We start from the raw sequence: 71,522 nt of genomic DNA on the forward strand, positions 1-71,522 counted from the left end.
ACTTCATCTTCTCCTGCCAGCTCTGGGGCTCTGGTGCCACACCCCACTCAACTCCAGAGACTGGTCTGACAGGGTCAGCACCCAGGAAAACTCTCCTCAAGGAGGAAGAATTCTGGGAGTGGGTCTTGGCATCCTGAGCAGATCTAAACTGGAAACTCTGATGATTGTTTTCATTACGTACATGGTAATGATGCCGTGTAATCGGGACGAACAGCCCCTGTTCCCAGATTAGATACAGATGAACAGGAAATGAGGTGGACGAAGTTATGGGTCATCAAATACATAAGGTTTTAGGAAAAATTCTTAATAATACTTACTCACCTCCTCTTATGAAATATGTTAAAACTCAACGTAAAATACTATCTGCTAAGCCTATTACTCAGAAATGCATCACCCCATGAAGTACGACATTTCTGTGTAAAACCACAAGGCCGTCTAATCAAGAAATGAGCTTTACTTTCTGTTTCAGATATTGTTTATGGAAGGCTGAAAGATATATAAGTTCTCACTGGCTGAATAAAAATGGAGCTCAGATTCACCCTCCAACAGTGTGTTCTGTTCTCCCCTGCGCCCACCTGGTGGTCGCCTTTGGAGTCCCCTGATCCTTCCTGCTGCTCTTCCGCTGGAGCGGTCCGTCGCACTCTGGGGTGATCTATCTATCATCCTGCCTGAAAATTCTCCAGGGCCAGGTGTCCCTGGAAAGTCTTTTCTCCTCTCCTCTCACCTTTGCTCCCTGTTGCTCCCTTCACTCCCGGAATAAGGAGCCCAGGAGTGAGGGTGCTTCACACATGCAGACCTGTCCCTTTGCCATGTGACCGGCAGATGTTACTGCCTCCCTGGCCTCAGTCTCTCCACCAGTGAGCGGACACCGGGAGTGGCAGCAGCTACATTTTTCCCTCCCCGATCAACTAGGAAAAGCGCAACGAAATACGACCAGGGTCTCTTCAAAAACCCACGTAGCCGCAGGTGAGTACGACACACGTGTGGCTGGTGGACAGGAAGGGCCTGTGGGAAGATCCTCTGGGCCTAAAAGACCAGCAACTCTGGATGGCCGGCACCAGTCTGGGAGCGTGGCAGCCGGACGCTCCATTTCCGGGTCTGAGTCTTAGCAACAGAAATAGTTTAAAAAAAAAAAAAAAAGGAAAAAATCACCTAAAACTCACCAATTTACAGCTGTGGGCTCTCGAGTCTGCACTGCTGTTGCCTCTCAGAGGCTGGGACAGCAACAGGAAGACCCGGTGATTGACATCAAGGGCCCAGAACCTGGCCGGTGACTCGGCATAGAATCTCCCCTGCCCTTGGTTTGGAAGTGTGGATTTGGAGTGGGAGCCTTTTCACATCGTTCTCCTGATAGACTTGGAAAAACAGGAAGAATCAGGGAGCCAACACGGACTTCCCTTGGAATTGCACCAGCAGATACATTTTTCAGTTGAATGCTCAGTCAGAGGCCTTGTCTGGGGACTCCCCACAACACTAGACACGGATTAGCCCTGTGATCCAGCACTCTCCTTGGGATCAATCCAAATCAAACAATAACAAATAATAATAATGCCTATCCAAAGAGATCTATGTGAAGCTGTGTTCATAGTGTCACTGTCTATAGATGCCCAAACATTGGTCCGAATGTCCAAGGACAGATGAGTGGCTAAAAAACACGTGGTGTACATCCACAGTCCACAGTGAAATACTACTCAGCAGTAAGAAATGTGTTTTTTTTTGCCTCCAGGGTTATCACTGGGGCTTGGTGCCTGCACTACGAATCCACTGCTCCTGGTGGCATTTTTTTTTTTCCATTTTATTGGACAGGACAGAGAGCAATTGAGAGAGGAGGGGAAAACAGAGAAGGAGAGAAGAGGACAGACACCTGCAGCCCTGCTTCCCACTCATGAAGCCTTCCCCCTGCAGGTGAGGATCAGGGACTCGAACCCAGATCCTTGAGTGGGTCCTTGTACTTGATACCATGTGTGTGTAACCGGGTGCACCACCACCATTTAAAAATTTGAATAGGTAGTTTTACTTTTTTTTTTCTGTTGTATTTACTATTGGATAGAGACAGAAGGAAACTGAGAAGGGAGGGGGAAAGAGATGAAGAGAAATAGAGGCAGAGAGACACCTGCAGCCCTGCTTCATCACTCATGAAGCTTCCCCCTTGCAGGTGGGGAACAGGGGCTTTGAACCTGGGTCCTTGTGCCCTGTCATGTGAGTGTTTAACTAGGTGCACCACCGCCTGGTCCCAATAAGAAATCTTTTCCTTTTCTGTATCTTGGATGGAACTTGAAGGAATCATGTTAAGTGAAATAAGCTAGAAAGAGAAGACCACAGGATGATCTCTCTGTCTTATGGGTGGTACTTAAGAAACAAAGTGTGAAACTTGGACTGAGTGAGGTGAACTGCATTAAAGCAAAAGACTGGGCTCCAGGGAAGAAGGAGGAAGGGTGTCAGGTTCCCAGGACTTGATCCTAGGAGAGATTCCACTGGTAGTGGGAGTGGTATGCAGACACCTATCACAGGGAGAAAGGAAACTTTACTAAAGCATCAACAACTGTTTGTAAACCATCATTTTCTCAATAAACTTATTTGGTAGGTTTACCCCTATGTATTTGATTGTTTTTGCTGCTGTGCTGAATGGGGCTGATTTCTGGATTTCAACTTCTGAGTGTTTGCATAGAGGAATGCCACTGACTTTTGAATATTAATTTTGTAGCCTGGCACCTAACTGTATGGCCTGATGATTTCCAAAAGCTTCTTGCTGGATTCCTTAGGTTTTTCTGTGTATACTATCATGTCATCTGCAAATAGGGGGAAGTTGACTTCTTCTTTTCCAATCTGTATGCCTTTAATTCCTTGCTCCTGCCTGATTGCTATGACAAGAACTTCCAACACTATGTTGAATAGTAATGGTGATAGTGGGCAGCCCTGTCTAGTTTCTGATCTGAGAGGAAATGCTTCCAGTTTTTCCCACTGAGTATGATGTTGGCTGTAGGTCTGCTAAATATGGACTCCACTATCTTGAGGAATTTTCCATCTATTCCCATTTTTTGTAGTATTTTTACCATAAAGGGATGTTGGATTTTGTCAAAGGCTTTCTCTGCATCTACAGAGGTAAGCATGTTGTTGTTATTATTATTATTATTGATGTGGTGGATCAAATTGATTGATTTATGTATATTAAACCAGCCTTGCATCCCTGGGATAAACACCACTTGGTCATGATGAACAAGCTTTTAAATATATGCTGTATCCAGTTAGCTCGAATTTTGTTCAATATTTGAGCATCTATGATCTCAAATTGCCATTGCCCTGTGAAGCTAGGGCTTAGACTCCATGTCCTAACAGAGAAAAGTCACACTGGGTAACATCAAGAGCTGCGTGGAAATTCATAGACATCTCTGCCATCAAGGTCTAAAGTCACAGTTATGGGATGTCGTTGATGCTTCATATTTAAAATAAAACATACACTGCACTGTATCTGCTGTCTCCCCACCCCCTGTAATTTTGTGTAAAACATTTCATGGTCTCTGTTTCATCAAACACAGTCTAAATTCACAGGGACTTAATGAACTGGGAATATCAATTTATAAATAAAAATGGCAGGAATTTATTGCTATGACTTCTATGTGTGTTCATAACGATGAAGATTGGATTATAGAATCTTGCTAAGCCTCCCCTGTTTCATTCATATATATATATATTATTGTGAAATTGGAAGAAATTCCAATTACAAAGCAAATCCCAGAGCACAACCTATAGCTTATTCTCAATTTTAATGGACCACTCTATATATGGGCCTATCCTAGCAGTCGAAAATTGGCCTGGGTCCCTGATGGCTGTCTTTTCTCATGATAAACATTCCAACTTAATAAAAAAATAATAATACTTCATTTCAAGTTTGGCTATGCTGATGAACAAGTCAGGTCATAGCACAGGCCTCCCAGAAAGGTAATTAGTTGTCAGTCACATTTACAACTTGAAAGGACTTTGCAACCCCTAATTAACCCACCTACTAACCCTTTGAAATGGAGTCCACTGGGATTAGCATTTGTTTTATGAATGGAAACCCTGAACTGACTGGCAAGAGAGCTGTGGCTGGGTCTGGTCTAGAAGGATCGCCCACCAGTCCTGTTTCCCATTACATCTTGGAAGATTCCAGAAGGAGTGTTCTCATTGTCGGGACAGCTGACATTTGGGTCTGGATAAGCCGTCCTGCGTCCTGGGAACTGTGTGTCCATTGCAGGCATGTCGCCACCAGCCTTCGGCTGAACCTTTCCGCCAGATACCTCTTAAACTACCCTAAATAATAATCAAAAAGACTGCGGATGTCAGCAGTTCCCCCTCCCCCGTTGTGAATCACTGTCTAAAAGAAAGGCCAAAGAAATAAAGGACAGATGGACAAGTTGGTCTCCAGGTCTGCCCTTACAAACACGGTGCTTTTCTCCATTCTGTTATCCCTGTGGACTACGGAACCTGTCTGTGAATTGTTTTTGCTTTCCAAGTTCCATGCAAAGATAATGACGTGACAATGTGTGAAGAGCACTGCTCTCATGAGCACATGCCCACATCTTGTCCTCGAAAGCACTTATAATCACCTGCCAGTTGGTTTAGCGGTTAAGGCATTAAACCCTCAAGCATGAGGTCCCAAGTTGGATCCCTGGCAATTCATGTACTAGAACGACGTTCAGCTTCTTTTTTTCTGTCCTTCTATGTCCATCACTTGTAAATAAATAAAACCTTTTTTAAAAAGAAACTACCTATAAAATATTCATAGATACAGGGCCAGGCTGTGATGCAGCGGGATAAGCGCACGTGGCCCAAAGCGCAAGGACCAGCACAAGGATCCCAGTCGGAGCCCCTGGCTCCCCACCTGCAGGGGAGTCACTTGACAACAACAGTGACATCAATAACAACATCAACAATGACATTAATAACAACAACAATAACTACAACAGTAAAAAACAAGGGCAACAAAAAGGAAAATAAATAAATCTTTTTTAAAAATTAAAGAAAAAGAGTTATGCAAATAGCTTTTCATACCTCAGGGTCTAAGATCGCAGAGTCAATCTCTGGCACCACTATAAGCCAGTGCTAAGTAGTAGTGGTATAGTTAAAAAAAAATAAAATAAATCAATATACTGACATAATATGAAATAAAATGCACCCATTGCCAAAAATCTCTCTACTGAGAGAGAGAAAAAATCATCCCTACATACGTACACAAAAAACTTAGTCATGGGGGGTCGGCCGTGGCGCAGTGGGCTAAGCGTATGTGGCGCAAAGCGCAGGGACCGGCGAAAGGATCCCCGTTCGAGCCCCCGGCTCCCCACCTGCAGGGGAGTCGCTTCACAGGCGGTGAAGCAGGTCTGCAGGTGTCTGTCTTTCTCTCCTCCTCACTATCTCCCCTTCTCTCTGCATTTCTCTTTGTCCTATCCAAAAATAATAAATAAAAGAAAAATGGCCACAGAAGCAGTGGATTCATAGTGCATGCACTGAGCCTCAGCAATAACCGTGGAGGCAAAAAAGAAAAAAAAAAGGTGTACTGCACCAAAATAAAAGACTCTGGGGAGGGAAGGAGAGTTCAAGTCCTGGAAAAGGATGACAGAGGACCTAGTGGGGGTTGTATTGCTACGTGGAAAACTGAGTAATGTTATGCATGTATTTACTGGTGACTGTAAAGCATTAATCCCCCAATTCTTCTTCTAGCGTTTGCCCTTCTTCCGTAGCCAGTCAACAGCGTCAGGTTGAGCCTGATGTAAAGTTTCGAGACCTCCTTTGAATCTGGAGAGGTGGCAGTCGTTGACTATGTGGGTCATAGTCTGTCTGGAGCCGCCATGGCCTGTTCGATAGCGATTGAGGAGGGCCCAATAAAGGAAAAAAAAACATCGTTGTCCTATATGATGCAAGAGAAACTTAAGGCACAGCAGAGTTGTGGTCCTTGTCCAGCTAAAAAGTTCTGGGTACAAACCCAGGCCCTTCGCTTATAAGATCTACACTCTGCAGGACTAAGTTTTTTTTTTCTTTTTCCTCCTCCAGGGTTATTGCTGGGCTCGGTGCCTGCACCATGAATCCACCGCTCCTGGAGGCCATTTTTTCCCCCTTTTGTTGCCCTTGTTGTTGTAGCCTCGTTGTGGTTATTATTATTGCCATTGTTGATGTTGTTCATTGTTGGATAGGCAGAGAGAAATGGAGAGAGGAGGGGAAGACAGAGAGGGGGAGAGAAAGACAGACACCTGCAGACCTGCTTCACCGCTTGTGAAGCGACTCCCCTGCAGGTGGGGAGCCGGGGGCTCGAACCGGGATCCTTACACCGGTCCCTGCGCTTTGCGCCACGTGCGCTTAACCCGCTGCGCCACCGCCCAACCCCCCATGACTAAGTTTTTTGTGTACGTATGTAGGGATGATTTTTTCTCTCTCTCAGTAGAGAGATTTTTGGCAATGGGTGCATTTTATTTCATATTATGTCAGTATATTGATTTATTTTATTTTTTTTTAACTATACCACTACTACTTAGCACTGGCTTATAGTGGTGCCAGAGACTGACTCTGCGATCTTAGACCCTGAGGTATGAAAAGCTATTTGCATAACTCTTTTTCTTTAATTTTTAAAAAAGATTTATTTATTTTCCTTTTTGTTGCCCTTGTTTTTTACTTGTTGTAGTTATTGTTGTTGTTATTGATGTCATTGTTGTTGGATAGGACAGAGAGAAAGGGAGAGAGGAGGGGAACACAGAGAGGGGCAGAGAAAGACAGACACCTGCAGACCTGCTTCAACGCCTGTGAAGCGACTCCCCTGCAGGTGGGGGGCTGGGGGCTCGAACCAGGATCCTTATGCCAGTCCTTGCACTTGGCACCACCTGCGCTTAACCCGCTGCACTCTGCCCAACTCCCTAAAATTACCTTTTTTAAATTTTTTACCAGAGCACTAATCAGCTCTGGTTTAAGGTGGTGCAGGGGATTGAACCTGAGACTTAGGAGCCTCAGGCTTGACAGTCTATTTGCATAACCATTATGCTATCTGTCCCTCATTTGCATAACTCTTGTGTTGTCACCCCAGGCCTGAAGTGTCTGTATAAATCTGTAAAAACATTGATGCTATGGATAAGGAAATAAAGGTTTCCAAAAAGGAAAAAGAAAGGCAAAAATACGTAGCTGAACTCCACATACACTTAGGAGACCTTGTGCAAGGCGTTTGTGAGGAAAGAAGGACTACACAGCACCCAAAAGATAGGAGGGGAAAAAAAAAAAAAAGACAGTATCAGTAGGAAGGAGAATGAAAACTAGGATGGGAGAGATAGCATTCCGGTCATGCAGACTCTCACGCCTGAGTCTCCAAAATTCAACCCCCCACTATAAGCCAGGGCAGAGCATTGGTCTGGGAACAATTAATAAGCAAGAAACAAAGTAAAATCTGTAAGTAACTCAAGCAATTCCGAAGTCCTAGAGTGGCCAGGGAAAGGAAAAACATCCTGAGGAGGGTAGGTCTTGTGATAAAAACAGCCCAGGGCTCCATCAAGCTCAGGTAGAAATTCCTAGTCACAAGCCCCTTGGAACATACCTGAAATAGACTTCCCAGCTTCTTCCCACATAAAGACCCCTAGCTTCACCTGCTCTTTTTTTTATTTATTTATTTATTATTTTTTTTTATTAATTAACAAAACCATAGGGTAGGAGGGGTACAACTCCACACAATTCCCACCGCCCAATCTCCATATCCCACCCCCTCCCCCGATAGCTTTCCCATTCTCTAGCCCTCTGGGAGCATGGACCCAGGGTCATTGAGGGTTGCAGAAGGTAGAAGGTCTGGCTTCTGTAATTGCTTCCCCGCTGAACATGGACGTTGACTGGTCGGTCCACACTGCTCTTTTCCTACCTTTGGGTTCCTGTTTGTTAAGCAGTTTGTCCTGCTTTATATCTTACTGTCTTTCAGCCACCAAGTTGCAGATGCCACCCTGACCTCCCTGGGCAGACGCCCTCACCCATGTGTCCTGGAGCCCCCCCTCCCCAGAGCCCTGCCCCACTAGGGACAGACAGACAGACACAGGCTGGGGGTGTGGGTCCACCTGCCAACACCCATGTCCAGTGGAGAAGCAATGACAGAAGCCAGAACTCCCACCTTCTGCTCCCCATAAAGAATTTGGGTCCAGGCTCCCAGAGGGATAAAGAACAGGGAAGCTTCCAATGGAGGAGGGGATGGGACAGGGAACTCTGGGGGTGGGAACTGTATGGAATTGTACCCCTGTTATCTTACAATCTTGTTAATAATTATTAAATCACTAATAAAGGAAAAAAAATATTCCAGAGCTGAGGGACAGAGGGAAAAACACGACAGCACTGAAGTGAAGTGAGGGTTCAGTTTAAACCTGGGTTCTGAGCAGGGGCTCCCTCCAGCTCAGCCACCTTGATGGCCTCTCCGGTTGTTGTCCTTTAATAAGTAAAGTCATTCCAGCTGTGACCATGCACTGAGAGCTCAGACTGACAGGGACTCAGGTCACACAGGCTCCTGTGCTGAATACAGATTTATATGGACCCTGGGCCAGTCAGTGGAGGAAAAGAGTTAATTTGATGTATATACTGTCTTCAAGTTATGAGTTACTCTCTGCCCTAAGCCAGCTTTCTAGTCCTATTCTCAACTCTGACACCGTCTTCCCAGACAATATTTTTAGTCCACCTGCATGTTAGCTGTCAGGCTCAGGCAAAAATCAGTCAAGTCATAGGCGCCTAGGAACATACCTAAAATAGACTTCCATTCACCCTAAGATCCTTAATTTTATCTGCTCTATTCCTAACGTTCGGTTCCTGTTTCTTATTCATTTTGTCTTGATTTATATCTTTATATAATACTGCCTTTCAGACACCAAGTTGCAGATGCTAGGAGGATTCCATCCTGACCTTCCTAGGCAGACACCCTCACCCATGTGTCCTGGAGCCTCATGTCCAGTGGAGAAGTAATGACAGAAGCCAATAAAAATCCAAACCACATTTTTATAGGAGAATAGAAAATATGCTACAAATGTTTATCAGGAACCAGAAAAGACCTAGAGTTGCCAAAACCATCTTGAGAAGAACAGAACCGCATCACACTCCCAGATCTCAAATTGTATTACAGGGCCATTGTCATCAAAACTGCTTGGTACTGGAGCATGAACAGACACACTGACCAGTGGAATAGAATTGAGAGCCCAGAAGTGAGCCCCCACACCTATGGACACCTAATCTTTGACAAAGGGGCCCAGACTATTACATGGGGAAAGCAGAGTCTCTTCAACAAATGGTGTTGGAAACAATGGGTTGAAACATGCAGAAGAATAAAACTGAATCACCGTATTTCACCAAATACAAAAGTAAACTCCAAGTGGATCAAGGACTTGGATGTTAGACCAGAAATGATCAGATACTTAGAGGAAAATATTGGCAGAACTCTTTTCTGCATAAATTTTAAAGGCATCTTCAGTGAAATGAATCCAATTACAAAGAAGACTAAGGCAAGCATAAAACTATGGGACTACATCAAATTAAAAAGCTTCTGCACAGCAAAAGAAGCCACTACCCAAACCAAGACACCCCTCACAGAATGGGAGAAGATCTTTACATGCCATACATCAGACAAGAGTTTAATAATCAAAACATAGAAAGGGCTTGCCAAACTCAACCACAAAAATACAAATAACCCCATCCAAAAATGAGGAGAGGACATAGACAGAACATTCACCACAGAAGAGATTCAAAAGGCTGAACACATGAAAAAATGCTCCAGTCTGATTGTCAGAGAAATGCAAATAAAGACAACAGTGAGATACCAACCACTTCACTCCTGTGAGAATGTCATACATCAGAAAAGGTAACAGCAGCAAATGTTGGAGAGGTTGTGGGGTCAATGAAACCCTCCTGCACTGCTGGTGAGAAAGTAAATGTGGAGAACCTCTGTGGAGAACAGTCTGGAGAACTCTCAGAAGGCTAGAAATGGACCTACCCTATGATCCTGCAATTCCTCTCCTGGGGATATATCCTAAGGAACCCAACACACCCACCCAAAAAGATCTGTGTACACATATGTTCTTAGAAGCACAATTTGTAATAGCCAAAACCTGGAAGCAACCCAGGTGTCCAACAACAGATGAGTGGCTGAGCAAGTTGTGGTCTAGATACACAATGGAATACTACTCAGCTATAAAAAATGGTGACTTCACGTTTTCAGCCGATCTTGGATGGACCTTGAAAAATTCATGTTAAGTGAAATAAGTCAGAAACAGAAGGATGAATATGAAATTATCTCACTCTCAGGCAGAAGTTGAAAACAAGATCAGAAGAGAAAACACAAGTAGAACCTGGACTGCAATTGGTCCAAGAAGGATACCAGAGAACCTAGTGGGGGTTGTATTGTTATATGGAAAACTGGGAAATGTTACGCATGTACAAACTATTGCATTTACTGTTGAATGTAAAACATTAATTACCCAATAAAGAAATTAAAAACTATTTTTAAAAAATGGTAAGAAAGCATACTGTATCCCACTTAGGAAGTCACTGTATATTAAATAGATTCTAATGTGTGCCCTTCCAAATGAACAACGTTGAAGAGAGACAACCAGGGAATCAGATAAAAGGAACCACTGATCCCTCTCCCTTCCCTCTGAAACATAAAGTGGAATGAAAGCAGAAATCTGCTGATGAGAATTGCACCTGTGCTTGTATCTGAATTCAGAGATAGAGATAGATAGGTAGGTAGATAGGTATAAAGAGAGATAGGTAGATAGAGGAGAGAGAGATAGGTAGATAGAGGACAGATAGATAGATAGATAGATAGATAGATAGGGAGATAGGTAGATAGGTAGAGAGAAAGATAAGTAGATAGAGGATATATAGAGAGAGAGGTAGACAGAGGATAGATAGGTAGGTAGGTAGGCAGGTAGATAGGTAGAAAGAAAGATAGGTAGATAGAGGATAGATAGATAGGTGGAGATAGGTAGGTAGGTAGGTAGGTAGATAGATAGATAGATAGGTAGATAGGTAGGTAGGTAGGTAGGTAGGTAGGTAGGTAGGTAGGTAGATAGGTAGATAGGTAGGTAAGTAGGTAGGTAGGTAGGTAGATAGATAGATAGATAGGTAGGTAGGTAGGTAGGTAGGTAGGTAGGTAGACAGACAAGGCAAGCAAGCAGGCAGATATAAATGGGCAGAGGGTATGCATCCTCCCCCAATCTATCTGTTGAAGAATCAGTCCTTGGGGATGGCACTGAATGTGGGGGGTGGGGTGGGGGCAGATTCGGGGAGGTCAGTCAGTCTGGATGACTCTCACAAGCCGACTGCCGTCTTTAGAAGCACACCCAGAGAGCAGAGCCCAGTCTTCGTGAGCGCACACAAAAACCAATTAAAACGGGGAATGGCTGTAGGACTGAGAAGTGGAATTAACCGATATCCAGAGATGAGAAAGACAAAAGGTTTTTTTGTTTATTTCTTTTGTTGTGGCTGGTCAATGCAGATCCCGTTACCAAGAAACACAGAGAACTGAGTCAGTAATTCTGTTTCTACGAATGTCTAAGAAGCGACTAAGACTATTTGTAAGAGATTGATTGCAAAGCTCAGTAGAAAAAAGGGGGGAGCAGGTGGTTCTATAAAATGACCAAAATGACAGGCTAGGTGGTACACTACAGTCGCCGGAATACTATACAGCCAGCAAACAGGATAGGTGGGTGACTGAGTGCACACGTCACAGCACACAAGGATCCGGGTGCAAGCCTGTGGTCCCTGCCTGCAGGAGGGAAGTTTCACGAGTGGTGAAGCAGGGTTGCACGTCTCTTTCTCTACTTCTTCTTTCCCTCTCAATTGCTCTGTATCTACGCAAAACATATATATAAAATATTGGAGAAAACGTATGTTGATGCGTGTCAGTAACTTGCAGCTACTCCTCCATTTAGGAAGTTCATCAGCATGATGGCAGAGGGCCTAGTGCAGGCTGCATGTTAAGCACGGGCAGACTATTGCATTTTCTGTCGACCGTAAAGCATTAATCCCCTAATAAAGAATTTAGAAAAGCATTCAAAATATTTAGCAGTTACACAGTAATTGTGCGTTTTGCACTTTTATTACTATCCTTAGCCTAAGAGATTAAATGTTATTCATTTTAGTAATAAAATTATGTATCTCAGGGGGGCCAGGCAGTGGTGCAGCTGATTAAGCGCACACATTATTGTGCGCAAAGACCGGGGGTTCAAGCCCTTAGTCCCCACCTGCAGAGGGGAAGCTTCACAAGTGGTGAAGCAGGGCTGCAGGTGTCTCTCTGTCTCGCTCCCTCTGTCTCCCCCTCCCTTCTCAATTTCTGTCTCTAGCCAATAATTAACAAATTAAAATTAATAAAATTATATATTTATTATTTATTTTTCTTGACAGACATGGTAATATATGTAAGTATAAAACTTATTTTGTATGTGTATTTTTATTTATTTATGACAGAGACTGAGAGAAATTGAGAGGGTGGGGGATAGAGAGGGAGAGAGGAAGACACCTGCAGACCTGTTTCACTGCTGGTGAAGTTTCCCGTTGCAGGTGGGACTGGGGGCCTGAACCCAGGTCCTTGTGCACCGTTGCAGGTACACTCAAATACACAAGCAGGGCTACCACCACCCAGCTCCCTAACTGTAAAATATCAAATGAAGAACATTCAGTGATATGACATAGGAAAGACTTTCAAAAACCACATCAATACCATGGCATCTGACTAATTCTTATGAATGTTTTTTTTAAATAATCACCACAATATACTATTTTAATAACATATTAAGTATTTTATTTAAATTAACATATTAAAAGCATAGACAGTTGTTTGCGATTTTTGTATAAAATTTCCAAATAGAAAGACTTTACACGGGTTCTTAGGAAGCAAATTCTAAATAATCATTTGATATCAGGAGATCATTCTTGAGCATGTCTCAGCTGTCTAAAATCTAATGTACAAACCCACACACTGTTCATGCTGTGCATCCTGGCTTTCTATGACAAGAAACAGAAGCCAGAGGGCTTGGCAACTCTTTTATGAAAGGCACTAGACAAGCCTTCTGGATACCCACTGCGAGGGGCTGCTCCAGGAATCCCATTGACAACAAAGTCCACTTTCTCATAAAAACACTTTCTTGGGACACATTCTCTGTTTTAGGGGGGAAAAAAATTACACTTAGGCCAGGCTGAATCAGAGTGATCCCATGGGAACTTTGCAGACCACAGTGTCTCTTGCGCCTTCCTGTTTGGGTAAAGCCATCGTTAACGTCACGTTCACGAGTCCGTTTTGTTTATAACATTCCACACTGAAGAGAACTTAGCTTTGGCCCTCAACGGCACACTACTTCAAGTACAACAGTTCTGTGTTTCTTCACACAGTACACTTGATCTTAGCCAAAAGGCCGAGAAGCGGTAACAGTTCTGTTTTTCTTACAAGGCTTTGATTTAGGCACGAATTGGTATCATTTAATGACTCTAAAGTTTTTAAATAGACTTGGAAGCTCTTTATGGGTTTTACCTGAGTCAGAATTTTAGATTACTCTAAGGGATATGTAGTCATCTTTTCTTTACACTGTTCATTTCATTTCGGCTATAAAAAAGTCACGTCAAAGGCGACACTGCTAGGAGATTTTTTTCCCTGGACTTTGAGCCATTCAGCGTCTTCTTGATCAACATTATTAAAAAGACTTGTTTTCCTGTCTCTGGCAACACCGTGCAGGCAGAGGCTGTGAGAGGTGAACGCAGGGGTGCGGGCAGAGAAGCAGGTCGCACTGGGCCTGCCCTCAGGGGACAGCAAGCGAGCTCTACACCAGATACGGACTTTCCTCCTGCAGCTCCCCCTGGTCTACCGAGTCGGTCACCCAGGCTGCCCGCAGGATCTTGAACTTCCTCTTCAGGGTTCTCCTAAAGGCCTTGAAATCTGCAAGGCGGCTGTGATCCTCCCCGACGATGACGTGAGATGCGCCCTGGGCTAAGTCAGAGACGACCCTCGCCCCTCGAAAGCGAAGCTCCAAGGCGGTGCCGGCGAGTGGCGTGCCCTGGATCTGGGTGCCCGGGTCGCTCAGCACGGCGTACAGGTCCACGTACAGGGTGAGTCGTCGAAACAGGCCGAGGGGGCAGCGGTCCCAGCAGTACCGCTGTTCCAGGTCGGCCACCGCAGGGGCCATCTCCCTGGCCGTCTGCCCGGTCACCTGCCGCATGCCGGAGAACACCTCCTTGAGCCGGGCCGCGTCCGTGTCCACGAAGTAACTGTCCCCGTAGCGGTCGTATTCCCGGGCGAAGTGCCGCCTTGTGGAGGGGCACATGTGGACCATGTGGCGGGGCTGCCAGGGCACACAGCTCTGCGCCTGGACACACTCGAGGACCCACTGGGGCTTCACCACGTCATGCCGGTCGGAGGACACGATGTTCTTCACCCGGATGCCCTCGGAGCCCGCCACGACGCAGTAGGTGTCGGGGCCCGGGTTCTGCACGATGTAGCCCCCCAGCTCGGCGATCCTGTTCTCCAGCTCCGCCTTGGGGTGGCCGTCCGTCCCGCTCATGACGCAGAACTCCACGTCCTTAAATACGTCGGACACCCTGCTCACGCCGGAGAGGTCGGGCGCCTTGAGGTGCTCGATGATGCCCACGGCCTTCCGGGTCCTGGGGGCAGCTCTGCGCTTCTTCTCTCGGGGCAGCTCGGGGTCGTCGTCGTCGTCCCCGCCGCCTGGGCCGGGGCAGAGGTGTCTGGTGGCCAGCTTCCCCGCAGCCCTGCCCCGCAGCTGCCCCAGGTCCTCCAGGGTCATGCACTGGTGCCACTCTTTGTCCTCCCGGATCTTCTCGATGCGGGGGAAGCGCAAGGTGCAGCCGGTCCTGTACATGTCGCTGGGGACGATCTCGGCCGCCTTGACCTGCACCAGGACGGAGTGCCGGGGCTCGATGTACACCTCGGGCTTCTCGGTGGCGCACAGGAGGCCGCCGGGTGGCACTTTCTTCCGGAACGGCTTCCAGTGCGGGGCCAGCTTCGCGCCCAGGCTGCACAGCTCCTTCATGGTGTAGCCCGAGCCCACGCGGCACAGCGTGTGGAACGTGGACGGCTTCTCGCCCGCCGGGGGCGCCTCGGCCACGGCGCACAGGAAGTGGGACATCATGCCCCCCCGGGAGCCTTTGCCCCAGTAGCCCCCCACGATCAAGAGGTCCAGTTCGTCCATCAGTCCGTCCACGTACTCGGGCTTGATCTTTAGCCACCCTTCTCCTCGTTTGTCCGGCTTGTACGTGGACAGCGGGTATTTCACCATGATGCCCTCTTCCCTGTTGTCGATGGCTTCATTCAGAGCATCCACGACCTCCCTCTTGGTCTGGGCCAGCGCCCTGGACACGATTTCCAGTCTGCCCGGGACGGGCGTGAAGACGCCGCCGAGAATCTCGTACCTCTTGCTCAGGGTCTCCTGCCCCAGCTTTCTGTCATTCACCATCAGGACGTCGAAGACGCAGAAGCACGTCTGCAGGTCGGAATCCTCCACCATCCTCTTGATGTCAAACCTGGCCCCCTTCTGCAGGAAGCTCTGCGTGGCAGGGCTGTAGGCCATCATCTCGCCGTCCAGGATGCAGACCCGGACGTCGGCTCGGAAGGCGCCGTGGATGAACGGGGTGAGGGCGCCTTCCCCCGGGCTGGCGCCGAACTGCTCCGTGTACCGGAACCCGTTGCGGGAGAAGTACTCGTAGAGCTCGCCGTCCCTGTGCAGCTGCATGCGCTCCCCGTCCAGCTTGGTCTCGATGTAGAAGCTCTGGTGCCTCATGTCCTTCTCCACGCGCTCGATCTCTGCGATGGCGGCCAGCATGGGCCTGAAGGCGGAGAACAGGCTGATGGAGATGTCGCTCAGGCCCACGGCGGGGTCGTGCAGCTGCCTGCAGACCTTCTCCAGGTCCGTGGTGACGCCGTGCAGCTCCTCGGCGTCGCCGTGGAAGGCCGCGAAGATGCTCTTCTGACTGAAGCCCAGCTTGAGGTCCTTGAGGATCATGCGGATGAGCCACTTCTGCTCCAGCGCGGAGCTCTGTGCCACCAGCTGCAGGAGGCTCGCCTTCACCAGCTCCTTCCTCCTGGCGGCGTTGTTGCTGGCCACCGAGTCCAGGAGGCCGTTCACCTGCTGGACGGTCAGGCTGCCCTTCTGCAGGCAGCGGGGTCTCAGCACGAAGTACGCGATGGTGGCGAAGTCGCCCGCGTCCCCCCGCGCTCCCGCTCCCGCCGGTGCTCGGTAGTTGAGGAGTTTGTGGGCGTCTTTCCCGTCTCTGGGCAAGTTGAGCAGTTCGATGTAGAGCTTGGCCAGCATGGTTTCTTTGATCCCGTAGGCCGTCCTCTCCCTTTCGAGCTGGGGAAGGATGAGTCTCATCGCCGGGTAGAAGGAGTCCGTGACGTCCTTTTGGCCCTTATGGAGGGCGTCGTGAAATCGTCTCCAGGAATCTAAAAAGTCCTGGAAGTGCCGGCTCTTTTCCGGACGCCCTTTGCTTTTCTGTATCCGTTCCAGGGTTGAGCATAAGTCTGCAAAAGGGACGTGAGCCGCGACCGTCTGGGAAGTTTGGGGCGCGGGCGCGGCCATGGGTGCGAGGACGGTGGGCAGTGGATCCTCTGCTCTCACTGACAAAACAAAAAGAGAGTTGCTTTCAGCCCAGGATGTGATCCAAGCGTGTGCCGTGGACACCTTACCCAAGTGGCGTTCAGCCCGCTACGTGAAAACTGGCCGCCGTCGTGAACGCCGTCTCTCACCACGGCAGCACTTAACTCCTTTACTTCAGCCCCGTCAGCTTGCCAACAGCATCCCGGGAACCCCCTCCTGCACTCACAGCACCGCAACCCCTGACTTTCATGACCTTCCTCCCCACCTTTCCGTTGGATTCATCATCTCTTGCTTGATTAGCACACCGTGCAAGAGAATATTGCTAAGATTTGTGAAAAAAAAAAAAAAACAGAGAAAGTGCACGTCACTTTTACCTGGGGAGGGGCGTTCAGACCTTTTCTGGAGCCCCCCCTCCCCCTCCCCCTCTTCCTGCCACACCACTGCAGAGCACCAGAAACAAGCATCTGAAAAGAGATGGTTTTGGTTTTTTTTTCTCTTTTATGCTGGGAAATTGTGCAGATGCAGTCACATCTGCCATGTTGTCCCCTCAGGCTACTGCTAGTTCCTGCAAGAGTTGTTCCGCCATGTTGTGCCCTCAGGGCACTGTCAATTCCCCATAGTTGGAGTGCTCTGGTTACTCCTCCCCCTTCTCATTCTCGCGAGAGCTATTCCCATAAAAGCCCTTCTTCTGCCGCCCCTCGCTCTCCTGCCCGCCTTTCACTTCGGTGATTAGACACACGCAGGGAAGGTTGCTGTGCGAGGCGGCCATTTTTGTTACCTCCACGTGGCCCAAACTGCTGCTCCCTCACCCAACTCTGAGGAGCCAGCGCGAATAAAGGATTGTGTTGCCTTTCTGCTCCAAACCTCCTTTTTCTGCTTCCCGCCACCACCACGGCACACGGCAAGCGACACTTTTAGACTTTCTTTTTCAGCTCACTGAAGTGGAATTTTTTTTTGGGGGGGGGACTGGGGGGAGTAGAAGCTGCTCATTGACAGGGTCCTCCGCAAAGCACAGGCAGCTGTCCCACAGGCAGCTGTCCCTCAGGACGGCGCCTCCCGTGACACGTGCCTGCTGTGCTCTGCTGTGCTCTGCCGTGTCAGGCCCCTCCGCGGTCCGCAGCCGTCTGGAGACACCCTCCCCACACGACCTCCATCATCGACTCCCCCACCTCGTTTAGATTCCAGAGTCAGTCAGCCGCCAGCCAGCCGCTGGCTGTGTGTGTGCCTGCAACTCAGCTACAGGTCGTCCCTCTCCACCTGAAGGAAACACACGGCTGTCGAGAAGAAGAGGGTCAGGCTGGGAGCTGCCTACAAAATGGCCAAATGCTGACCACAGATGACACAAGGCGGGGCTTTCCACTGAAGGGGCCGCTGAAGTCACGGGCGCGATGGACCACTCGCTCGGCTGGGCGCTAGAAGGTTCCCCAGGTGGTCGCCACAGGTGGGAAATGTCCGCTGCTCGAAACACGGATGCTCTTTCTGTCAGAACGTAGCAGGGAGCAGAACTGCGTTCAGTATGATTTCAACTCTGCAGCATGAGCAGAAACTACTTTGTAAGGTGTCAGATGAAACCGAGTGTTTCCCGGAATCCGAACCATGTTTTTACTCTTTATGGTGTGGCCTCAGACACCACCTGGCACAGCCCCACGCAGGCCAGGGGACAGGGCTTCCGCGGTGTCACGGGGAGCGTGTGTGCGCCTGTGGGCTGGGTGTGGAGGTGCACTGAGTAGGCCACCGGGTGCCCTACGCCCAGCAAACACAGCAGACTCACACGCACACTCAACACACAGCTGTATCACCTAGCACCAGTACGAGAAATGCAGTGGCCAGTTGAGTGGCCAGTCACTCCAGGTCACACACCATGCCAACTGTGTCTCTGGAGTCTTTGGAGCTATAGATTTCTTTGCAGGACCAATTATAGGACGCCTGGAGTTGACAGCCTAGAACAGCCGGGGGCTTATGACACACTCACACACACATTCACACACAAACTCACACACACTCTCACACAAACTCACACACACTCTCACACACAAACACACACACTCTGTCACACACATTCACCCCCACACACACTCACAAACACACAGACTCACACACATTCACACACTCATACACACTCTCTCACACATTCACACAAACTCACACACTATCACACAAACTCACACACTCTATCACACACATTCACACACAAACTCACAGACATTCACACACAAACACACACATTCACTCTCATACACTCACACAGACTCACACACACTCTTTCACACACACTCACACACACTCTCTCACACATTCACACAAACTCACACTCTCACACACATTCACACACACTCACACACATTCACACACACTCATACACTCACACGCACTCACACACACTCTCTCACACAAACTCACACTCTCACACATTCACATATAAACTCACACACCTCTCTCACACACATACATTCACACACACTCTCTCTCTCTCACACACACACACACACACTCTCACACACTCCCCGCTCAGTGGTCTGTTAGGGAAAAGGCTGTACTTCTCAGTCTAAATTTTTAACGGCAACCCAGCTTCAAGGTTGTCAGTTAGACCCACAGGGAAACCCGTGGAGACCGCTCTCCTCAGACTGGTCTCTGAGGACCAGGGGCGCCGTGTCCTGCGGCTCCTCAGCTGCGTCTGTTCTGCATAACTGTCAGCACCACCTGGCTCAGGACTCTCACTCTCCTTCCTCTCAGGAAAAAGTTCCCCAGGCTGAGCGTGAGGGGGTAAAATGCCGTGAGTGGATGTAAAAATGAAGCTCGTGGTCGGACTTCCCGGGGCGGCCAGGGAAGTGGCTCAGCTGGCAGAGCGCAGGACTTCCAAGTCCCAGTCTCCCGCTTCCCTTCCTGGTGCCGCTGGTACTGGAATGGGACAGTCCTCTGACTCATACGAAACAAACGCTTAGAAAAAAAAAATTTTTTTTAAGGGCCAGGCAGTGGAGCACCTGGTTCAGCTCACACACTACAATGCACAAGGACCCAGGTTCAAACCTCTGGTCCCCAACTGTGTGTGTTGTGTCGGGGGTGGAGGTAGATTCACGAGTGGTGAAGCAGGGCTGCAGGTGTTCTCCGTCTCTCTCCCACTCCCCTCTCAATTTCTCCCGCTTTCTACCCAATAATAACGGGATAAAAATATCTCAGTACCTGATTTAGGTAATAGGGTGACACACGTCCATCCTGGCGCAGCTCTAGAGGGAACAAGGATTTAAAACTTAGCAGGAGTCAAGTAGGTCTACTCACAGTGTAGAAATAAGTCGGATGTGATGCTTTCTTTTGTTTTGTTTTGTCAATAGCTTTTGTTGGGGCTTCATGCCTGTGTGTTTCGAAGCTTCCTGAAGAACTTCCCCGCCCCCCAGATAAAGGGAAAGAGACACTGAGAGAACGTCACCACAGCGCTGATATACCAATGTGAAGCTCCCCTCTGTGCAGCCAGGCCCACACCTGGGTCTACCTGCACGGGACAGTGTTCACTCTTCCAGGTGAGCTGTCTCCCCGTCTCCACATATCATGCTCTTCTCATTCCCCTTTAGTTTTGTTTGTTTTTTTACCACAATTCTGCTCAGCTCTGGCAGATGGTGGTGCGGGGGGGGGGGGGGGGGTAGGGGTGTGTGGGGGGGTTTGAACCCACGACTTTGGAGCCTCAGGCACAAGGGACACTCTCAGTCACCATTACACTATCTACCCCACCCTCTCTTCGTTCCCTCTCTCTCTCTCTCTCCCCCACCCCTCCACCCTGAGGGTCCTGCCTTCCCAAGGGACCAGAAAGCTGGGAGACCAGGGGCTGGGAGTCTTACCCTCCTCCATACTGAGGGTCCTGGGAGACTAGGGGCTGGGGTCTTTCTCTCTCTCTCTCTCTCTCTCTTTCCATGCCCTCAGGGCCCTGCCTTCCCCAGAAGTGACCAGAAAGCTGGGAGACCAGGGGGCTGGGCTGATCCGTTCTCTCTCTCTGGGAGACCAGGGGGCTGGCGTCTCACCCCCCTCTATCCTGAGGGTCCTGCCTTTCCCAGAATGAACCAGAGAGCTGGGAAACCAGAGGCTGGCGTCTCTCTCTCTCTCTCTCCCTCTCTCTCCATCCCCTGAAGGTCCTGCCTTCCCCAGAAGGAACCAGAGAGCTCAGAGACCAGAGGCTGGGGTCTCTCTCTCTCTCTCTCTCTTTCTCTTTCCATCCCCTGAGGGTCCTGCCTTCCCCAGAAGGAACCAGAGAGCTCAGAGACCAGAGGCTGGGGTCTCTCTCTCTCTCTCTCTCTCTCTCTTTCCATCCCCTGAGGGTCCTGCCTTCCCCAAAAGGGACTAGAAAGCTGGGAGACCAGGGGGCTGGAGGCTTCTCGTCTCTGTCTGTCTGTCTGTGTGTGTCTGCGCCTGCCCCCACCCCTGTCTACATGGCTCATACTTTCTTCTCCTTTTCTGCCCTTCCTTCTTCCCAATAAATGTTCATCTCTATGAAAGATGACAGACTCCAAGGAGTCAGTCTGGACCCCCATGGGAGGGGACTGGGGAGAAGCGCAGTGAGCTGCACGCCCTCCCCTTACACCGCCAAGGCTAGAGTGCTCTGGTTCTCCCTCTCTCAAGAAAATAAAACAATTAACAAATGGAAAATGCAGATCACATCACAGCATTATAAATGCGGCCCTCTCCCTGGTTCATGTGCCCAGACGCCCTGCCCTGCTATCATCTGTGCAGGAGGAAAGGCATCTTAGGAGACAGGCTGGGGGTGTGGGTCCACCTGCCAACACCCATGTCCAGGGGAGAAGCAATGACAGAAGCCACAACTCCCACCTTCTGCTCCCCAGAAAGAATTTGGGGGGAGTCGGGCGGTGGCTCAGTGGGTTAAGCGCACGTGACGCAAAGCACTAGGACCGGCGTGAGGATCCCGGTTCGAGCCCCCGGCTCCCCACCTGCAGGGGAGTCGCTTCACAGGCGGTGAAGCAGGTCTGCAGGTGTCTGTCTTTCTCTCCTTCTCTCTCCATTTCTGTCCTATCCAACTACAATGACATCAATAACAACTACATCAATAAAACAACAAGGGCAACAAAAGGGAAAATAAATAAATATTTTAAAAAATTAAAAAAGAAAAAAGAATTTGGATCTCTCCTCCCAGACAGGGAGAAATGTCAGAGGAAGGTGGCCAGAGGGCTCTGAACTCCAACTCCATCAGGACCCAGAGAGAGAAGAAGAGGAAAAAAGGGGGGACACTCAGAAGTAGCAATAAGTGTATGCGTGACTTGGAAAGGCAGAGAGGGCAGGATCCTTGGGAAAAGTGGACAAATAAATAGAAATATCGAGAGTTACAGAGATAACAGTCAGCCCGTAACTGTGAGCTTGGGAGAACCGCTACAGTTTCCAACGGAGGGGCTGGGGACACAGAGCTGTGGGGGTGGGCGGTGTGGAGTTGATCCCCTGTTGGGCCATAACTGTGTGAATCAATATTCAATCACCAATAAAGAAAATCAAAGTCCTCTGTGCACAGCACCCCCAACCACTAAGCCCGGGTTCCAGAAGGACCGGGTCCGCCCGCAGAAAAAACGGGGCGCTGCGGGCTGGCACCCCACCTGCATCACCTCGCCGAGCACACAGTAATAGTAACAATAATAGCCACCACCACCACCATCATCATCATCATCGTCACCATCATCCCTCTGGGGGCCCCGGCCACCCAGAGCCTCACTGTCTGGGTGCCCTCGCCCTGAGCTGGCACCCCACCTGCATCACCTTGCTCTGGCCTTGCACCTGCAAGGCCAGAGGTGCAAACAATAACAGTAATAATAATCACCACCACCATCATCATCATCCCCCTGGGGAACCACCTCACTGTCTGGGTGCTCTCACCCTGAGCCCCAGGCTGGCACCCCACCTGCATCACCTCGCTCCGGCCATTCACCTGCGAGCCTGCAGGTGTGTTGGGAGCAGCTCTCAGGACCCCCGAGAAGGGGGATAGCTGGGAGGGGTGGCATGGGTACACCATGGCCTCTGGCTGCGCTCTGCAAATTTCCCTATTACTGTTTATGCCTGGCTAGCTGATGTGGACTTGGTGGGATGGAGCTGCTCCCCTGTCCGTGCTCTGCTGATTCTCACAGGACATATTAATCTTAAGATACAATAGTCGGGGGTCGGGCGGTGGCGCAGCGGGTTAAGCGCAGGTGGTGCAACGATACAGGTTCGAGCCCAGGCTCCCCACCTGCAGGGGAGTCGCATCACAAGTGGTGAAGCAGGTCTGCAGGTGTCTGTCTTTCTCTCCTCCTCTCTGTCTTCCCCTCCTCTCTCCATTTCTTTGTCCTATCCAACAACGAACAACGTCAACCATGGCAATAATAACCACAACGAGGCTACAACAACAAGGGCAACAAAAGGGGGGGAAAATGGCCTCCAGGAGCGGTGGATTCATGGTGCAGGCACCGAGCCCAGCAAGAACCCTGGAGGAAAAAAAAAAAAAAAAGATACAATAGTCGTCTGCTGTATAATCATAGAATCGTGTGTGAAAGTAAGCAAATGCCAGTTACCACTCCCGTTTTACTGTTATGCTCAGTTGATCGGATTCCTGGAACTAGGTGAGTACAGAACAATAGTAATGGGAACATGGCAACTGTAGAAAACTAAGTTTGTAGGTAAATCATTAGAGGAGGAGCGCAAAACCCGGTAATCGCTTGACCTTTACCATAACCGACTGACGTTGACTGTAATCGATCGATCTTTAACTAACTGCCAGTAAACCATGACACCTTGTGTAATCTTGTATCGTGCAGAACTATTTTGTGGGATCTTGTGTTGTGTAGAACTGCTTGCTTTCTGTATAGATTTTGGAGACTCAGAAATACAGTTGCCTTGTCTTTGGCACGGCCCTCCCTACCTCATTCATCTCTCTCTCTTTCCTTCTCTCAGGCTTATCATTGAACTTCACTCCGTGCTGGACGCGGGGACAACACAGGTGCAAACAATAACAGTAATAATAACCACCACCACCACCATCATCATCATCATCATCACCCCCCTGGGGGACCCAGGGCCTCACTGTCTGGGTGCCCTCACCCTGAGCCCCGGGCTGGCACCCCCCCCCCCCCTTGCATCACCTCGCGAGCCTGCAGGTGCAAACAATAACAATAACAGTAATAATAATAGCCACCACCACCACCATCCCCCTGGGGGTCCCCGGCCATCCAGGGCCTCACTGTCTGGGAGCCCTCGCCCTGAGCCCCGGGCTGGCACCCCCGAGCCCCCGGCCAGTGTGCAGGGCGCCGGTGGCGCCGGTGGCGGGGTCCCCTCGCCCGCAGACCCCGGGACCAGATTCTGCAACGTCGGACCGCAGGCCGGCGATCGCCCACGTGCACCCGCTGGAAACTGCCGCTCCCGCCCATGCCAGGCCTCCCCGGACCCTGGACAGCCGCAGGGGCCCGCAGCCCAGCCCAGCCCAGCCCACCGCCCACCGCCCACCTGACCCGCAGCGCCAGGAAACCGGAAGTCGCCGCCTCCTCCGCCCGCAAGCCGGTTCCGCCAGCTGCTCTCCCTCCGCGCAGGCGCATTTGTTCCCTGAGAAGGCGGAGCCGCCGAGGCCAGTTAGGATGCTGAGCGCAGGCGCACTGGACCTGCCACGGGGAGGCAGTGAGCCTAGGGGTGCTGTACGCAGGCGCATTGGACCTGCCACAGGGAGGCAGTGAGAGCCTAGGGGTGCTGTGCGCAGGCGCATTGGACCTGCCACAGGGAGGCAGTGAGCCTAGGGATGCTGTGCGCAGGCGCACTGGACCGGTCACAGTGAGGCAGTGAGGGCATAGGGATGCTGTGCGCAGGCGCATTGGACCTGCCACGGGGAGGCAGTGAGAGCCTAGGGGTGCTGTGCGCAGGCGCACTGGACCGGTCACAGTGAGGCAGTGAGAGCCTAGGGGTGCTGAGCGCAGGCGCACTGGACCTGCCACAGGGAGGCAGTGAGATCCCAGGGATGCTGAGCGCAGGCGCAATGACACCCGGAGGGAAGAGCGAGGACCGCCCACCTTGGATGCTGGGGATCTGCCAAGCAAAGCCTTGGCTGCAAAGCAGGTGGAATGAAAACAACAGGGGCAACAAAAAGGAAATAAATAAATATTAAAAAAAATCTTTAAAAAAAAAGGCCCAGGGGTGAAGTAGGCATCTCTCCAACCCAAAGGCCTGCTTCATGCAGCTGGAAGACAGACATTTGCAATACTGCTTATAGCCACCCCTTCCTGTCTGTTTTGTTTTTTTTTTTCTTCAAATGATGAATTTTGATGTGAGGACTTGTCTCTCCAGACAGAGAAAAGTCACCATAGACACTCCCTAATAGACATAGAAGAGCTACGTGCTCAGAAACCAACTGTGAACTCCTCTAGTACAGGTTTCAACGATTCAAAATAAAATAAGATGGGAAGCAAAGCCTTTACTGAGCGCATACTCTTAGGCCATAATTGTTCTGAGGAGACAAGACAGATAACAACCAGCCCAGCCCTGCAGTTCCAGGAGCTCTTCATTTCTGCTAAAATCGTGTTCCAGTCTGTCCTTTTCCACCATGGAAAATTAAGAAATTGATCATTAAGAATAAAGGGAACAAAATTTAGACTTTCCTCTTATTGAAAAAGGTAGTCCTGTTTTTAAGATGAAAAGTCAGACATTGCTGCCGGGCTGGGTGGTGACTCACCTGCTTGAGTGCACATGCTACAGTGCACAAGGACCCAGGTTCAAGTCCCTGGTCCCCACCTGCAGGGGGAAAACCTTGCCAGTGGTGAAGCAGGGCTGCAGGTCTCTCTCTCTCTCTCTGTCATCCCCTTCCCTCTCAATTTCTGGATGTCTCTATGCAATAAATAAATAAGGACAGTAATAGTAAAAACCTGAACAGAAAGAAAAAAGTGAGATATTCCTCAACTGGTTCTTGGAAGCATTTTATAGCTATTAAGAACCCTCAGAGGCTGTCTAATCACAAAACACAGTTTCTGCAAAGTGGACATGTTGGTGATTCACACCGCTAGTCTGCAGTGGGAGAAATCTGAGAGTTCTTTCAAGCTCAGTGATAGTAATTTTTTTCTATCACTAACTTATGTGAATATGTCTCTGAAACCACTGACCGTTTGTTTTAATGGTCCATCTGCTGATTATTCAGCTTCATCATTCACTTTTGGCCTTGCCCTAGTCAGGCTTGTCCATCTGAGGAGAGGACATCTGTCCCTTGCTGGACATCTCCTGAGCACCACGATACCCAGAACTGCACTTGTTGTCCGTGACAAAAAAAAAAAAAAAAAAAATGAGGAGGCAGAGCCAAGATGGCGACTTGGAGGCAGCTGCTGGCATGAGCTCCTACAAGCAGCAGCTGGATAGGCCACCAGGTTCCAGATGCTAGCAGGATGCTGACCAGACTTCCCTGGACAGACAACCCCACCAATATGTCCTGGAGCTCTGCTTTCCCAGAGCCCTTCCCCACTAGGGAAAGAGAGACACAGGCTGGGAGTACGGACTGACCAGTCAACGCCCATGTTCAGTGGGGAAGCAATTACAGAAGCCAGACCTTCCACCTTCTGCATCCCACAATGACCCTGGGTCCATGCTCCCAGAGGGATAAAGAACAGGAAAGCTATCAGGGAAGGGGATGGGATATGGAGCTCTGGTGGTGGGAACTGTGTGGAGTTGTACCCCTCTTATCCTATGGTTTTTTCAATGTTTCCTTTTTATAAATTAAAAAATTTAAAAAAAAAGAGAGAGAGAGAGAGAGAGATAAACCACCGATTACGACTCACCTCCCTGTCTCCAGTGAGGTTGTAGTTCAAGGGAAGTCAAGGCCGTGTCACCATGTGTAGGTTTGCTGTGATGACGGGTTTAGTCCATGGCCTGCTTCAATGTGTCATCCCCATTAGACCATCAGTAACAGGAATCTGCTACCAGGAACCTCACTTTAATCAGCATCTCTTGGCCTGGTAGGAAGATTTTGTGTGTGTGTGTGAGAGAGAGAGAGAGAGAGAGACAGAGAGAGACAGAGACAGAGAGACAGATTCAGAGCAGCAATCTGGCCCAGGTGGTACCATCACGAGGCTTATTGCTATGCAGTCAGTGCGGAATTAACTGTATTTACAGCATTGTCTTCTGGTGGCTACATTCACATGATGTCTCCCTTTCTTTTTTTCTTTTTAATTTTTTTTATTATATTTACTTATTGGATAGAGACAACCAGAAATCAAGAGGGAAGGGGGTGACAGAGAAGAGAGACAGACACACACCTGCATCCCTGCTTCACCACTCATAAAGCTTTACCCCTGCAGTTGGGGACCGAGGGCTGGAACCTGAGTCCTTGTGTGTCGGGGTTTTCCCCGACAGGTAGTCGCAAGGAGGGGAGATCTGGACCAGCCGGACCCCCCTTCTGGGGCGGAGTGGGAGGGAGAGTGTCAACGACTTGAGAAAAGACACCACACCAAGTCGGGAGTTCTGTCAAGGCAGTGACTCGCTTTATTGAGGAAAAGACCATTTTTTATAGGCAGGGGGTAGAGGCAGGGATGGAGAGGTAGGGTGAGTGTCGTATGCTTTACATTGGTTTGTTCTAGCCCTCCCCCGCCAAGAGAATTGGATCAGTCCAGTTAATTTCGTGGGCCTGCTTGGTCCCGCCCCAAGGAACCCCGAGAGAGGGTTCCTGAGTCCGAGAGTTCCTGAGTTCTTGAGTTCGAGAGTTTCAGGGTTACAGAGTAAGAGAGAGTTCCAGTGTGCCAGACTTTCAGAGGGTTCCCCAGTACAAGAGTTCCAGAGTGAGAGAGTAAGAGAGTTCTTGAGTTCGAGAGTGCCAGAGTTTCAGGGGGTTCCCGAGTACGAGAGTTCCAGAGTTGGAGAGTTCCTGAGTTCCAGAGTAAGAGAGAGAGTGCTTGCGCCGCCGCAAAGAGACAGCAGAGTTCTGTTTGGTGATTAGTTTGTCTTAGTTTATGAATCGTTGTTCCTGAATAAAGAAATACAGCTTCCCTGCCCAGCCGTTGTCTCCGCGTCTCTGTTACCTGCCCGTGAAGCAAGCCAGCCCGGCAAGAGCCTCCGGAATTTTAACAACAGGTGAGATGATATTAGAGGTGGTGTGAGGTGGCGTCACTGTCAGTGGGGCCTATGCTCTTTATGCATCATCAGCTGGAGGGCAGAGGTGAATTCAGGCAAGGCCTACAGTAAATGCTGTGTCACTCTGAGGAGGTTAGTGACCGTCAGCGAAACTCGAGCCAAGCTTACGGAGTGTCTGCTGGACCTAGATCGGGGGCCAAGCAGACCCCAACACTTGTGTATTGTAATACATGCGCTTAACCAGGTGCACCCCGCCCCTCTTTTTTTTTTCTTTTTAAAGAAACATGGCATGTCCTCTGCATATAAAAAGAAGGTGCCTAGCATGGATAACCAGGGACGACCCTGTAGGGCTGCTGCTCTGTGCAGACAGACAACTTGGTCCAAATCTGCGGCCAGCCGGGGAATGACAGCAGTGTGCAAGTGGCCACGTCCAGGATCCCTCGGGAGGGGTCCCAGCAATATGCCCATGGCCGCTGCTTTTGCAAAACTCAACAGAAATAACTGGGGGAAAATGCAAGCATTAATGAGATCACAGAAATAATGGGGGAAATGCATTAATGAGATCACAGAAATAATGGGGAAATGCATTAGTGAGATTACAGAAATATTGGGGAAATGCATTAATGAGATCACAGAAACAATGGGGGAAATGCATTAATGAGATCACAGAAATAATGGGGGAATGCATTAATGAGATCACAGCAATAATGGGGAAATGCACTAATGAGATCACAGAAATAATGGGGGAATGCATTAATGAGATCACAGCAATAATGGGGGAATGCATTAATGAGATCACAGCAATAATGGGGGAATGCAAGCATAATGAGGAACTTGGGGGTGTCGCTGTGCATTCCTCCTATGGAAGGGGGCTTTCCGGCCTTGCCAGGACTGGCCGCGGCCACCTGCTCAGGGCCAGTGCAGCTGGGAGGAGAGAGAGAGGAAAGGAGCTCAAACACAAGTGCGCCCAGGCAATGGGGGCGAATGAGCGAGTAGGAGGACCAGGACGTGACTCATCCGTACTGCGCAGCAGCTCAGGCCAACGCTTGTTTTTCTCTTAATGCATTTCCCCCATTATTTCTGTGATCTCATTAGTGCATTTCCCCATTATTGCTGTGATCTCATTAGTGCGTCTCCCCCATTATTTCTGTGATCTCATTAGTGCATTTCCCCATTATTGCTGTGATCTCATTAGTGCGTTTCCCCATTATTGCTGTGATCTCATTAGTGCGTCTCCCCCATTATTTCTGTGATCTCATTAGTGCATTTCCCCATTATTTCTGTGATCTCATTAGTGCATTTCCCCATTATTGCTGTGATCTCATTAGTGCGTCTCCCCCATTATTGCTGTGATCTCATTAGTGCATTTCACCATTATTTCTGTGACCTCATTAGTGCATTTCCCCCATTATTTCTGTGATCTCATTAGTGCATTTCCCATTATTTCTGTGATCTCATTAGTGCATTTCCCCCATTATTGCTGTGATCTCATTAGTGCGTCTCCCCCATTATTGCTGTGATCTCATTAGTGCATTTCACCATTATTTCTGTGATCTCATTAGTGCATTTCCCCATTATTTCTGTGATCTCATTAGTGCATTTCCCATTATTTCTGTGATCTCATTAGTGCATTTCCCCATTGTTTCTGTGATCTCATTAGTGCATTTCCCCATTATTTCTGTGATCTCATTAGTGCATTTCCCCCATTATTGCTGTGATCTCATTAGTGCATTTCCCCATTATTGCTATGATCTCATTAGTGCATTTCCCCATTATTGCTGTGATCTCATTAGTGCATTTCCCCCATTATTGCTGTGATCTCATTAGTGCATTTCCCCATTATTGCTGTGATCTCATTAGTGCATTTCCCCATTATTGCTGTGATCTCATTAGTGCATTTCCCATTATTGCTGTGATCTCATTAGTGCATCTCCCCCATTATTGCTGTGATCTCATTAGTGCATTTTCCCCCATTATTACTGTGATCTCATTAGTGCGTCTCCCCCATTATTGCTGTGATCTCATTAGTGCATTTCCCATTATTTCTGTGATCTCATTAGTGCATTTCCCCCATTATTGCTGTGATCTCGGTGCATTTCCCCCATTATTGCTGTGATCTCATCAGTGCATTTCCCCCCATTATTGCTGTGATCTCATTAGTGCATTTCCCTATTATTGCTGTGATCTCATTAGTGCATTTTCCCCCATTATTTCTGTGATCTCATTAGTGCATTCCCCCCATTATTGCTGTGATCTCATTAATGCATTTCCCCCATTATTGCTGTGATCTCATTAGTGCATTTCCCCATTATTGCTGTGATCTCATTAGTGTATTTCCCCATTATTGCTGTGATCTCAGTGCATTTCCCCATTATTGCTGTGATCTCATTAATGCATTTCCCCCATTATTGCTGTGATCTCATTAGTGCATTTCCCCATTATTTCTGTGATCTCATTAGTGCATTTCCCCCATTATTGCTGTGATCTCATTAATGCATTTCCCCCATTATTGCTGTGATCTCATTAGTGCATTTCCCCATTATTGCTGTGATCTCATTAGTGTATTTCCCCATTATTGCTGTGATCTCAGTGCATTTCCCCATTATTGCTGTGATCTCATTAATGCATTTCCCCCATTATTGCTGTGATCTCATTAGTGCATTTCCCCCATTATTTCTGTGATCTCATTAGTGCATTTCCCCCATTATTGCTGTGATCTCAGTGCATTTCCCCCATTATTGCTGTGATCTCATTAATGCATTTCCCCATTATTGCTGTGATCTCATTAGTGCATTTCCCATTATTGCTGTGATCTCATTGGTGCATTTCCCCCCCCATTATTGCTGTGATCTCACTAGTGCATTTCCCATTATTGCTGTGATCTCAGTGCATTTCCCCCATTATTGCTGTGATCTCATTAATGCATTTCCCCATTATTGCTGTGATCTCATTAGTGCATTTCCCCATTATTGCTGTGATCTCATTAGTGCATTTCCCCATTATTTCTGTGATCTCATTAGTGCATTTCCCATTATTGCTGTGATCTCATTAGTGCATTTCCCCCCATTATTGCTGTGATCTCATTAGTGCATTTCCCCATTATTGCTGTGATCTCATTAGTGCATTTCCCATTATTGCTGTGATCTCATTAGTGCATTTCCCCCCATTATTGCTGTGATCTCATTAGTGCATTTCCCCATTATTGCTGTGATCTCATTAGTGCATTTCCCCCCATTATTTCTGTGATCTCATTAGTGCATTTTCCCCATTATTTTCCGCCGGGGAAGCCTGGGCTTGTCCAGAGCAAAGAAGTTTGCAGGGAGTCAAAAAAGGAAAGGAAAGATAACCGAGCTCTTTTGTCCCCGCAGGGCCACCGTCGCGGTTCCTCTGGCCGCGTTTGTGCGCATGCCTGGTCGCGACCGGCAACCCCAGTCCCGCGAGGCGGAAGCGGAAGCGGAAGCTGGGCGCGGGGAACGCCGGGGGCATTTGCCGGAGACACCGCGCGCGGCCGGAAGTGTGGCCGCCGGGGGCCGAGCCGCCGGGATCTCCGCGCCGGGTCGTGGCGACGGCGGCGGCCCCGCGGCGACGGGAGGACGATGAGGCGCGACGGCAGCGGCGCGGGGGCTTCCGGCAGAGCGGCCGACGGCACGGCCTGCCCGCGGGCCTGAGTGAGTGAGTGAGGGCGGGCGGCGGCGCCTCGGCCGGGAGTCCGGGGGTCGGGGAGTCGGGTGATGGGGGTCGGGTGACGGGGGTCGGGTGACGGGGGTCGGGGTGACGGGGGTCGGGGTGACGGGGGTCGGGTGACAGGGGTCGGGGTGACGGGAGTCGGGTGACGGGGGTCGGGGTGACGGGAGTCGGGTGACGGGGGTCGGGGTGACGGGGGTCGGGTGACGGGGGTCGGGTGACGGGGGTCGGGTGACGGGGGTCGGGTGACGGGGGTCGGGTGACGGGGGTCGGGGTGACGGGGGTCGGGTGACAGGGGTCGGGGTGACGGGAGTCGGGTGACGGGGGTCGGGGTGACGGGGGTCGGGTGACGGGGGTCGGGTGACGGGGGTCGGGTGACGGGGGTCGGGTGACGGGGGTCGGGGTGACGGGGGTCGGGTGACGGGGGTCGGGTGACGGGGGTCGGGTGACGGGGGTCGGGGTGCCGGGGGTCGGGGTGACGGGGGTCGGGTGACGGGGGTCGGGGTGACGGGAGTCGGGGTGACGGGGGTCGGGGTGACGGGGGTCGGGGTGACGGGGGTCGGGGTGACGGGGGTCGGGTGACCGGGGTCGGGTGACCGGGGTCGGAGTGACGGGGGTCGGGTGACGGGGGTCGGGGTGACGGGAGACCGGGGTCGGAGTGACGGGGGTCGGAGTGACGGGAGTCGGGGTGACATGGAGTCGGGTGACGGGGATTCGTGGTGACGGGAGTCGGGTGATGGGGATTCGGGGTGATGGGGGTCGGGGGTCGGGATGACGGGAGTCGGGTGACGAGGGTCGGGTGACGGGGAGTCGGGTGACCGGGAGTCTGGTGACGGGGGCGGGGTGACGGGAGTGGGGTGACGGGGGTCAGGGTGACGTGGAGTCGGGTGATGGGGGTCGGGGTGACCCGGAGTCCGGTGACGGGGTGACGGGAGTCGGATGACGGCGGTCGGGGTGACGGGGGTCTGTGAGTCGGGGGACAGGGAGTCGGGTGACGAGGGTCGGGGTGACAGGGAGTCACGGAGTCGGGTGACGGCGGGTGACGTGGAGTCGGGTGACGGGGGTCGGGGTGACGGGAGTTGGGGTGACGGGGGCGGGGTGACGGGAGTGGGGTGATGGGGAGACGGGTGACAGGTCGGGGGTGACGGGGGAAAATCGGTGATGGGAGTCAGGTGACGGGAGTCATCTGGGTAATGGGGTCGGGTGATGGGAGTTGGGGTGACGGGAGTTGGGTGATGGAGGTCGGGTGACCAGTGTTGGGGGACTGGTCTGGAGTGATAGAGTGAGGGGGAGTCGGGGTGATGGAACTGGGGTGACAGGGGTGAAGGAACTTGGGTGACGGGAGTCTGGGTGACGGGGATCCAGGTGATGGATTTGGGTGATGGCAGCGGCCCCTGTGCACACAGCCCCGTGGTGACCAGACTTTCCTGCTCGGCAGCAGCCTGCGCCCTGTCCCCAGATATGCGGGTGCAGTGTGGCAATATGCTGTGCGGTGCAAGGCTCCTGAAGGCCTGAGAGCCGCCCTAGGGCCTCGGGTGAAGCAGCCATGTGGCAGGGCTGCCCAGCCTGCCTTCTGCCTATGCTTGTGGGGGTTGCGGGAAGCCCTGGCTGCCTGGGTGGCCTCTGACTAGCACGGGCGGGAACACTGAGCCTGCAGCAGACACTGACACCCACACCCACAGACACCCACACCCACACCTACAGACGCCCATACCCACAGACACCCACACCGACACACACACCTACAGACATCCACACCCACAGACACCCACATCTACAACACCCGCACTCACACCTACAGACACCCACACCTACAGACACCCACACCTACAGATACCCACATCTACAGACACCCACACCTACAGATACCCACATCTACAGACAACCACACCTACAGACACCCACAGACACCCACACCCAGACACCCACACTGACACCCACACCTACAGATACCCACATCTACAGACAACCACACCCACAGACACCCACACCCAGACACCCACACCTACAGACACCCACACCTACAGACACCCACACTGACACCCACACCTATAGACACCCACATCTACAGACAACCACACCCACACCTACAGACACCCACACTCACAGACACCCACACTCACAGACACCCACACCCAGACACCCACACTGACACCCACACCTACAGATACCCACATCTACAGACAACCACACCCACACCTACAGACACCCACACTCACAGACACCCACACCCACAGACACCCACACCCAGACACCCACACTGACACCCACACCTACAGATACCCACATCTACAGACAACCACACCCACACCTACAGACACCCACACCCACAGACACCCACACCTACAGACACCCACACCTACAGACACCCACATCTACAGACACCCACACCCACAGACACCCACACCTACAGACACCCACACCCACAGACACCCATACCTACAGACACCCACTACAGACACCTACACCTACAGACACCCAGAGGCTGGAGTTAATGTCGGAGGCGCCGCCCGCTTGCACTCCTTGAGCACTGAAGGCAGCTGGGTGCTGGGTTCCCTGCCCTGCCGCCTCCGCCAGAGGCCAATGGAGTAGCGTGGTGTGGTGTGGCATGGCGAGGCCTGTGGTGATGGTGGAAGGAGCTCACTGGAGGGCTTACTCCGCGCCGTGGGAGCGTGGCCCTGGCTCCGCTCTGCTCTGATTCCCAGGCCTCGGCTTCCAGGTCGAGTGCAGGCCTGTGTCTTGGGCAGGACCGCAGGTGGGTTGTCTACACTCGGAATTGCGTGCCTCTCCAGAGCCAGGGGAGGCCCGCAGTGCCCACTCCTTGGGGCTGTTCAGGTAACCGCCTCCTTCTAGGATGGAAAGGCAATCTCCCCTCAGGTGAATACAGACCCAACCTGGGAGTCATCCCAGAGTCGCAGAGACCTGGTGAAGCCCCTCCGGGAGCTCTCAGCCACCTGTCGCCAGCTGCCACGCCTTCCCTTCAGATCTTGTCCTCCAGCTCACAGCTGTGATCCCTGGGAGCCCGCAGCCTGCGTGGCTAAAGGCGATACCTTCCTACATTGGAAAATTCGAGTGGCCTGTGTGCTGCAGTGTATAAAATATTTAGGTCTTTAAGACTGTGCAACAGGACATCATTCTTAGTTTGAGAGAGACGAGTCTTTGGGGTAAAAACAGTAAGCTTAAGGGGTTAGGGCGAATAGAGAACAGTGCTTCCCAACTTGATTGGTCTCAGAACCTATTTGAATTTTTTTTTTTTTTTATTAAGATTCCACTCTTAAGGGGCTGGGTGGTGGTGCACCTGGCTGAGTGTACAAGTTACCACACACAGGGACAGATTCAAGCCCCTGGTCCCCACCTGCAGTGGGGAAGCTTCCCAAGTGGTGAAGCAAGACTGCAGGAGTCTCTCTCTCTCTCTCTCTCCCTCTAGTTCCTGTCTCAATTTCTTTCTGTCTATATTCAATAAAATAAAAGTATTTTTAATAAAAGTCAAATTAAAAAGATACCAATTTTTTTTTTAAGATTTTATTTTTATCAGAAAGGAGGAGAAAGAAAGAAAGAACCAGACACCACTCTGGCACGTGTGCTGCCAGGGATCAAACTCAGGGCCTCATGCTTGAGAGTCTAGTGCTTTATCACTATGCCACCTCCCGGACCACAACTTTTTTTTTTTTTTTTAATATTTTACTTATGTCATAGAGCTAGAAATCAAGAGGGGGGAGATATAGAGGAAGAGAGAGACAGAGAGACACCTGCAGCCCTGCCTCACCATCACTTGTGAAGCTTACCCCCTGCAGGTGGGGACCAGGGGGCTTGAGCCTGAGTCCTTGTGCATTGTGACATGTCTGTCCTATCAAGTATAAAACTGCCCCCCACATTTAAAGTTTAATGAATTATTGAGGATTCCAAACAAGTTTTGTATACATGAACTAGATAGATAGATGCTATTTTAAAGGAGAGCATTTATAATCTTATTTTAAAAGGATGAAATTTATTACAGTTACATAACATGTTTATGCAAAATAACTGCCTTTGCACTAAAATCTACAATGTGGTATTGTTTAACATTTTTCTAAATTTATTTATATCTGCTTAATAGAAGGCAGGCAGATTATCGTGTTTCTGCATTCTTTTTCATGTGGTAGGTTGTTTTCAGTGAAATATGTGAATAAAATCAGATCTGTACAAATCTGTAGATGTAGAGAGAGGCATATTTTAATTACCTGTTCAGTTGTGGATATTCCTTTAGACTGTCACTGCAGCACTCAGTGGTCATGGTTTCTAAAAAGTCCATTAAATAGAGTAATCTGAAAGCCAAGTAAAGAACTTTATCTGTGGTAAAGTAAGTTTATCCATTTACCTATGATGAGCTGTGTGTCTGAGCTTGGTGTTGTGAAAGCATTTCTTAGTCATTTGCAAAATATTGGTCTGCCACGTTGGGAAGATTCTTTCAAATGCTGACATGTTGTGTGCATTATCAATGATCAAATGATCACACTTGTAGATGTAACTACCATACTATCTAAAAGTCTCTAGTGGAAGACTCCTGTCCTCCAGTTGTTGGGGGTACAGGAGGGTGACGCCAATATTTGGGTCCACACTGTGCTTCTCACTGATCCCAGCCAACTCTGGTTTTTGTATCGCAGGTGCAAATGTCAAATGTCTAGCAAGCAAATGGCATGCTAGAATGACTGTGACGGTGATTGTAAAGACCCTTTTAAGGGTCTAGGGCACCCCTGGGTCCGGCAGCCACCCTTTGGGAACCACTGGCATAAAAAGATGGCAGTCACAGATCCCTAAGTCCGTCCGTCCGTCCCCGGCCCCATCTCCCCTGTACTGCCCTTGCCAGCCAGGTATTCGTTTAGACGATGTTTGGACACTTGAGTTCTCGCGACTGATTCTGTTCAATGAGCCAAAGTTCATGACGCAGGCAGCTGTTTGATAGCAAACAGGAGACTCTTTTTTTTTTAAAGTTTTTTTTTTTTATATTTATTTTATTTATTTATTCCCTTTTGTTGCCCTTGTTGTTTTATTGTTGTCGTTGTTGGATAGGACAGAGAGAAATGGAGAGAGGGAGGGGAAGACAGAGAGGAGGAGAGAAAGATAGACACCTGCAGACCTGCTTCACCGCCTGTGAAGCGACTCCCCTGCAGGTGGGGAGCCTGGGTTTGAACCGGGATCCTTATGCCTGTCTTTGTGCTTTGCGCCACCTGCGCTTAGCCCGCTGCGCTACAGCCCGACTCCCCAAACAGGAGACTCTTAACCCCAGTGCATGGTCCAGCTTTCTGAAGGGTGGCATACATTTCTGCCTGGTCTCCTTAAGTCACCCAGCACAGTGACATCCAGAGATGGCTGCCAGTTACACCCTGAAGACCAGAGTCGAGGTGTTGCCACTGCTCTGCCATATTTAAGGGCAGGCGATGTTCCCTCTGGAACTGAGCGAACTCTCAGTGCCTCGTTCGGCACATTGGTCGCGGTCTGGTTCCTGAGCAGAAGCTGCTGGAGACAGGACCGGGCCTGGGTGCGTGTTGTTGCCCGGCAGGCGCAGCAGGTGCCAGTCAGCGTGGTGGTGTCATCTTTGATCTGGCACTGGACTGCTGGCGTGCCCAGCAGCTGGTGGAGCTGGGAAACCACCCCAGGACTGCCTCCGCCCCCTGGTCAGGCTCGCAGCCTCCCCAGATGGACACCCGCAGTCAAGTGATTTACGGAAGAAATGAGTGTGGACGCGTGCCCTTGAGGGTGAGTGGGAGGTCCAATGATCGATGTTGCTCCCTCCCTGTTGCTCCCTCCGCAGCATGGAGAGCAGGCACCAGGATGCTTCTCCTTAGAAACGCAGCCACCAGGGTTGTCCCCATGCCACCGCTGAGCTGGCTGATGCTCGGGGACCAGCGCCCCCAGCCGGGCGAGGGGCTTCTGCCCTGGACACTTGCACACGCTGCAGTTGATGATGTCCACTTGCACCCTGGGCCGGTGCTTGAAGACAGGAAGCAGGTCCTTGGGCTCCTGGAGGCCAGCAGGTAGTGAGGACCAAAACTCCTCAGCCTGGCCAGCATCCGTCTGGACGTGGCATTCCTGCCATCAGATGCCTGGGAGAGAGCAGAACCCATGTTGGCACTGCTCAGGAACGCACCCGCTAGTGTATCTGCTATCTGCCGGTGCCAGCACTTCCCTACATTCGCAGAATGCCAGCAGTGCTTCTGCAGGGTGTTTTATGAGAACCACTTGCTGATACTACAGTGACACTCTGCTCACTCCATTTCAAAATGAAGCTCAGAAAATGATTTTGAAGTTTTACAATTTTTCTATTCAAATACAAGAGTTACATGTACCTGTTTTTGGTAACACTATAACAATTAAATTTTCTTTTGCTGGATTAATATACATTCAGCCCCAGAATCAAATCTGGTTCTTGTAAATATTACTCATTTATTTATCTTGATGGAGACAGAGAAAAGGAGAGGCGCCCGCAGCCCCGCTTCACCATTTGTTGAGGCTTCCTCCTGCAGGTGGGGGCTGGAGGCTCGAACCCAGGGCCTTGCACATGGTAATGTGTGCTCTACTGGCTGCATCACTACCCGGCCCCTTTCAGATTGTTTTTAATATTTAATTAATTAATTTATTATTGGATAGAGACAGAAATTGAGAGGGGAGGGAGAGAGACACCTGCAGCCCTGCTTCACCGCTCATGAAGCTTTCCCCCTGCAGGTGGGGACCAGGGGCTTGAACCTGGGTCCTTGTGCACTGTCATGTGAGTGCACCACCGCCTGGCCCCTCAGATCTGTTTTTTAAAAACTTTTCACACCAAAATTTGTGTTTATATTTGACACAACGTGCAACAGATTAGATGAGGGAAGGAATATGTTTACCTTTGTGCAAGTGAGGTGTCAGGAAAGCACCAGGTCCTTGAGAAGCAGATGCACTGAGTGTACTGAAGTCAGCAGAGAGAAGGCACTTGGCGAGGAAAAGAAGACCAGTGGATAGGACCCTGGGGGCAAACACAGGAACGAGGGCCCTGGACTCTCTCTCACCCCTTCTAATTAGTGTGAAATTGATCTAACCCATCCTATTAATCTAGCCGTTTCCCTTGATGTTTGCGGAAAATTCATCACAGCGAGCCAAAGGACCCAGCTCTCGGGTAGACCCTCCGCCAGTTCTGCCCCAGCAGATGTACCCGGGCCAACCACAGGCCTTCTCACGCTGTGTGGCCTCGGGCTCCACTGGGCTGCCGCTCTCACAGCCCCCCTCAGCCTGTTGGCAACTTGAGAGCAGGGGGAAGCTGAGGCTCCTGGAAAGATGGCTGCAGGCTGGGGGCCAGCCTCCCCCCCAGCCCCCTGTCGCCTCCCTTCATTGCCACCCCGATTGACCGGGACAAGCCTTCTGTGCCTGCACGTGGGAACGGCTTCTGGGAGAGTCCCAGGCTGGCCAGTTCCAGGTGATCCCTGCAGCCCTGTCCTGTCCTCCTGTCCTCCCACCAGCAGGGGTCTTGCTTGCCACACAAAACAAGCCTCCCTTGAGGGGATTTCCTGGGAAATGGTGTCAGGTTAGCCAGAGTTTATTTGTCTCCTGTGGGAGGAAAGGTTGGTGTGAAGCCTTTGCTCATGATTTATGGGCACAATAAGTGATGCCAAGCCTGCTGCCAGCTGAGGGGTCTGCAGAGGCCACTCCGAGAGGCCCTGGTCATTTTCACTGACGAACATCTGCGTCATTCTGAAAGTCACGTCTCAGCGGATGGCTCACAGTAACTTGACTTTGCTGGTCATGTATGTCAGCAAGTAAAGTCAACAAAAATGCTTTTGCGTGTTCCCATTGCTTCAAGCACATAGGATGCTGCACACCAAGAAGCAGACATTACTGGCCAGCTGGGGTAGTTCAAATAGGACGTTCCAAGAGTGGGGTCTCAGTCTGAGCCAGACCACATGTGCTCCAGGGCGGCTTTGTTCATCTGTCCTGGAGACTGACTTCCACAGCCTACAGACATCTGTAAGTCTTGTGCCTGCCTGTGTCCTTGAGCGCGGGTGTGTCTGCAGGAATGTCTCCAAAAGTCTGTTTAGTTCCCTTATTCCTGATCAGCAAGGGACTCGAGCATGCCTGTTTCTCTGCTGCTCATCTGGAAGGGACATGCCCGTTCTCTGAGTAGTTCTGTTTTGTTTTTCAGAAGCTTGGACTGTTGCTTTCAAAGAAACATAATCTTAAGCCTATGTAATACTGCCCTGGAGAGCTAGAGTTCTGAGAAACAGGAACCTAGTTCCCGGCATCGTCAATTGGAATTCAGGATTGTATGTTGAAAATGGGAATTAAAAGGGTCGGTCTTTAATTATCTTAGAAAAGAATAATTGTTTTCAGAGCCAGGGCCTCCTCGCCGCCACCCCCCCCCCCCCCAGTGGCATCAGGTCGACCTGACTGTGACATGCCAAGGCCCACGCTGTACTCAGAAGACTGTCTTTTCAAACCCACACTGACTTTTATTTGAATTATTTAAAAATCTAAACCATGCAGATTTCATTTATATAGATATGGACATATATGTATGCACACGCAATTGGTTTGAATTTCAGTAATTGCCACCTGTCAGAAGAGGAACTTTATACTTTATCAAGTATTGTAGTAGTTTGTTATTTTATGTTTTACCAGAGCTCTGCTCAGCTCTGGTTCATGGTGGTGTGGGAGACTGAACCTGGGGCTCTGGGGCCTCAGGAATGAGAGTCTCTTTGCATAATGTACTAGCTTTTAAAAAGACACTTGAGTCAGCACGTCTGATGATACAGGTGGGTGAAAAGACGGCTTTGACATGCCCTCATCAGCTTTCTAGAATTTCTTCTCTCTCCCTTTTCAGTTTTATTTGACAGAGACTGAGAAAACTCGAGAGGGCGGGGGGGGGGGGGGGGACTAGCAGGCCTGCTGCACTGCTCCAGGACTTCTTCCCAGCAGGTGGGGACCAAAGGCTTGAACCCAGAACCCTGGTGGATTGTCTTTCTTCTGTTACAGGTGGTGCGCAGATCTGATATTGATGTTAACTTGAGTAAAATCCAGGTAAAAAGGGGCCAGGTAGTGGCACACCTGGTTGAGCGCACATGTTACAGTGTGCAAAGACCCAGGTTCAAGCCCCTGGTCCCCACCTGCAGGGGGAAAGCAGGTGTCTCTCTGTCTCTCTCCCTGTCTATCACCCCCTTCCCTCTCAATTTCTGACTGTCTCTACCCAGCAAATAAATAAAGATTAAAAAAATTTTTTTTTGAAAATCCAGGCAAGAAAGAACACTGCAGCTCAGCCAGAAATACTAGCTGTGAAACCAGTGAAGGCTAACATAGGTCTAACATTTGTCAATCCTTTCACATTCAGTTTGACATTACTTATAAGCCTTTTGATAGGCATTGTTAAAATCCTCACTCTACTGAAAAGAAAATCCAGGCTGGTAATAAGAACCGAAGATTATTCAAAATATAGGTACAGCAGTGACTTCTAGAGCAGTAGAATAGTAGGTTTTTTTTTTTTTTTAACTTTACTGATAAATAAGTGACTATGTGAGTGACTTATCTCACTGATAAACGGCATACGTGATTGGGTTGAATATGTCAGGAAAATCACACATTTTTTCCCCTAAGGAAATGTCTTAAATGGTGTCTTTATTTCCCAAGTAGTACAGTGCTCATATATTTGTATTTTACACCCCAAACCTTAGACCTAATCATGACACAAAAATTATGTGTTAGATACATAAACGTATCTCCAATGTTTTTCTTCAGATTTTTGGGTACAGTTGAAAACAATTCTAATACTGCTTATGTGTAACCAAAAAAAAAAAGTGAAAACTAGATGAAAGATGAGGTGATTAGATCCGTCATGAGCCTCCCTGGTCTGGGGCGGGGGGTGGTGGTGGTGGTGGTACAGAACAGCCCTGTCTAATGCCAGCAGAGACTACGGAAGGCCTTGCTTACTGACCCAGAGAAGTGCCTGGTTTTCAGCGTGATCGGGCACTTTCTACAGTGGACAGCGGTGCAGTTCCCTCCTCTTTGGCTTTCGGCAAGGCGTGACCCCATGCTCAGGCACTCTGTAGTTGGCGTTTTCCCTACACGTGCTTTTTCTTACCGAAGCCCTGCTCAGCTCTGGGCTTTACTGGTGCTGGGGATTGAAGCTGGGACTTTGGAGCCTCAGGTATGAATGTCTTTTTGTGTAGCTATGTTCTCTTCCCAGCCCTATTTTGTAGTTTTGAAGGCAAAATTTTTTGTTTTACTTCACTTCCCTCCTTTTCTCTTAACTTCACACAGTACTATGTGTAGTAAACCTTCCTACCACTAGGTGGCAGTGTTTTCTGAGAAACCTCTGGAAATGCTCTACTGTTGCTTGATTATTTCACCAGTTTGGTGAGATCGTATTGAAAATTCTGATCTTTGTAGTCATCTAACTTGATTTTATAACTTTTCTGGTGTAAAAGCCTAATTTAGAAAACCAATTGACAGTGAAAAATTTTAAATCAGTCCTGTTTAGCAGTTATTAAATGTAAGAGTAACTTATTTGTGGCCGCTCAGTGAGCAAAACAGTGTATAATTTCAAGGCTGGATCATAGTTGTGTACACGGATGCTACCCAAGAAAACCTGTGACACCTGGCAGCTCTTTGGCTGCTGAAGACCATGGACAGCCCAGCAGAACAGCTCCCTGGGTAGGGCGCCTGGTCTGGCGGGGAAGGCAGAAGTCTGGTGGTGTCTCTCCATCTCTGTCTCTCTATCTCTGTCTTGTGAAGTCAGCCCACGGGAGTGATGCCTTGACAGGATTGAGGCTTCAGTAAGACTCATATGTATGTAACAGCTTTTCTTTGCTAAGTGACTTTATTTTCTTCATCTGGAGTTCTCAGTTAAAAAGCTTGTATCTGTGTTTCAGATTTGCTCCCCCGAGAGCTAATAGACAAGCTAAGACCTCACAGCAAGCTGTGTCAGCGTGGGCATAAAAAGACCCAGTAAAGGCTTTTGCTTATGTCATGACCCTGACAGGCTGACGTTTCTTCTTAAGCAAACGTGAATTTAAGTTTAGTTGGCCAAACCTCCAGGAAGAAGAGGGGTATACTTTACTTGTTCTTACTCTGGCTTGGTTCAGTATCCTTTTTTTCTCCTGTGATATGAAAAAGAAACTTGACAATAAATTCTGTTTGGTCCTGACAGATGAGAATCTGTGTGCTAGCTCTACTTCTTCTAGTCAGATCTGCCCTTAACCAGCCTGACCGAGTGGCGTGTTGGGGTATGGCAGTAAGAGCTACAGACACTGGGGCCACACATGGCTTGCCTGGCTGAGTGCAGGCGTCACCATATGCAAGGACCCACGCTCACCTGCAGGGGGGAAGCCTCACAAGCAGTGGGACAGAGCTGCAGGTGTCTCTCTTCTTCTCTATCTCCCCTTTCCTTCCCAATTTCTCTGTTTCTATCCAAAAATAAATCTTTTTTTTAACTTAAAAAAAGATTCTACAAAAAAAAAAAGGCAGAGATGCTGACAGCAACAGTAGACATATGCCTGCAGCAAACTGAAAGCTTCTACACAGCAAAGTGGAAAGGCAACCAGTTGGGAGAGAAGAGATACTTAGCAGAGAGCATAGTTGATGAACACTGGCATCCACAACAGATAGCAACAGATAGTCACTCGTGTGACTCAGTACCAAGAACAGTAGCGCTTTTTAAATGGACAAAAGATTTGGATAGACATAGTCTCATCCAGGAGAGATACATACAGGGGGGCAACAGGTGCTCAAAAGGTGCCCCATGTCACTAAGCAGGAAGAAAAAAAATAACAAATCAGAACATCCTTGAGATATCACATCTCAGTACTGCTGAGTGACAGTTGCTCAAAAGAGGACAGGGAGAGGGAGAGAGGATGTTTGCAGAGTAAATGGAGGTAAGGGAGCCCTTGTGCGCAGTTGATGGGGATATAACCTGGGGCAGTCACTACAAAAAAACAGCATGGAGGCTTCTCAAAAAAAAAATGACTGCACAATCCAGCCACTCTCCTGGATATTTACACAGAGCAGCTGAAAACACATTCAAAAGATATATATATATATATATATATATATATATATATATATATATATATATATGCAACTCAGTACCTGAGCAGTGAAGACATGGAAACTCTCAGGTGCACTCTGTCGGGTGAGGGGTAGAGGTCGCCTCCTGGGCATATGATGTGGGGGATCCCTGAGGACGATGTCTGAAGAGAAACCAGCCAGGGAAAGCCCGATCCTGCCCAGACTCAGAGGCACGGAAGCCATGGGTGGGAGCTCAAGGCGGAGGGTGGAAGGAGGGGAGGGACGAGGGCAGGTGTGGTCAAAAGGCACAAGCTTCTGGCTGTGATAGGAGTCACCGGGATTCTGCGTAGGACGTGGTGACGTTAGAGTTGGCCAAAGTGCAGTAGGAGAGCAGGCTCTCTCCAGCCCGCCCTGCCTGGGGTTGGAGGTGTTTTGTAGGGCTGGGGAGAGGGAAGGGGAGTTTCAGGAAGAAGGACAAGGAACTCCTCACCGCCGTGCACTCAGGTGGTACTTTGCACAAGCGGGCTTCTGGGCTTCCACGGAATAGATGGGCCGGGCTCTCGGGCACTCCCACCTTTAAGGGCATTTGCTGCTTTTGCCGACACGTCCATGTGTCCTTGGTGACCCTGGAATCATCATACAAAAGCAGCGCACTAATAAGCCGTGGAAACAGGGTAGGCACAGCAGGAGAATGGAAGCCCGGCGACCAGTCCTGTAGAGCTGTCAAGGGGATCAGAGTGGCAGGGTCTCAGCACGATGGATGATGGGCTTTCTGTGCCGGCCACTTGGCAGTGTACACAAATACGGAATCGTACTATACTCAGAATTGTGTCCTGCCAGTTCTGCCTCCGTTCAAGAAATCAGCTGGCCTCGTGAAGAGCTGTGGACTCTGCTCGTGCCACAGGCCCGTGGGCCCCGCCAGGACCTGCTCTCCAGTGAGACCTCTGAGTCTCATGAACATCGGGGAGAGTGTCACCTCATTCTTCTTTCTGCGTAACCAAAGAATGCGTGAACGGCAGCAAACTCGGGGCACAAGAGTTTGTTGAATGGATATAGCGGATGGAAGCAGAGAGCCGAGTGCGCTGAGATTCTGAAGCCAGGCTAGATCCCAGGAGGGCTGGAGGGAGAAGGGGGCCGCTGGGCATGGAAGGGTTGGGCTGGTGACCGGCCACAGGATGGAGGCGTCCTACGGTCCACCTAGCACCGGGGTCTGCTTTCCTTTTCTTTTTTTTTTTTAGGGATTATTATTACTAATGATTTTTTATTCTTAATAGTGTTACAAGATTGTAAAATGACTGTGTATAGTTCCACATCACACCCACTCCCAAAGATCACCAGAGTTCTCACAAGTCTGACTGTTTGCTTGCTTGCTTGCTTTGTGTGTGTGTGTTTAGTTGCATTGCACGTTCCTGTGCATCAGGCCTCTAGATTCCACACAGGAGTGAAACCACCTGGGATTTGTCTTTCATCTCTTTCCTTATTTCGCTCCACATCATCACCTCCAGCTGTATCCATTTTGGCCTAGAGGACACAATCTCATCTTTTTTGACTGGAGAGTAGTAGTAGTTTGGGGAATACATAGCCCATAATATATCAGCTGTGGATAGACGTTGTGGCTGCTTCCTTTCGCTGGATATTGCGAGTCAGGCAGCCGTGAGACAAGGTGCATATGTCCCTCCTCATGCGTGTCCACTGGGTGAATGCCTAAGAGCGGGAAGTACTGCGGTGACTCCGTGTCTGTGGAAGGACCGGGCACAGGGTCGTCCAAAGGGGCTGCCCCACTTTGCATTCCCGCCCACCAGCCGCAGGCAGCGGTCCTTGCTGCCTGCTTTCCATTGTGTGTCTATGCGGAAAGGCTGACTCTCGCTTTCTCTCTCTCCCTCCTCACTCAGGACACCCGCAGAGAGCGACCATGGAGAAGGCCTGGCTGCTGTGGCACTTTGTGGGAAGATGGCTCACGGCCCTGGCCTCGTGGTCCTGGGCACTGTGCCGCATCTCTCTCTTACCTCTGATAGTGACCTTCCACCTCTACGGGGGCGCCCTCTTGCTTCTGCTGATAGTCGTGTCCATCGCCGGCATCCTCTACCGGTTCCAGGACGTCTTGCTGTACTTCCCCGAGCAGCCGCCCTCCTCACGCCTGTACGTCCCCATGCCCACGGGGATCCCACACGAGAACATCTTCGTCAGGACCAAAGATGGGGTGCGCCTGAACCTCATCCTGATCAGGTACACGGGAGACAGCTCCCCCTACCCCCCCACCGTCATCTATTTCCACGGGAACGCGGGCAACGTGGGCCACAGGCTGCCCAACGCGCTGCTCATGCTGGTGAACCTCAAGGTGAACCTGCTGCTCGTGGACTACCGGGGCTACGGCAAGAGCGAGGGGGAGGCGAGTGAGGAGGGCCTCTACCTGGACTCGGAGGCTGTGCTGGACTACGTGATGACCAGGCCCGACCTCGACAAAACCAAGATCTTCCTCTTCGGCCGTTCCCTGGGAGGGGCCGTGGCCGTCCACCTGGCCTCCGAAAACTCGCACAGGATTTCAGCCATCATGGTGGAGAACACGTTCTTGAGCATCCCGCACATGGCCAGCACTTTATTCTCCTTCTTCCCCATGCGGTACCTCCCCTTATGGTGCTACAAGAATAAATTTCTGTCCTACAGAAAGATCTCCCAGTGCAGAATGCCTTCTCTCTTCATCTCTGGACTGTCTGACCAACTAATCCCGCCTGTTATGATGAAGCAGCTCTATGAGCTGTCCCCGTCGCGGACTAAGAGATTAGCCATCTTCCCCGACGGGACTCATAACGACACATGGCAGTGCCAGGGCTACTTCCCTGCCCTCGAACAGTTCATCAAGGAGGTGGTCAAGAGCCACTCGCCCGAAGAAATGGCAAAGACTTCGTCCAGTGTAACAATCATATAGCCGTTCGTCTTCTTGGTTGGTGCACTGTATTTTAATTTGTGCAGAATGATGAAAGAATGTTCTTCCTTTTTAGCAGCCCGTTAAGTCTGTACTTGTCTGCAGAGTGGCATTAAACTTTGAAAGGATGTCAGTGCTCCTTTGAAATGATCCAAATAGTTTTTTTTTTTTTAATATTCAGAAAATTTAGCATTCTCGGGATTATTTCACACATTCTCATCCTTGCAATGTGGTGGTGTGGCGGTGTTTTTAGTTTAATAGAATAGCGCAGGAGCATATTGTGTCCGAAAGCTTCTTGTCAGAGTGGCCTGACCCAGGTGACACTTAGATTAGGTGTGGAGGTGACTGGGTGTGGAGGGACATAGGCGGACGAGAAGCCTCTGGGTGCTCTTCCTTCGGTAGTGAAGATCGGGACAATCATGGTAAGCAAACTTAGTCGTGTAACTGCATCTTCCACCTTAAAAGTCCCAATGAAATGCATGGCGGGATTTTCTTTCTTGAATTATGCAATGCAATTTTTTTTTTTAATGTAAATAGCACTGGTGAGTTATCTATGTATATGGTAATCTGGGTTATATCTATTTTTCTGTAAACTCTATTTTTGGTTTGGGCAAGAAATGAAGTTGAGGCCTGTGTCGCTCTGGTGAACGCTGAGGTCTAACTTTTTCTTACGAATAAAAGGAACCCCATTTTTCACTGGAAATGTACTACCGTGTTTTGTTAAGTACAGTCATGGTATGTAAAAAAAAAATTTAGAACTTTACTGCAGCTTTGATGTGCATATTTGAACTTTTTAACATTTGTAACTTTCGTGGCAAAGAGAATTTTAGCTTCCGTCGATTTTATAAGTATATGAGCCACTAAAAGCAGACACAGTGAAGACTAGGACTTGTTTAAGAATCAGATGAGGAAGTCTTGTCATTCCATGGTTGTACATACTGTCTCACAAGGTTTCCCATATTTGATTGATTTTTAAGTCCCTTATCTCAGTATCACTATCTCACTAAAGCCAAAATAGCATTGATTGGACTTTTTCAAAGCAAAAGTTACAGAAGCAAAAAGAGCCATGTTCTTTGGTTGAAGGTTGCAGTTGCTATGAGACGGTTGCTATGAAATAGCACTCCTGCATCACAGGACAGTTTTAGGGAGCCTTATTTATTTTATGGAGGAGTGTGGGAATGGAGAGAGACTGCAGCTTTTTAATCACAGAGCCTATTACCATATGTAACAATTAAGTAGCTGTAAGTGGGGAGTAGAATTTGGACAACTAGGAGAGAGAGAGAGAGAGAGAGAGAACCTTACTTCAAAGAAAAAGACCCTAAAAACTTGCAGGTTCTACCTTAAAACTCTCTAAGAGGCATACTTGTGCTAAGTTGTTTCAAGTGGCCCTCAAGAGTTAGATAGGATTGAGCCCTGTAAATTATTGTCACTTTAACATGCAATATTTTAAATAGATTAGTTACATTTATTGGCTTTGTGCACACAGCTAGAGCAGAGAAATAATGGGTCAATAGTGACTATAAACCATCCATGGAAATAGGGCTAGGAATACTTTTGCCAAATGACATTGTTATCACTCACGTTATGTCAGTATTTAGGAAAAAACAAATTCTAGAACGTGGTTTCTGAAGAATAATGTTTTTCTATAGATGACCATACATTTTTTTAAAGAGAAAAACAGTTGGCAACTCATTATGGAAAGTGTATTTTGTATGTGTCAAAATTCACAATTAAAGGTTACTTTTCATCTGTCAATCACTGCCGTGTAGAATTTTCAATAATCACTTATCGAGAAGATAAAGTCAACCCAACAAAATGTGGCTTGTTTCGGTGTGAGTTCACCTGGGGCACCTCAGATATGTCTGGCCGCTTACAGTTTACAAAGTTCCTTTTCCGCATTCGACTACTTCACTGTGGACAAGTCTGCCCTTGGCAGTTGGAAAGAAAACCGCTGAGGAAGTAGAAACGCCCCCTCCCTACTTTAGCAGTGCTTGGTTGCTCCCCATTTCAATTTTATCCTCCAGGTTCAGAAGTTACCTTTTATTTTTACTTTACCAGAACTCCAAAAGCTGCAGAGAACGTGGGTCCTCTCCCTGCCTTCATTATCTCTTTAGGGCAGAGGAGCCTTTCTGCAGCAGAAAGAAGAAACTGTCTGGGGGTGTGGGTCTTGCTTCCCTGGCTTTTGTCTCTGAGACCATTTCCTTAGATGAGAAGGGAACAGAAAACAGTGACATGGGGGTCCATGAAGCCCAGGACATCATTTTTTTTTTTTTTCAAAACCTGCCTTAATTGTGTGTTGCTCTTAGTAAAAGGCGAGTTCCTCAGTTGTCACTCCACTGTGGGGCCCACCTCTGTGTGACTAGAGGCATGCCGGTCCTGCGTATTAATTTCTGGCTCATTCATGTCAGAGCAGTTGTGTTTATTCATGAAGGCATTTCATGCTACTAGTCTACTGTAAATCTGGGGCTCCTTTCAAATACGGCAAGTTACAGTTTGTTTCGCTCAAAAAATCATTATTTTTAAGAGGGATCATGGGACGGAAATGGTAAAAGAACCTGAAGCCTATTTGAAAGCGGGGGGGGGGGGGGGTGGTGGGAATAATCTGCGGCAGATAAAGAACTAACAGGACAGACAACGGGGTGGAGAGCTGGCGTCATTATGAAGCGTTCTGGGAATCAACTGATGGGTCAGGCCCGCTTAGCCAGATCACTATAAGAGCGGTCAGCTTTGCAGCCCCTGCCTTTTTAGAGACACTTCCCCTGTGAAATCCACGCTTTCCTTCAAATGCTGTCCTGAATTCTGTTACAGGACAGTCTTAATTTTCCGGATGAGCTGGCAGTAGGAGCTAATTTGCTAGCCAGGGTGCCACCAGGCTGGTGGTATTGTAGCACTTGCTGGAAACTCACATCACCTCATGTTTTCTTGTTGGTTTGTAAGATTTGGTTTGAGGTGGGAAAGGCTTGTTGAGTAGAATTACGGAAGGAAGGTGATAGATAATTCAGTTCTCTACAAGCTGTCGTTCAGTTCTGCTTAAGGAGTTTGTAAATTAGTGAGAGCTTGCTCTCCAGGTTAGGAGTGGATAAGGGAAGCTTAAAAAAAAATCAAAACATGTTTGTCAGAAAATCTGCTTTTTAACTTAGGTTGTGTTTTGTTTTTTTTTTTACTTTTGCTTTTTCGTTATTGGGGGATTAATGTTTTACAGTTGCTTAGGTTATGATCGACAAGAAGTCCTCCACTGGGAAGTCCCTTCCTCCTCTGCCCCGACCAGCGGGGCGGTGAACGGGGCTAGGAACCTAAAGACCTGGAATGACAGGGACAAGAGACATGAAAGAATGACCACAAGACAGGTTTCTGATCAAGCTGCAAAATTTTATTGTGTTCACAGGCATTATAAGGCTTTGGGGAAGGGGGTGGGGGTAGATGCTGGAGGAGGAGGAGGGGGAGCAAGCTTCAAAGCGGAATGTTCCTTGCAACAAACAATGGCTGAAACCATGTTTGTTACCACAACTGTGTGTTGTCTCACTTGATTACTGATAAATGGTCTACCTGAGGGGAAATGGCCTGCCCAGGGGGGAAATAAAACTTGTCTCGAGGGCTTCCATTGTTTCAAAGCTTATCATCTATCAAGCAGAGAAATGGTTCCTGACACTCCTCCTCCCCTGGTACATTTGACAGTACTTTAGGGGAAAAAAACTGAACGAAATGGGCTGTAATGCATTTGGATGACCCACTGAATCTCTACTTCCATATCACTCAGGTAAAGTCGGAAACGGCAGTACGGGCATCTGTTCTTCAGATGAATAGGGGAGAAAATGAAAAGCAGTTGTGTTCATTTTGTTTCCTTCCAGACTTGGCCAACTAGGAATCCTCTGTTTGGATGGATGGCAGAAGAGATGCGTTCACCCTGTCAGTCACCCTGTGTCTGCCAAGTGGCACATGCATACCTCCATTTAAACTTTCTGTCTTTAAAATGTAGTTTCCAGATAGGACTGTGTAAGAGATCCTTTGTTTCTATTTAACAGAAAGTGCCATATATAAATACAGGACAGGGTGGGTATTTGAAGCGTGTGGTTTAGTCTGGTCTGGACCAGAGCAGCTTGTCAGCATATACAGAGACTCACGTTGTTTCAGTATCTTACAGATGTCCAGGATGAAACAAGTTAATCAAGTTTCATACTGTAAATCATATTTCCATTATTGCCATCTTTTGTTTGAAGCATCAATAAAATTTTACAACTCAGATTTGAATGGGACAGTACATTATGGCTAACCATGGCAAGCAAACATTTCCACTGGCCTTTTTATCCCCTAATAATTTTCTCTTAAAATACTTTTTCTATTTTTCTGTACTGACATGCAATAAATCAATACATTAAAAGTTTGATTAATGTCTGAAGATAGTTTGTATTCAGTCCTTTTATTATCTTCCATTAAACTAAGTTATACAGTGGAGCATTAAAAGTTGCTTTATTTCATGATGAGATAAAATTCCTGAATTTGTGTTGGAATTGATGCATTCTGTTGCAGTACTGGTGTGGACAAGAAGTAGATCTGGATTCCCTTCCCTTGTTGTATTCCCCCACACATTCTTAGTTCAAAGTGAATATGGTGCATAAACAGTTTTGCACATATGAAGTACTGGTGAATGACTAAGCCCCAAAGCTGTTAACTCATTAATTGAAGCTAGAGATTAATTGCATTTGAGCCCAAGGACCAGTGTAAGGATCCCAGTTCAAGCCCCTGGTCCCCACCTGCAGGGGGAGTCGCTTCACAGGCAGTGAAGCAGGTCTGCAGGTGTCTGTCTTTCTCTCCCCCTCTCTGTCTTCCCCTCCTCTCTCCATTTCTCTCTGTCCTATCCAACAATGACGACATCAATAACAACAATAATAACTACAACAACAGTGAAAAACAATGGGTGACAAAAGGGAAAATAAATCAATAAACATTAAAAAATTGCATTTGAACTGCTAATCGTCACTGTCTTTAGGTTTTTGTAGATTTATTTTATGGAAATTCTCAGCCCCCCCGCCCACTGCCGACTAGCATTGAGCTTCTGTCCTGGGATGGTGGCAGCCATTCAGTGCCCAGGGGTCTGTATAGCTGCTTCCTGTAACAAGACGTGTGTCTGAGTGTTGTCGGAACCAGTGGGATGATGGCAAGTGTATGACAAGCCTTAAGTGACCCTGGGCAAGAATTCACCAGTGGGGGGGGGGGGGTGCAAGGTCTCTGCTGTGCCAAGATCACCAGCCTGATTCCCAAGGTACAGCTGAACTTAGAAAAAGCCAAGCCCATGGACTGAGCTCAGACGGATAGGGATGCAGAGGCTATGCAGGCTTCTGTGCCAAACAGGAACAGACATGGTCTCTATGTCAGAATGACGGGGTTGACGTTAATGGTACTTTTAGACTTTTCCCATGTTTGGGAGCTGCTCTCTGCCCTGATCCAGCTTTCCAGTCCTATTGTCAACTCTGACACCATCGTCCCAGACAAGACTTTCAGCCCACCTGCATGTTAGCTCTCAGGCTCAGGCAAAAATTACTAAAGTCATGGCCCCCTTGGAACATAGCTAAAATAGACTTCCTGGCTTCTTCCCACATGAAAAAACCCAAATGTCATCTGCTCTGTTCTTACCTTTAGGTTCCTGGTTACTAAATAACTTCTGCTTTATATCTCACTGCTTTCCAGCCACCAATCTGCAGAAGCTACCATGACGCCAACCTGACCTCCCTGGGCAGACGCCCTCACCCATGTGTCCTGGAGCCTCCCCTCCCCAGAGCCCTGCCCCACTAGGGACAGACAGACACAGGCTGGGGGTGTGGATCCACCTGCCAGCACCCATGTCCAGCAGAGAAGCAATGACAGAAGCCAGAACTCCCACCTTCTGCTCCCCCCAAAAAAATTTTGGTCCATCCTCCCAGAGGGATAAAGAATAGGGAAGTTTCCAGTGGAGGGGATGGGACACGGAGCTCTGGTGGTGGGAACTGTGTGGAATTGTACCCCTGTTATCTTACAATCCTGGTAATTATTAAATCACTAATAAAAATGTGAAAATATAAAAGCTCATTAAAAACAAGGGAAATATAGACTGAAAGCACAATGACTAGAAGGGGTGTGAAATTATAGACATTTCTGTTGAGAGAATGGAGGTTGGACTTGGTCTAACTGTTACTTTATCTTTAATTTATTATTGGGTATAGACAAATCCAGAGGAGAGGGAGAGAGAGAGAGACACCGCATCCTGCTTCACCGCTCCTGAAGCTCCTCCCCCCGCCCCCGCAGGTGGGAAGCGGAGACTTGAACCCTGGTCCCCACCTGGCCCGTCTCTTACTCTGTCGTGTGCAGTGCTGGGAACTGAATCCCGGGAATGTGCTCTAAGGCTCAGCATCTGCCCGGCCCACAGACAGAAAGCAGATCAGGAGTTACCTACCCTCGGGGCCCTGGGGAGAAGTAAACAGTAGTCCCCAGCGATAGGGTTCATTCCCAGGTATTGCTGTTGTAGAGTGGGAAAGGATGCTCCTGTAGCACACCTGTGCCAACACACAACATCTGTAAGGGGTGCCCTGAAAGGAAAGACTGGACTCGGCTCAGCTCTCACAACTGGAGAGGCCAGTGAGCAGTACTCTTCGCTATTATTACTAGTGATTTAATGAGGAAAAAGACTAAGATCATAGGGGCACAATCCCACAAAGCTCCCACCACCAGAGTTCCCTGTCCCATCCCCTCCATTGGAAGCTTCCCTGTTCTTTATCCCTCTGGGAGTCTGGACCCAAGATCATTATGAGGAGGTGGGGCAGGGCTCTGGGGAGGGGAGGCACCAGGACACACGGGTGAGGGCGTCTGCCCAGGGAAGTCAGGTTGGCGTCATGGCAGCATCTGCAGCTCGGTGGCTGAACGTCAGTAAGATATCAAGCAAGAGAAATTGTTTAATAAACAGGAACTCAAAGGTAGGAATAGAGCAGGTGAAATTAGGGTTTTCCTTTTAATTTTTAAAATTACCTTTATTTGTTTATTGGATAGAGACAGCCAGAAATTGAGAGAGAAGGAGGTGGTCGAGAAGGAGAGAGACGGAGAGTTACCTGCAATAGAGCTTCACCACTTGCAAGGCTTTCCCCCTGCAAGTGGGGACCAGGGCTTGGGAAATTAGGGGTTTTCTAAGTCAGATAGTTTGGATGCAAATTAGAGAAGTGAGCCGACTTGAGATGTTCTTGAAGCAGATGGCAGGGAATAGTGCAGGAGGACAGAGAAAGAGCCTCTGCCTTTAATAACTGGATGCACAGGAAAGCACAAAGAAGCCTGGGGAGAAAGGCCAGGGGTTCAAACCAAGCCCACGGCCCGTTGAAGTGCCTTTTAGTTAGAATTCTGGAAATCACCTTGCTTTTTTTTTTTTTTTTTTTTTTTAATAATCATGGTAGAACAAAGAGGTTTTTGTTGAAGAATGGATAAAAATTAGCAAGTGCACTTTGGCACAGTAGATGCAGAAGTTAATGGCATAAGCGATTTTCAAATTCTTATTAACATATTAGGCATTAGACAGGTTTGCCTAGTCCACAGTTTACCTAACCCACAGATCCACAGTTGGCCAAAGCATCTTTGTCCCTATACCATTGCACTGCTGTTGAGCGAGGAGACTTGGAAATAAGACAATCTTAGAACAGGAACATCTTCTGTTATATGTCTCCAGTAGCAAGAAAACACAAGAGAAGTTGTGAATTCCCAAGAGAGAACTAAAGTTGAGTTTGATTTGCCTTTTACATTTCTTGTTATTTATTTAATTCTTGTTTTCTCCCACCCCCACCCCCCAGACATTCTGGGCAGTAAGATTGCTGAGCTGAAGAGTGTGTGTGTGTGTGTGTGTGTGTGTGTGTGTGTGTGTGTGTGTGTGAGTGTGAGTGTGAGAGAGTGTATGTGGTGTGTGTGTGTGTGTGTGTGTTTGTGTGTGTGAGTTGTATGTGTGTGAGTGTGTTTGTGTGTGTATGAGTGTATGTAGTGTGTGTATGTGGTGTGTGTGAGTGTGTGTGTGTGAGTGTGTGTATGTGTGTGAGTGTGTGTGTGTGAGTGTGTGTATGTGTGTGAGTGTGTGTGTGAGTGTGTGTGTGAGTGTGTGTGTGTGAGTGTGTTTGTGTGTGTGTAAGTGTGTGTGTGGTGTCCTAGGTAGCCGCAGATTGTTTCCTCAGCAATTTAGTCTTTCTGCGTTTTCAGGAGGGCACTCTTCCCTCACTGGAAACCCATAACTGGCCCTTCATCGTCCCTGGTCATTCTCTCCCCTGGTGTTCATTTCCCGGCTGATTTTGGCTTGGTTTTCTACCTTTTTTTTCCCAAATAATTATTTCACTCTTTTGACAATCATTCTGTTTGGACTGTAACTTTGTTTTCAACACACACACACACACACACACACACACACACACACACACACACACACACACACACACACACACGTTGAGTTTGCTTTGCACCAGGTATCTGGGTGTGAGCCGTTTTCTCAGTCATCCTCTCCTGGATGATTTCTCACCTTGATTCTGTCAGCCTCTTCAATTCACATTTTCTCTGTGAATGACTGATACACTGATACATTTTCAAGTAAAAAAAAATAATAATAAACCCTCTCTGATCTCAACTTTTTTTTTTTTTTTTTGCCTCCAGGGTTGTCACTAGGGCTCAGTGCCTGCACTACAAATCCATTGCTTCTGCGGCCATTGTTTCCATTTTATTGGACAGGACAGAGAGAAATTGAGAGGAGAGGGGGAGCAAGGAAGACAGGAAAGAGAGACACCTGCAGACCTGCTTCACAAGTGGTGAAGCTTCCCCCCTGCAGGTGGGAAACGGAGGTTCGAACCCAGATCCTTGTGTGGTCCTTGTGCTTCATACTATGTGCGCTTAACCCGGTGTGCCACCGCCTGGCCCCCTGATCTCAGCTTTTTAATAACGGTCGTCACTGGGGCACCGTAACCTACAGACATGCCATGTCCCTGCTCTCTCCCGGCCCTCACTCAGGGGCTCACAACAGTGTTTCTTGTTTCTGTTCTGCTGTGGGTATTGCCCTGTGTTGGTCATCATTTCTTCGTTGGCTAATTCTGCTTCTAAGACCCCTCTGTTTCTATCCGTACTGGTCATGACACCAGGTTCCCTGCATTGCTTGATGCTGTGGTCTATTTACATAATCACTGTCTTGCCGGAGACCCGCCCTGCCTGCAGGGTATTGGTTTCACCCCCATTGGTTAGATGGAAGTTTTCTATGTTCTGTTCACGCTCTTTTCTGATGAATAAAGGCATTGCATTGCGTTCCCGCTCAGCCATGAGTTCCTGGTCGTCTCTCTCCCGCCCTCGAAGCTAGCCCGGCAGCCCTGGTCCCACCTCCCTTCCTCTGGCTGTGTGCCTCTGACAACCTCTGCTGCCCAGAAGGTTGGGAAAGGCCTCCCTCCCATGTGTGCTCAGCCATGGGTGCTGACTCTACGCTGGCTCACCGGTCCTTCCCCAGGTGTCCTCCCCTAGCGGGCTAGATTGGCCTTCTCACATCTGGTCCCAGAGAGGAGATCTGAAAGACGTCCAGCCCCGCTGGGGTGGCTGCCACGTTGCCCCGTCAGAGCAGCCAGCAGCCCAGATCCCAGGGGGCCAGGAACAGAGAGCCTTTCCCGTGGGACCAGCCGCCCTGCCTGTGCCAGCCACCCACACAGGCATCTCTGAAGAGGCTCTGTGTAGGAGCTGCTCACATTTTATCAACGTTCCTTGTCCTTGTGAGAAGCAGAAATGTCACAGGGCTGGTTGGTGGCGCACGTGCTTGAGTGAACATGTTCCAGTGAGTGAGGATCTGGGTTTGAACCTCCGGTCCCCACAGGGGGTTCCACTGCGGGGGAAAAGCCTTTTGAGTGGAGAGGCCGGACGGCCGGTGTCTCTCTTTCTCTCTCCCTCTCTCTATCTCTTCCTATTCTCTAGATTTCTGGTTGTCTCTATGCAATAAATATAATTTAAAAAATTTTTTTAAGCAGAAACATCTTCTAATCACAAGGTAGGGCTTCCCCGTGGGTTCTGTGCTGCCTTGCGCCGGAACACAGCTTGGCACTCCATGTACATGTCGCCCGCGGCCACGCACCTGTGCCATCACTCTGCCTAAGGACCAGCAGCCCTCCCCTTTGCCCTCTGGTAGCCACCGTGTTGTGCGCAGACTCTGACTACCTGCTGCAGTTTCTTTGAGCCACACAGAAGTTCCAGACCAGGCGGCCGGCTCCCCCTCTGGCCCATGTCCCTCACCACAGTCTCCTCCAGTCCCAGCCATGGCTGTCACAAGAGCCAAGATGTCATCCTTCCAGTGGTCCAGTCATCGCCTTCCTCTCTTTTGGAATATCTTTGCCCAGTGCTAAACATGACAGCAGTGGAAACCCTAAATACACAGTAAGCTAAACCCTTGAGAAAAGCCACTGGCTGCACACAGCACATGTGGGTTTTAAGACCTTTAGCCCACCTGCGTTCACCTGTAGCTGCATGCAGACGGGGGCAGCCCCTTTGAGGACAGTATGGTGAGTCCTTAAATAAATACAAAACAAAATGGAGATGCTTTATGCCAGTCACATCACTCCTGGGCATTTATCCAAAAGACACTCAGGCACCGTGTTCCCAGTGGCTTCACAACTCACAGTTGGCAAGGAGTGGAGACAATCTAAATGTCCATAGACAGGTGACTGGATAAAAAAGTTACTGTGCGTACACTCAGAGGAGTACTACTCAGCAATGAACATGATGATATTTATTGTACCCTTCCGGGCAAAATGGACAGAACTGGGGGCTATTACTTAGTGAAGTGAGGAAGTGAAAGGCAGATGCTGGATGGTTTTGTTCATGTGGAATCTGGGGAATTGAAACACTGCAACTTAAAGAAGTGACTGGACTGTCTCTAAGATTTTGAGAGAACAGTGGTGGCTGATGGTGTGAGGAGGGGGCTTGCAGGAACCTGGTGGTGAGTGTGTGCCGGACTAGCTTCATGGGCGGGAGACAGATGACCAGGGACTCATGGCTGAGCTGTACGCATTTCAGTCTTTATTCATGTGGAACGCAGCACAATCTAAGCTAAGCTCTCTCTAATCACAATCCTGTCCTTATATATATACAGGCCAAGTAGGGTGGAAACAGGATGTGATGTAGAGAGGGTGGAGCGAAAAGAGACTGGTGCAAATCAGGGTGTGACAAGGAGAGGGGGTGGAGCAAAAAAGACATCCTGAACCAGGGGGGATTAAACCACTGCCCTGCAGGCAGGGTGGTGCTTAGTTAACCGTGGTTATGTAAATAGAATACAGTGTTAAGCAGGGGGGATTAAACCAATGAAACAGAAGGGGTTTTAGAAGCAGAATCCAGAAGCAGACCAACAAGTGTGGTGTGGTCTGTACCCGTCATCTTTCAGTCTTGTGAACCATCCTGACGTCACTAATAAAAACAGGGGGGGGGGCTGCGGGTTATCACACAGGATAAAATTTTCCAGTACCTGCGTCCTGTTCACACACATGCTGCTGTCACGAGTCTCCCGTGTCATGAGTAGAACCGGCAAGAGCACATCACCAGAGTGGGCCGGCGTAAAGCAGACACTAGTGAGAGGGAAGAACACAGTGAGGAGTGTGTCTGGATAGCTTCCTATCAGAGTCAGAACCATCTGTCACGGTGTCCTCAACAGGGGCTTGGGTGGCAGCACAGCGGGCTAAGCGCAGGTGGCGCCAAGCGCAAGGACAGGCATAAGGATCCCGGTTCGAGCCCCCGGCTCCCCACCTGCAGGGGAGTCGCTTCACAGGCGGTGAAGCAGGTCTGCAGGTGTCTGTCTTTCTCTCCCCCTCTCTGCCTTCCCCTCCTCTCTCCATTTCTCTCTGTCCTAGCCAACAGCGATGACGGCAATGACAACAACAATGATAATGACAACAACAAGGGTAGCAACAAGGGCAATAAGATAGGTAAAATGGCCTCCAGGAGCAGTGGATTCGTAGTGCAGGCACTGAGCAAAAAAAAAAATAACCCTGGAGGCAAAAAAAAAAAATGTCTTGAACGTCCATCAACACAACCTTACACACTGACCACGAGTAGGTGCCAGGAAGTCGTGCTTACAGGGAGCTTACTAGCTGGGATGTTCCCAGATCAGAGCAGGAACGAGTATCTTTCAGGTGAAGGAGTCAGACCCCGGGCAAGGCTGCTTACACAGGGACAAGCGGCTAAGTTCCGGCCCTTCTCCCCTGAAGGGAGAGGTGAGATCACGAGCAGATGGTTTTAGTCCACCACCAGGGCTGCTGCTGGGGGTCCGCAGGCCTTCAGAGCAGGCGAGAGGCTCTCGCCTTCGGAAGGAGCGGCAGGCTTCCTGGAGGCGAGGATGGAGACCTGAGATTTCGCCTCAGGACGGCTTTGGCCCTGGGGTTGAGCCAGGCTCCCGTCTTCCCCGGGTGGCACAGGCTCAGAGGTGTATGGGCACCTGTGAGCCTGGGGGTGGGTCTGCAGGCTCCAGTGGCAGCTTCGTATACAGGACTCAGATGGGACAGGCAAGAGCAGGGGGTTCCACGAGGCTGGGGCATCGCTCGGAGAGACAATAACAGGCTTCTACCTGTTGATTTTTTTTTTATATATATATATTGTTGTTGTACTTATTATTTCGCTCAGAGGTTCAAGTCCCGATCTCACGCAAAGAAGACCAGAATCACATGCCATAGCAAGAGCCTTTATTAGCAAGCTTAAGCTTCGGCCGCTGACACCCTTCTACGCAAGGGGAGAGGGGAGAGTCTGCGACCCTGATCATGTCTCATCTCAGCTTTTTATAGTTGTGCTGCAGGTGGGAATATTTACGCGGAACAAGGAACAGTTGGTTTTGGGTCAACGGCTGTTCTTCTTTCTCAATATTCAGGGACTTTCTCTGATTGGTTGGGTTCAAGTGGACCTTTTTGTTAACCTTTTCTCTAGCCTCCTCAGTTGTTGTTGTTATTGATGTCGGCATTGTTGTTGGCTAGGACAGAGAGAAATGGAGAGAGGAGAGGAAGACAGAGAGGGGGAAAGAAAGACAGACACCTGCCGACCTGCTTCACCGCCTGGGAAGCGACTCCCCTGCAGGTGGGGAGCCGGGGGCTCGAACTGGGATTCTTACTCCGGTCCTTGTGCTTTGCGCCACCTGCGCTTAACCGCCCGACTCCCTCTACTTGTTGATTTTTAAGGCTCAGGGCCAGGCGGTGATGCTCCTGGTTAAGCGCTCACATTACAGTGCACAAGGACCCGGGTTCAAGGCCCTGGCCCCCACCTGCAGGTGTCTCTGTCTCTCTCCCTCAGCTCTCCATTTCTCTCTGTCTCTATCCAATAGTAAATAGATAAAATCTATACCAATGTTTAAGGCTTAAGTAAGGTGTTTTTTGTCTGTCTGTTCTGTTTTGTTTTCCTACCAGAGCCAGAGTGCCGCTCAGCTCTGATGGGTGGTGGCACAGGGCGTGAACCTGGGACTTCGTGCCTGAGGCAGGAGAGTCTTTAACAGAACCGTGATGCTCTCCCCCCCCCCCCCCACACACACATTTATTTCCGCGAGTCACAAAGTAAGAGAATGAGAGAGACCAGAGTGCCGCTCAGCTCTGGCCTCGGGCGCTGCCGGGGGCTGAACCTGGGGCACTAGGCTCTGCGGCTGACAGTGACTCCACAGTCTGTGGACACTTACGGCACAGCACAGGGTGGACGGTGCTCAGCCTTCCCACTGGGACTTCAGAGGGAGAGGGAGACAGACCGAGACCAGACTGGGGCAGCCTTTGTGGATGAGAAGGGAGTGCGGCCTGTGTGGGTGACCTGAGACTGCAGGGCTGTGGCTGCAAGGAAGGGAACAGCTTCAGCCCTGCTCTGCAGAAGGGAGGGGAGAGGAAGGGGGAAGGGAGGGGATAGGAGGGGAGGGGAGGGGAGGGGAGGGGAGAAAAGGGGAGGGGAGGAGAGAAGAGAAGAAAGGAGGGGAGGGGAGAGGAAGGGAGTGGAGAGGAGGGGAAATAAAGGGAGGGGAGAGGAGGGGAGGTCAAGGGAGGGGAGAGGAGGGGAAGGGAGGGGAGAGGAGGGGAAATAAAGGAGGGGAGAGGAGGGGAGGTCAAGGGAGGGGATAGGAGGGGAGGGGAGAAGAGAGGAGGGGAGGGGAGAAGAGAGGAGGGGAGAAGAGAGGAGGGGAGGGGAGAGGAAGGGAGGGGAGTGGAGGGGAAATAAAGGAGGGGAGAGGAGGGGAGGTCAAGGGAGGGGATAGGAGGGGAGGGGAGAAGAGAGGAGGGGAGGGGAGAAGAGAGGAGGGGAGAGGAGGGGAGGGGAGAGGAAGGGAGGGGAGTGGAGGGGAGGGCAAGGGAGGGGATAGGAGGGGAGGGGAGAAGAGAGGAGGGGAGGGGAGGGGAGTGGAGGGGAGGGAAGAGCTGGAGAGGGGAGGGAAGGCCGTCTGCTAAAATATGAAGGGCTCAAAGGAAGCTGTTCCCGAGAGAAAAAAGCAGGAAACAGACAAAGGGACAGAAAAAGAACACAGCCTCCCCTGCGTTCAGGGCCAGTGCGGATCTGTCCCCGGAACAGGAGAAAGTGAGAGTGGAGACTTGGCTGGAATGGAGAGTCAGTGCTGGGGAGACGACGGGAAGAGGGCTTCACGGGCATTTCTGGAGAACACGGGGAGCTCCGACACGCACTTCTTTTGTGTACCAGAGAAAGGAAGCACAAAGACACGGGAAACCGCGCAGAGATGAAACGCGTTTCCAGTCACCCTCCGTCCTGTGGCAGGGATGCAAGGAGGGAGGGATGGAGGGGGAGAGGAGGGGTGACTAAAAGCTGAGGCTTTGTGGGGCTGAATCCCATTGAAATCCCATTGTCCACGTCGTCCCTTTCAGATTTTATCTAACGGATAAATGCGAGATTTTTAAATTGGATTTCCACATTCTTTTCTTTCTCTTTTATCTGACACACACACACACACACACACACACACACACACACACACACACACTCACACACACTCACACACAAACACTCACACGCACACACACACTCACACACACACACGCACACGGACACACACTCACACATACACTCACACACACACGCACACACACACTCACACACACACACACTCACACACACACACTCACAGGCACACAGTCACAGGCACACACTCACAGGCACACACACTCACAGGCACACACACACTCACACACACACTCACACACACACACACTCACACACACACTCACACACACACACGCACACACACACGCACACACACTCACACACACACTCACACACACACACGCACACACACACGCACACACACTCACACACACACTCACGCACACACACTCACACACACTCACACATACACTCACACTCACACCCCCCCACACACACGCACACACACTCACACATACACTCACAATCACACCCACACGCACACACACTCACACACGCACACACACTCACACATACACTCACACTCACACCCACACGCACACACACTCACACATGCACACACACTCACACATACACTCACACTCACACCCACACGCACACACACTCACACACGCACACACACTCACACATACACTCACACACACACACTCACACACACACTCACACGCACACGCACACACACTCACACATACACTCACACCCACAAGCGCACACACACACTCACACATACACTCACACGCACACACACTCACACTCACACACACACACTCACACACACACTCACACACACACACTCACACACACACACACACTCACACACACACTCACACACACACACTCACACACACTCACACACACTCACACACACTCACACACACACACTCACACACACTCACACACACACACTCACACTCTCATACACACACTCACACACACACACACACACACACACACACACACACACAACTTGTGGTCAGGCCAGTGGGGTTATGCACCAGCACCCAGGTTCAGACCTCTGGGCCCCCCTGCAAGGAGTGATGGGAGAGGCGGCTTCAGGAGCGGTGGAATGATGGTGTGTCCCTCCCACCCGTTTCTCTTTATTAGAATATATATATATATATATTTGCCTCCAGGTTATCGCTGGGGCTCGGTGCCTGCACTAGGAATCCACTGCTCCTGGAGGCCATTTTTTCCCATTTTGTTGCCCTTGTAGTTATTGTTGTCATTGCTGTTGGATAGGACAGAGAGGAGGGGAAGACAGAGAGGGGAGAGAAAGACAGACACCTGCAGACCTGCTTCACTTCACCGCAGGTGGGGAGCCGCGGCTCGAAACCCTAGCGCCAGTCCTTGCACGTCACACCATGTGCGCTTAACCCGCTGCACTAGTGCCCGCGCCCCCATTAGAATCTTTAAAAAAGAGAAGAGATCAAGAGAAAGAGAAAGGAAGGAAAAAAGCAAAGGAGAGAGAAGGAAGGAGATAGGAAGGAAAGAGAGAGAGAAGAAAGAAAGGAAGGAAAAGAACGGGGGAAGAGAGAGGAAGGAAGTGCTGCCAGGAGTAGCGGAGGAGTCCAGCTGGCAGAAGCCAGGCAGGAACCTTCTGGAACAGCCCCTCCACTGAGGCGGAGGAGGCCGCGGCCAGGCTTCCCGCTATCTCCCTTCTCGCTGCTCCTCCCCCCAGCCCTGGGAGGGGCCTCGCTGCTCACCTGGCCCAGGTGGGGACGGGTCTGGTCCGTGGGGCTGACGGTCGCCCCCAGCCCGGTGCCTCAGGCAGTCCCAGCACACCCGCACCTCTGCCGGTTCCTCAGTGGGAACAGCCCTGCCCTGATTCCTCTTGTCCCGGGTTTAGCTCACAGCCCCTGAGAGAGCCCCCCCACCCAGGCCTCACCACCTCCAGGGCCACCGGCCACTGAGACTGACAGAGACCACCAGCCGGCAGGACGGGAAGAAAGGGGGCTCCTTGCTGCATTTTCCGCACAGAGCCCTGGGCTTCTCTTGGTTGGTTAGTTTTCTGTGACGTGGATCAAATCTTTCCACGGAGAGTCACAACTCTCAATTCGTAATTTTCTTTTACAAAAAAAAAAATGTTATCCATGATGGGGGCCAGGCAGAGGAGCACCCGGCGAAGGGATCACACGCCAGTGCACAAGGACCCGGTCCCAACTGCAAGGAGGGGAGAAGCGGTGAAGCAGGTCTGCATGCAGTGTCTCTCTCTCTCTCTCTCTCTCTCCCTCTTTATCTCCCCTCAATTTCTATCTCTATCCAAGAGTAGAGAAATAAAAATGTTATCCTTGATTTAAAATGTTTCAGTGGGGAGTAGACAGCATAATAGTTCTGGAAGGCTCTCATGCCTGAGGCTCTAAAGTCCCAGGATCCATCCCCCACACCACCATAAACCAGAACTGTGCAGTGCTCTGGTAAATAAATAAATAAACACTCTTTTTTATTTTTTAAATATTTATTTTATTTATTTATTCCCTTTTGTTGCCCTTGTTGTTTTATTGTTGTAGTTATTATTGTTGTTGTCGTTGTTGGATAGGACAGAGAGAAATGGAGAGAGGAGGGGAAGACAGAGAGGAGGAGAGAAAGACAGACACCTGCAGACCTGCTTCACCGCCTGTGAAGCGACTCCCCTGCAGGTGGGGAGCCGGGGTTCGAACCAGGATCCTTATGCTGGTCCTTGTGCTTTGCACCACCTGCGCTTAACCTGCTGCGCTACAGCCCAACTCCCATAAATAAACACTCTTAAAACTTACTTACTTACTTAATTAATTAATTAATTTAAGGGGCTGGGGAGATAGCATGATGGCTATGCAAAAAGATTTTCATACCTGAGCTTCTGAAGTCTCAGGTTCAATCCCCAGCACCGCCATAAACCAGAACTGAGCAGTATGCTGATCTCTCTCTCTGCATCTTTCTTTCTCTGTCACTTCCTGCTTTTCTCTCATTGAAATAAGTAGAACGTTGTGTTCATTGATTCACACAGACAGGGAGGGAGAGAGGGCCAGAACATCTCCTTGGCATGTTCAGCGCCTACAATGCCTGTGCCCCACCTGCTATACCCACCCCAAGGACACCTTACTATGCATTTTGGTTTTTGCCTCCAGGGTTATTGCTGGGGCTCGGTGCCTGCACTACAAATCCACTGCTCCTGGCGGCTATTTTTTCCCGTTTGTTGCCCTTGTTGTTTTATTATTGTTGTGGTTATTATAGTTGTTGTTATTGTTGGATAGGACAGAGAGAAATGGAGAGAGGAGGGGAAGACACAGAGGGGGAGAGAAAGACACCTGCAGACCTGCTTCACCACCTGTGAAACGACTCCCCTGCAGGTGGGGAGCCGGGGGCTCGAACCAGGATCCTTACTCCGGTCCTTGTGCTTGGTGTCCTGTGTGCTTAACCCACTGTGCTACCACCCAGCCCCACTGACTGTACATTTTTCTTTCTGAAAGTGGCACTTCCTTGCTGGACTTCTTGTGGGGAGGCCTCTACTCGGGCACAAACTCCTGGCTTACCTTCTCTGTTGCACACCAGATGCGGGGCCCAGAAGAATGTTCCAGGGCAGTAGGAGTGAGCTGACTGAGTCTCTCTCAGCATTCTTAGCCAGACACACAACAAGAGATCACCAGGGGAATGCTTCATGACCACTCCATTTATTGAACAACAAAGTAGGTAGGGTCTATAAGGGGTCGCAGAAGGAAGTGAGTGACATGTGTATACCATATATGGTAGGGAGGAAGTGACATGTGTATACCATATATGGTAGGGAGGAAGTGACATGTGTATACCATAGATGGTAGGAAGGAAGTGATGTGTGTATACCATAGATGGTAGGAGGAAGTGACATGTGTATGCCATATAAGGTAGGGAGGAAGGGGTCATAGGAGGAAGTGACATGTGGATACCATATATGGTAGGGAGGAAGTGACATGTGGATACCATGGATGGTAGGGAGGAAGTGACATGTGGATACCATAGATGGTAGGGAGGAAGGGGTCTCAGGAGGAAGCGACATGTGGATACCATATATGGTAGGGAAGAAGTGACATGTGTATACCATATAAGGAAGGGAGGAAGGGGTCACAGGAGGAAGTGACATGTGTATATCATATATGGTAGGGAGGAAGGGGTCACAGGAGGAAGTGACATCTGTATACCATAGATGGTAGGGAGGAAGTGACATGTGTATATCATATATGGAAGGGAGGAAGGGGTCATAGGTGGAAGTGACATGTGGATACTATATATGGTAGGGAGGAAGTGACATGTGTACCATATATGGTAGGGAGGAAGTGACATGTATACTATATATGGTAGGGAGGAAGTGACATGAATATACCATATATGGTAGGGAGGAAGGGGTCACAGGAGGAAGTGACATGTGGATACCATATATGGTAGGGAGGAAGTGACATGTGTATACCATATATGGTAGGGAGGAAGTGACATGTGTACACCATATATGGTAGGGAGGAAGTGACATGTGGATACTATATATGGCAGGGAGGCAAAGGATCTGGGGAGGGTCAGGACTTTTCCAGTAATTGTTGAGCAAGAGGTGTAATTAGTTAAAGGAAGGAAGAAGCAAGGTTATCAATAACCAGCAGCCAGAGGGGTGTCCGGAGGGTAGAGAGAAGAGAGATCAGATGTGATCAAAGGAGTGGAATGGGTGGGGAAGTAGGGAGGGGACTTTCAGGCAAAGCAATGATTCTGTAGACAATAAGGGAGTGGGCTACTGTGAGGCAGGGAGGCTGAGAGGTGGGGCAGACCCTGGAGGCCGTGTCCTCCTTGCTCCACCTCTTAGTAGAGAGAGACTGATAGGATTGGTCATGCCCCTCAGGCACCCATCATTCAATGGGAGGGTCCCACCAAGCTCTACCATATCCTCACAATTCCTTACACTTCCTTGGAGAAAAGACTCGCTCACTAAATACCTCTCTGCCCACAGAGGCTTAGGGAGATGTTTCCAAACACGGTGCAGGAATGACATGATCAGTATTCCCCGCTGCAGACCTGTGGCTCACTCAGTAGTGGACTTGTTTTGCTGTGGTGCAAGCTGAGGCCTGGGCATGCCAGATCTAAGCCCGTGGCTGCTTGCAAACCCCCAGAAGAAGCCTCCGAGCAGTTCTGACTGAAGCCCCTTGGCCATGGGGGCATGGATCGCCTCTATGTAGCAGGAGGCATTAGAATGTCTTCACTTGAGCATCTAGTGTTGGCCTGCTTCAGTGGGGAGGTAGAGAAGACACGTCGCTGGGTCCAAGGCCCAGACTGGGGCCACGAAGCAGTGGCTGGCAGAGCCACACAGTGGGAGACTGGGAGAGACCTGTCTCTTCTGAGACCTGACTTTCCTGCCCCTGCTCCTGTGTCAAAGCTCAGAGCTGGCCTCGGGAGAAGGGAGATAGGTGTGTTGCTGTTGCTTCTCTTCACTGACAATAACTGAGGGAGAGAGTCGGGCGGTAACGCAGCAGGTTAAGCACAGGTGGCGCAAAGCTCAAGGGCCGGTGTAAAGATCCTGGTTCGAGCCCCTGGCTCCCCACTTGCAGGGGAGACGCTTCACAGGCAGTGAAGCAGGTCTGCGGGTGTCTCTCTTTCTCTCCCCCTCTCTGTCTTCCCCTCCTCTCTTCATTTCTCTCTGTTCTATCCAACAACAATGACATCAATAACAATAATAATTACAACAACAATAAAAAACAACAAGGGTAACAAAAGGGAAAGTAAATAAATAATGAAAAAAAAAAAACTGAGGGAGACCATCTCAGCACCGCCAGTATCCCAGCTGAGCAGGGCTCTCACCAAAAATCAACCAGCCTGTGGGGCCAGAGGATCCCCTGCTCCGCTGATGGGAATGTCAGGGGTCCAGCCCCTGTGAAGAGCAGTCTGGAGACTCTCTGAAGGCTGGAAGGGGACCTGCCCTGTGACCCTGCAATTCCTCTCCTGGGGACAGATCCTAAGGAACCCAACACACCCATCCACAAAGATCTGTGCACACCTGTGTTCACAGCAGCACAATGTGTAACAGCCACAACCTGGAAGCCACCCGGGTGTCCAACAACAGATGAGTGGCTGAGCAAGTTGGGGCTAATATATACCATGGGATACTACTCAGCTGGGAAGAATGAGGAAAGAAGGCTTAGCCTTCCTCTGCCCCTCCTGCAATGGCCAGAAGTGTCTGTTTAAACGCACACACACACACACACACACACACACACACACACACACACACACACACACATCAAGGCAATAAGAGTGCTTGTGATTGAGTTGGTCCCTCCTTCAGCCCCTGCAAGATGCAACTGCCCTCCTGCTTGGGGTCCCCCTGCTTGATGCCAGCTGGGGAACAGCTGTACGGCTCGGGCTGAGCGGGGGTCTAGCTGGACACGCTGGGCCAGGAAGATCTCTGCCTGACACAGCCACAGGAGCTGTGAAAACCTCCCTCTTATTCTTGGTCCACAGTCCAAGAGGTGAGAAATGGGGGAAGACAACCAGAGGGCTCTGAACTCCAACCCCATCAGGACCGGGAGAGAGAAGAGGAAAAAAGGAGGACATTCAGAAGTAGTAACGGGGGGAGGTGTGACTTAGAAAGGAAGAGAAGGAGAGTCTGGTGGTAGCGCAATGGGTTAAGCACACATGGCGTGAAGCGCAAGGACTGGACTAAGGATCCCGGTTCGAGCCCCCGGCTCCCCACCTGCAGGGGAGTCGCTTCACAGGTGGTGAAGCAGGTCTGCAGGTGTCTATCTTTCTCTCCCCCTCTCTGTCTTCCCTTCCTCTCTCCGTTTCTCTCTGTCCTGTCCAACAACGATGACAACAACAACAGCAGTAATAACTATGACAATAAAATTCAACAAGGGCAACAAAAAGGAAAATAAATAAATAAATATTAAAAATAAATAAAATTTAAAAAGGAAGAGAAGGCAGGACTATCGGGTAAAAGGGCATAAATAGAGATTAGATAGATAAAGATAGAGATTAGATAGATAGATAGATAGAAATAGAGATTAGATAGATAGATATGGTTATTTATAGAAAAGTTAACCTATTTTTGTGGCCTTAAGAGAACCACTGCAGCTTCTTTTATTTTTTAAATTTTTTGTGTGATCTTTACTTACTTATTGGATAGAGACAGCCAGAAGTCAAGCGGGAAGGGGGAAGTAGAGAGGGAGAGAGAGAGAGAGACACCTGCAGCCCTGCTTCACCACTCGCAAAGCTATCCCCCTGCAGGTGGGGTTGAGGGCTCAAACCTGGGCCCTTGCTCATTGTTATTTTTTATTTTTTTATTTAATTTTATTTATTTTTTTATTTCTTTATTGGGGAATTAATGCTTTACATTCAACAGTAAATACAATAGTTTGTACATGCATAACATTCCCAGATTCCCATTTAACAATACAACCCCCACTATGTCATTCATCATCTTCCATGGACCTGTATTCTCCCCACCCACCCACCCCAGAGTCTTTTACTTTGGCGCAATACGCCAACTCCAGTTCAGGTTCGACTTGTGTTTTCTTTTCTAATCTTGTTTTTCAACTTCTGCCTGAGAGTGAGATCATCCCATATTCATCCTTCTGTTTCTGACTTATTTCACTCAACATGATTTTTTCAAAGTCCATCCAAGCTCAGCTGAAAACGGTGAAGTCATCATTTTTTACAGCTGAGTAGTATTCCATTGTGTATATATACCACAACTTGCTCAGCCACTCATCTGTTGTTGGACACCTGGGTTGCTTCCAGGTTTTGGCTATTACAAATTGTGCTGCCAAGAACATATGTGTACACAGATCTTTTTGGATGGATGTGTTTGGTTCCTTAGGATATATCCCCAGGAGGGGAATTGTAGGGTCATAGGGTAGGTCCATTTCTAGCCTTCTGAGAGTTCTCTAGACTGTTCTCCACAGAGGTTGGACCCATTGACATTCCCACCAGCAGTGCAGGAGGGTTCCTTTGACCCCACACCCTCTCCAGCATTTGCTGCTGTCACCTTTTCTGATGTATGACATTCTCACAGGAGTGAAGTGATATCTCATTGTTGTCTTGATTTGCATTTCTCTGACAATCAGAGACTTGGAGCATTTTTTCATATGTTTCTCGGCCTTTTGGATCTCTTCTGTGGTGAATATTCTGTCCAAGTCCTCCCCCCATTTTTGGATGGGGTTATTTGTTGTCTTGTTGTTGAGTCTGGCAAGCTCTTTATATATGTTGGTTATTAAACTCTTATCTGATGTATGGCATGTAAAGATCTCCTCCCATTCTGTGAGGGGTCTCTTGGTTTGGGTAGTGGTTTCTTTTGCTGTGAAGAAGCTTTTTAATTTGATGTAGTCCCATAGGTTTATACTTGCCTTAGTCTTCCTTATAATTAGATTCGTTTCATTGAAAATGTCTTTAAAATTTATGCGGAAAAGAGTTCTGCCAATATTTTCCTCTAAGTATTTGATAGTTTGTGGTCTAACATCCAAGTCCTTGATCCACTTGGAATTTACTTTTGTATTTGGTGAAATACAGTGATTCAGTTTCATTCTTCTGCATGTTTCAACCATTGTTTCCAACACCATTTGTTGAAGAGACTCTGCTTTCCCCATGTAATAGTCTGGGCCCCTTTGTCAAAGATTAGATGTCCATACGTGTGGGGCCTCATTTCTGGGCTCTCAATTCTATTCCACTATCAGTGTATCTGTTCATGTCCCAGTACCAAGCAGTTTTGATGACAATGGCCCTATAATACAGTTTGAGATCTGGGAGTGTGATGCCTCCAGTTCTGTTCTTTTTTCTCAAGATTGTTTTGGCAATTCTAGGTCTTTTCTGGTTCCAGATAAACATTTGTAGCATTTGTTCTATTCTCCTAAAAAAATGTGCTTGGGATCTTGATGGGGATAGCATTAAATTTGTAGATGGCTCTGGGTAATATATTCATTTTGATGATATATATATCATATATATCATATATATCATTTTGATGATATATTCATTTTGATGATATATTCATCAAATATATTTTGATGATATATTCATTTTGATGATATATTCAGTTTGATATATATATATATATTTATATTTATATAAATATATATATATATTTATATATATTTATATTCATATATATAAATATAAATAAATATATAAATATAAAAATATATATAATAAATATATAAATAAATATATATAAATTTATATATTTATATTTATATAAATATATATTTATATATATTTATATAAATATATATAAATATATATTTATATAAATATATATTTATATAAATATATATAAATATATTTATATATAAATATATAAAATATATATATATTTATATTTATATAAATTTATATAAATATATATTTATATAAATATATATTTATATATATTTATATATATATTTATATATATATTTATATTTATATATATTTATATATATATTTATATTTATATATTTATATATATATATTTGATATATTCATTTTGATGATCATTTTGATGATATTTTGGGTAATATATTCATTTTAATTCTTCCAACCCATGAACATGGAATATCTTTCCACTTCTTTGTGTCTTTTTCAATTTCTTTGAGTAGTGACTCATAATTTTCAGTATACAAGTCTTTCACTTCTTTGGTTAGGTTTATTCCTAGATATTTTATTGTTTTTGTTGCTATAGAAAAAGAAACTGATTTCTGGATTTCAATTTCTTCTAACTTAGTGTTTGCATAGAGGAATGCCACTGACTTTTGAATGTTAATTTTATAGCCTGACACATTACTGTATTGCCTGATGATTTCCAAAAGCTTCTTGCTGGATTCCTTATGTTTTTCCATGTATACTATCATGTCATCTGCAAATAAGGAGAGTTTGACTTCTTCTCTTCCAATCTGGATGCCTTTAATTCCTTGCTCCTGCCTGATTGCTATGGCAAGAACTTCCAACACTATTTTGAATAGTAATGGTGATAGTGGGCAGGCCTGTCTGGTACCTGATCTGAGGGGAAATGCTTCCAGTTTTTCACCATAGAGTATGATGTTGGCTGTAGGTTTGCTATATATAGACTCCACTATCTTCAGGAATTTTCCATCTATTCCCATTTTTTGTAGTGTTTTGATCATAAAGGGATGTTGTATTTTGTCAAAGGCTTTCTCTGCATCTATTGATATGACCATGTGGTTTTTGGTCTTGCTTTTGTTGATGTGGTGGATCACATTGATTGATTTACGTATATTAAACCAACCTTGCATGCCTGGGATAAACCCCACTTGGTCATGATGGACAATCTTTTTGATATACTTCTGTATCCGGTTGGCTAGAATTTTGTTCAATATTTTTGCATCTATGTTCATCAGAGATATTGGTCTGTAGTTTTCTTTTTTGGTTGTGTCCCTGTCTGCTTTTGG

At 48.8% G+C, this 71,522-nt stretch overlaps 2 protein-coding genes across 7 annotated transcripts; one reads left to right on the plus strand and one right to left on the minus strand.

The window, feature by feature from the left end:
- Positions 1-12,747: 12,747 nt before the first annotated feature.
- Positions 12,748-24,118, minus strand: LIG4 (DNA ligase 4). 4 transcript variants are annotated; one of them, XM_060191854.1, is made up of 4 exons: positions 24,039-24,118; positions 19,758-19,801; positions 17,747-17,851; positions 12,748-16,597 (listed from the first exon to the last, which is right to left on the minus strand). In XM_060191854.1, the coding sequence occupies exon 4, from the start codon at positions 16,557-16,559 to the stop codon at positions 13,788-13,790; it is 2,772 nt and encodes a 923-aa protein (XP_060047837.1). In that variant the 5' UTR covers positions 16,560-16,597; positions 17,747-17,851; positions 19,758-19,801; positions 24,039-24,118; the 3' UTR covers positions 12,748-13,787. The 4 variants fall into 4 exon arrangements, with proteins under 4 accessions (XP_060047837.1, XP_060047838.1, XP_060047840.1 ...); XM_060191855.1 differs by lacking the exon at positions 17,747-17,851 and having other exon boundaries at positions 24,039-24,112; XM_060191857.1 differs by lacking the exons at positions 17,747-17,851; positions 19,758-19,801 and having other exon boundaries at positions 24,039-24,088.
- Positions 24,119-31,099: 6,981 nt separating this feature from the next.
- Positions 31,100-47,997, plus strand: ABHD13 (abhydrolase domain containing 13). Of its 3 annotated transcripts, none has more exons than XM_060191859.1 (2): positions 31,100-31,305; positions 45,212-47,997. In XM_060191859.1, exon 2 carries the CDS (start codon positions 45,232-45,234, stop codon positions 46,243-46,245), a length of 1,014 nt encoding a protein of 337 aa, XP_060047842.1. In that variant the 5' UTR covers positions 31,100-31,305; positions 45,212-45,231; the 3' UTR covers positions 46,246-47,997. The 3 variants fall into 3 exon arrangements, with proteins under 3 accessions (XP_060047842.1, XP_060047841.1, XP_016050650.1); XM_060191858.1 differs by having other exon boundaries at positions 31,101-31,301; XM_016195164.2 differs by having other exon boundaries at positions 31,103-31,297.
- The last annotated feature ends 23,525 nt before the right edge of the window (positions 47,998-71,522 follow it).

This window comes from Erinaceus europaeus, chromosome 5, assembly GCF_950295315.1.
Source record: "Erinaceus europaeus chromosome 5, mEriEur2.1, whole genome shotgun sequence".
In the NCBI taxonomy this organism is placed as follows: Eukaryota; Metazoa; Chordata; class Mammalia; order Eulipotyphla; family Erinaceidae; genus Erinaceus; species Erinaceus europaeus.

Excerpts from the sequence above, each read along its gene's own strand:
- LIG4 (XM_060191854.1), bottom strand. The coding sequence starts at position 16,559 with ATGGCCGCGCCCGCGCCCCAAACTTCCCAGACGGTCGCGGCTCACGTC.
- ABHD13 (XM_060191859.1), top strand. The coding sequence starts at position 45,232 with ATGGAGAAGGCCTGGCTGCTGTGGCACTTTGTGGGAAGATGGCTCACG.